The sequence below is a fragment of the Lucilia cuprina genome, chromosome 5 (genome assembly GCF_022045245.1).
Source record: "Lucilia cuprina isolate Lc7/37 chromosome 5, ASM2204524v1, whole genome shotgun sequence".
Taxonomy (NCBI): Eukaryota; Metazoa; Arthropoda; class Insecta; order Diptera; family Calliphoridae; genus Lucilia; species Lucilia cuprina.
The window spans coordinates 67,720,783-67,792,871 of NC_060953.1; the positions used below are offsets into that span (position 1 = coordinate 67,720,783).

Sequence of the window (72,089 nt, forward strand, 5' to 3'; positions counted from 1 at the left end):
TAAAAACTGCTTATTTATTAGTTTAAAATGTGGAATAATGCAAATAATAGAATTTTAAATAAAAAGAAATTAATTTGGTTTATTTTGCTCGTTTAATTAGTTTCATATTATTTTTTTTACTTTTGACATTGTTTTTTTATTGTGAACATAAACTTATGACTTGCTACAAAAACCTGTTTACAATCACTGTTACTACACTTTGGTAGATACAATATACAACTTGATTGTGAATTGAACAAATATACAATCAATTTTATAAAAATTTTTCAAAAGGTGTCTGACCTTATTTCGTATAATTATTTTTGCTCAATTCTAAATATATTGGTTTTTTTCCAAATTAAACTTTACAAAGCTAATTAAAAAATGTTTATTTGTTTAAAACCTACTATGTAATTAGTTTTTTTTTCTCTCCTCTTTTGTTGTTGTAACAAGTATGCATTTTAATTATTATTACACATGTTAGTTTAGTAAATATTACAGATTTACGTTGATTATTTAAATTAAAATCTGCTTATGCCACATTAAAGTCATTATTTCATCTAAAACTTCTAGCACCAACAACTACATGACGTATACATACATACTTACAACATTTTAGTTTTATAATTATTATTGTAATTATAAACTTATTTAATTATTTATGAAAATAAGTTTTTAATTTTTTTATACTTATAAATTTTTCTATACGTCTGATGAAAAACTTCAATTAGTTAACACCTCAATTTTAATACTTCTTTTGTGTGATAATTTTGAAATTAAGATTTTTTTCTTCAGCTTCCTTCCTAGAACTTTTGCTTTTACTAAGGGAGTGTTTTTACATAAACATTACATTATGCCTTATAAAATTGAATATAGAGGACTTCTATAGGAACTTTCTTTACTCATAAGGACTTTAGATAAGTTACTTTTTATAGACGTCTTAATAGTTACAGAGACTTACAAGTTATTTTTTCTTTAAAAGTTATTTTAAAAGCAGTTGTTCTTAATAAGTGTATGTAACTATATATGAAAATTTTTAAGAACTTTAAACTTTTATGGAGAAAAATATATGGTAATTGCTTAAACCATCTCAAATGTTTATTAAAAGTATTGAATAAAAAGTCTCTTAAATATTTGCTTAATAAAATGAAGAAAGCAATTGAAATTATTATCCCAGCAAAAACTTACATTAAAAAAATTAGTTTTAACGCTAGAAAACCCGCTTTTTACTACTTTTTCTTTGGCATTTTAACTCATAGTTATAACATGGTTATGACATAAGAGACAAGTACTTACTACGCTCGCTTACGAAGTACTACTAAAATAAGTACTTACAAATAAGAAGTTAAAAACAAAATTGTTCACACATACTACGAATCTGGGCCTTTTGTTTGTTAGTTCACTGTCTACCTCTGCTTAGTTATTTTATTGTGCGTCCAATAATAGTTTTCACATTATTTTATTGTGAGTTTAAAAACAGTTCCTAGCTTTTGATTTAATAAAATCTGTAAATAAAACGCAAAATTCAAAATTAGATACTTATTTATCTGATTATAAGTAATGCATAAGTAAGTTTTGCCGTTTTTTTGCTAATGAGCAAGAGGCACACTGGTTCGATTTGCCGCGGAAGGTTTTTGCACAGAAATGATCCGAAAAACAAGTGCCTAATTTTGGTTATTAACCAAATGTATCAATGTGAATGTGCTTTACGTGAATACCTGTCATGGGCCTATTTCACGCTGCTCATTCTCAAATACTGGGTGAGCTTCTTTGACTAACTATTACCACACTGTCTATTTTATACACAGGTGGATCCTTTTGAACATGGCAGTGTCGGTCCATTTACAATTACTTTTCTCAAATACTCGAGCTATCTAATCTCTGACCATTACTGGATCTGTTGCTTACTTCCGATATGTAAAACATTACTTCCATTTATAACCACTTAGAAGAATCAATCATATAAGCCGAGGACATTGTTTTTACTCACAGAGAACATATTGTGGTAAATCTGGTATGAACAGAGTTATCCTTAACATACCTAGACAAGGTAGAAAAATCCAATGGTATCACCCAGCACTCTTCTCATTCATTCGACACACTCATAAAAAACAACGGATACACATTCATTCTAGGTTGGATATCCGTATACCCTTACATTCATCCCAACGCTTAGTCTCACCCTTTAACCGACGATTTCTAATTCCTGCGAATTTGGAGAAGAGTCACTACGTGGGTGCCGAAGGGCCTCAACAAACTGAGGATAATTGGCCACACGTGGTACAAAATTAAGTGTTTTCTCGTTCGACCCCACGTCAAAAGTTTCCTGTTAAAATTAAAAAAAAATATCTAATAAACAACGGAGATATGAGCAAAAGTCCGAGGCAACCTATGAAAATTTCTTAAAAAAATAGAATTTTTTGCATGCAGACTCAAGAAAACAACAACAACATGGTGCTTCATATGTAATACATTGTTCTTGTAATTAGTTATATTGTTATTGGAAAAATCAGTGATGAAATAAGTATGAACATATATTTAACCCTTTTTGATATAAATTTTATACATAAAAATTTACTCATTTTAGTGGATTAAATGAGAATACAATTTAAATTGTTGATAAAATTAATAAAACTGCTGACATATAAATTTGTTAAACATTAATGTTAAAGTGTTTAAATTACGCAAAATACAGTGGGACAGATTTTATTTATAGATTTGTTTAATATAAGCTTATTAAACTCGTCTATTCATTTCAGTGTTATTATCAATTTTAACATATTTATTATTGGTATTTTCTACCAAAAGAATATTAACTTTTTATTCCATTTGCTCTACTGTCAAACTGTTTTGTAAATGGAAACAAAAAAACTATATTTATTTTTACAATTTTCAACACGCATACAAAATTTATAAATGCGTACAAAAAAAAAAAAAAAACAAACCAAAACTATTATTATAAAACCAACAACAACAGCAATAATAAAAATTAAAAACAAATAACAAACTAAAAATACGCAATAATTCCCACATAAATTATTTGTTAAATGATGATTTATGTTGCGTTCAACATTTATTTATATTTTATTTATACGAAAAATATTTGTGCGTCATTTTTCAACGAATATGCGAATATGTTGTAATGTTGTTAAATAAATGTTCATTCATATGATGTTTGTACACAGACATTTTACAATCTAAAAAATATACAAATGTTAAAATCTGATGTATACTTACATATATTGAAGTGTTATGGGGTGAATTTGTTAGAATAAATTTGAATATATTTCCCCAAAAAATATTTTAATAACAAAACAGCAAAATATCTAAAAAAGTAGATAAGCACTTAATTTTCAATGATTATCACAGTACTCCTGTAATTACTTACATATAATCAAATACGTGAATATTTTATTTTAAGTTTTTTTTTGATAGTAGAAACCAATCAATTATCACCTAATATTCCCTTTATTAAAAATGTGGACTTGTTATTTATGATATCAGCTTGTTTATCCTTTGACATAATTTTTATTTTCCGTTGGTAATTATTTTCTATTTTTATTGCCAATACTGTTAATTCTATGTTTATTTTATTGTGATTTAAGCTGATGCTGAATATTTATACATTATATAGATAATAATTATTTAAAATTATTAAATAGTAAATTTTGCAAAACAATTTTTTAATTCGCAAATAAAAAATTACAACTGGTCACAAGTCGCTTACAAACTCAAACAAATACACAAACATATATACAATCAAAATATGATAAATGATCTGATTCAATTAAATATAAATTCAAATTCATAAATATCATATTCAAACAAAAATCTCAAAAGACAAGTAAAAATAGTAGGTAATGGCCATTCAAATGATACCTTACACCAGTGAAGAGTAGGTAATGTAAATGATTTTAAATAATAAAACATTAACATAATTGCCTTAATTCCGAAATATTTTAACGATTTGTAAACAAAAAAGTGAGTTTCTGAAAGAAGGATAAAATGGGGGACAAGGGCAAATATGGATCAATCCTTATAAAGAGGAATTATACGTCATACATTAAAATTATTTATGCAGAATCGTGATACTTGTGTTTATAAGTGTAAGTAACTTTGTAAAGGGGAAATAGGGTCAAATTTGGCACGATTATTAAGAATATCGATTGTATAACTAACTAACTAAGTCTTGTTGATTATTCCTACTAAAAGTACGATTGTATGGGAACTAATCGAAATAATTGTCTAATGGAAGGGCATAGCTAAGTCGACTCAGAAAATTATTTTGAGCCGATTGTTAAACTTTACGATGGATGAATGTAGAAATAATATTTTTGAATATTACAAACATCAGCACAAATGCATAATACACTCCCCTTTACAGTGGTGTAGGTTTCAAATACAGTGAGAAATAATAAGTAAATCACACATACACATACATTTACATATCGATACACATTATTTTTCAATTAATTTATAATTACTGCAAATATATTTACCAAATAAATATAAACATAACATGCATAAACGTGTTTAAAATTCTTGTGTGTTCATATTAAAAGAGAACCACAGATGGTGCAGTATGTTACTGCATAGAATATATATTTATGTATTTATCTCTATATATTAGATGGGATCAACAAAAAATATCTGTTTAAATTTTTAAACTGGAGAAATGCCTTTTTATATAAATATAAAAGTTTATTAAAAATTTATCGATATTTGGCCATATTTTAAACTATTTTAAAATAAAATATATGTTTATTCCATCATCCTTTATTATATGTATTTATCTATCTATCTATCTATCTATCTATCTATCTATCTATCTATCTATCTATCTATCTATCTATCTATCTATCTATCTATCTATCTATCTATCTATCTATCACAAAAGCCTCAATTCTTCAACGTCATTATCATTTTTATCAGACTCTTTTTGTTATTCATCATTATCAGTAAAAACAACATCATTTACCCTAAAACTCATCAAGTATGAAAGTAAAGTCACTTATTATGACAAGAGGAAAAACGAAAACAATAATAACAACAATAATGATTGTTATGTAAAATATTAAACGCAACAACAACAATAAAAACAGTCTAAATAAAATAATAATTTTATTATTATTTTTTTTTTTTTACCAAATCATTTACTAAACAAAAAGGAAACATGAAATCTAAATACCAACTACAAACCACAACAACAACAACTGACATAAATGAAAATTCTTAGTGTCAGCTCAAAGAAACAATAATAGCCAAAGCCATTGTCCTAATGCTTGATAATTGAAAAATAAACTAGTAACCAACTCAAGGATAATTTTAATGAAAATGTAAAAAGAAAATACTAGACTATAGACTAGACTATAGACTAGACTATAGACTAGACTATAGACTAGACTATAGACTAGACTATAGACTAGACTATAGATTAGACTATAGATTAGACTATAGAATAGACTAGACTATAGACTAGACTATAGATTAGACTATAGATTAGACTATAGACTAGACTATAGACTAGACTATAGACTAGACTATAGACTAGACTATAGACTAGGCTATAAACTAGACTACAGACTAGACTATAAACTAGACTATAGACTAGTCTATAGTCTAGTCTATATTCTAGAATATAGTTTAGTCTATAGTCTAGTCTATAATCTAGTCTATATTCCAGACTATAGTCCACATAAGTTAGTACTAAGTATTTCAAAATTTGAATTTTCCATGCCTGTTTAACATACATTTTATGTGTACGACATAGTGCACATGCTCTCTTCTCTCTTTCATACACTTTCGCATATATTCAACCTGCTTAAAATAATATCGGAGGCTTGACAAGTTCATACATCTTTATTATCCTTTAACACTGTTTCCAAAGTCATAATCCCAGATTTTGGTTAGAGTAGCCACCGATCATAATAGGTTAAAGGATAATCATAGATCAAGGTTTATTCTACCATGAATTTAAAATTTTAGCTACAAAGTTCGATTTTCAAAAAAAAGTTTAGGTTTTTCATAAAAATTGGGTAGAAGTGATCACAGATTTTTCTCTAAGTATTGAATTAGAGAATAAAAATTATAATATATGTACATATATGCATTTGTGAAGGAAAACATAAGTAAACACAAATGTTTATATGTTTGACGACTCGAGTGTTTTTTAATGATCTACATTACACTGAAAAAAATCCATGCGTAATATATACGAAAAATGTCGTACATTGTACGAATCGTTCGTTGTTTCGCACCACGAAATTCTTTCGTAATATATACAAAATTGTACGAAATATTTTAGTATAATGCAAAATATTCTTAAAAAAATTAATTTACATTAATTGAAAAAAGGAAATTTTGAATAAATATGGTAAAATTTACGAAATATTAATTTATTCAAACATTTTTGTTCGTTTTAAAATAAATTTTCTAATTTTACTTCAAAATTATTCTCCACGCGACTTTTCAATTTTTTTTATGAAAATAATTCGTGAATAATATTATACTTTTTCTTAAATTTTATAAAAATGTTGTAGTTTTACTTAATCATAATATAATTAATATCATTATGTTTAATTTCGCTAAAATTTAAGAAAAAATTAAGGTTTTCGTACTTTTGTAAAAATAGAAAAGGGTTTTATTATATAATATTTCGTATTATAACGAAATTTTTGTAAATATTACGAAAATAGAAGTTACGAATTTTTTTTTCGTAAAGTTGAGCATGGATTATTTTCAGTGTAGAAACGTTATTATATTCTTAGAAATATTTAGTTCTGATCAGAATATGAATGATCACTAATTACGAAGGTAGCACATTTTTTTTAATCTACATAACTAAAGTTTATTGGAAACAGTGTTAATTATTAAACGTTTTTCAATTTGTTTTTATTGCTTGCAAGCAGTTTTATGTTACCATGTGCAACTATTTTTTAACTTTAAACTATTGTTGTACTTGTCATTATTGTTAATACAACTACATATTTGTTGCAAGTTTTATTTGCACTGGGTTTTCACGGTAAAACAACACCGCGTGTTGAGTCTAAAATTGCACAGAGTTTTTATTTGCCATTCTAATAAAGTTTTAATTTAATTTCTTTCGTTTTTTTTAATAAATAAACTTGTTAATAGAAATTCACTTGCTACGTTATTTCTATTAATTTTTTTTTTTTTGCTGAAAATTGTTTTCCTTAAGCTATGTATTGTGGATTTTTTTGTTTTTATTTGTAGTATTAACGAGTATTTATAATGTTGTAAGTGTAAGCCAAAGGAATAGGGAAGAAAATTAATTCATGCATAAACAATATTCTTTATTTAAATGCGTTTTTTATTCTAACATACAGTTTTTTTGTCCTCGTTTATTGTATAGAAGATTAATTACCCTCCTCATACATAATTACTTGCGAAAACTCAATGTCAACCTTATATTTTATCTTTATTTTTATGGAGTGCTAGGAATCAAGTTTAAAAATTTATTTGAAAATATACGAGTTCGGTTTCATAAGTAGTTAAATAAATGAAGTATTTAAAAATTAAAAACATAATAAATTGTATTGTATTTTGAGTTTCTAGGTTCAATATTAAAAAAAAATTTAAAAATTATATTTTGAAGAATGAAAAAGTTCCCAAAGGCCCGTTGTAAGTTCTCCTTTACTCCGAGATCTACATTCTCAATATTATGTTTCTATTTTCAACAAAATTATAGAAACCTTAAAAAGTTTAAGTTAAAGCATAAGAATGTAAGTCCTCTTATATGGTTCTCCTTTTGGTTAATCTAACTGTTATGTTTTCTCAGGCAATTAGTATGTAAAGTGCCACGCCCATTTTAACCATTCCACCCATTTTGTTCGCAAATATTCTTATTGACGTCAAAGTTGTCCGTAAACAAATCTGCAGTTGCAGTTTCTGACATATGCTATTTTTAAGGCTAACTTTGTATGTGGGCGTGGCACCACGCCCTTGAAAATTCCAAAACAAAAGGAACCAATTGTAATCAATTCCAAACGTATCTTTCTCTATAAGGAAAAAATGTCTTGTGGCAAATTTTGTTTAATTAGCTAAATAACTTATCAATAATAAAAAAAAAATAAGGGATTGTTTCTGAATTTTCTTCATAGTTCTGATGTTTATTTTATATGTAAATCTTCTAGGATATATTTTTGATAGAATTGTTCAAAATTTGGATCACAATAGGGTTCTATAGTTGAAACGAAAAGTCAACATTTCGACTTTTTTGCATTTATGTAAAAATCGACTTTTCGAATTTTTGCATTTATGTAAAAGTCGATTTTTCGACCTTTCGACTTTTTTCAGTTAGTTAAAAGTCGACTTTTAGACTTCGACTTTTATTATTTTTTAAATAATCGACTATTTTTGAATTTTTTAACTATTTTTGACTTTTTCCGACTTTTTGCCTATTTTTGACTTTTTTACTTTTTCCGACTTTTCGAGTATTTCAGACATGTCGACGATTTGGACATTTTTGGCTGTTTGACTATTTTTGTCTTTTCGACTATTTTCGACTTTTTCCCACGATTATTTTTGACTTTTTCCGACTTTACGACTATTTTTGACTTTTTCGACTTTTCGACTATTTTTGACTTTTCGACTTTTTCCGACTTTTCGACTATTTTCGACTTTTTCCGACTTTTCGAGTTTCCGACTTTTTGACTTTTATTTAAAAGTCGACTTTTCGCCTTTTTTCACAGACGATAGTCGAGTTATCGACTTTTTTGGAAAAAAATAGTCGACTTCCAATTTTCGACAAAAAGTCGATTGTTCGATTATTCGAAAGTCGATTTATAGAATCCTAGAACGCAAACGTATCTGGGTATTCAAAAAATTTATTTCCAGAAAATTACATTTTTTTATCGGAAACTTTAAAACGTAAAAGAATCTAAATCTAAATATAATTAAATATTCATTTATATTCTAAATTTTAAGTTTTAAAAATAAAAAATTTAATTGAAAATGGCTCCGTGTAATAAAATGTGTTTACGCGTAAGAAAATTTTGTAAGTTCAATAAAAAATAAATTTTAACGGTCACTTGCATTTGCAAAACACGTGGCATCTTTACGCTTTTTATGAGAATCTAAGCTGGCAATACCTATAATTGCAAACAGCTGTACTATGTTTTCTTTTTGTTGTCAATTTGTTGTTTTTTTGTTGTAATAGCAGAAAAAATAATTATTAGAGAAAATAATACATGTAAACTAATAAATTTCATAAAAATTTGATTAATATTTATTATTAGTAAAAATGCATAATCAGTCCCGTAAAGTTGAGGTAACAATAAGAAGTTTTTACATATTTAATACGACTTATGGTCAAAAGGAGGGACAGGTAACACATTGCCAACTAAACGCCCATTAAATTTAGCAATATTTATCATTTGACTTTTTTTAAGGAAAAGGAAAAAATCTTGTATTATTATCCAAAGGAAATTGATATAAATGCTAAAATACGTGATGTAGGTTTGAGTCAAGCCTTTACAGCATTTACAGAGTATGTTCCAAATATGAATACATATGTATCTGTAATAGTCATGTAATGTATCTGTTATTGTTCTTTTATTTAAGTTCATTTACTGAAAAACCTGGTGAATGTGAAGTTATTCATACCGAGAAGACTACCCAGTTGTTATATCAGCCAGAGCCAAACTTTTGGCTGGTTTTAGTTTTAAATGTTCCCAAGGAAATACATTCGAAAGATGGTGTAGAGTATCCTGAATATCATAAATATGAACTACATGATGCTCTCTACAGACGCCTGCTAATACAAAGCTATAATCGCTTTTGCTTAGAAGACGGCACATTCCAAATGATTTTAGATCAATTTTTGGATAACAAAGAAACGGCTCGTGATTTTATAACCCAAAAATTGGAGAATTTTTTCAACAAGGTAATAAATAAAAAATACATATTTTTAATAAATCTTGATTTTGCACGTACAGACTTACTTATTTTATGATTATTATAACAATTTTAATTCCAGTACATTACCTCCCTTAAGTTGCCAGCCAATGATATTATAGAATTTATGAATTCTTTACAATATTTGCCTCTGGATAAATTTTTATTCCTAAGGGTGCACAATTTCATAGATTCTCTAAAGTCTACTTTTGCCATTATTACTGATGCTATTTTTCTCTACAAGGAATTTATAGTAGTGTATGTTGAAACTCTATATAACAATATTAAAATTTCCATTAATCACCTATTTCTTACTTCCCACAGTGGCGGAAAACTGAACTCTTCCAATTTATTTACCCTCTATCAGTATATATTTCAAAGTATTGAAATAACTCAACGAGATCCTTTGTCCAATGCTCCACTAAATAGCCGCAATATTTTTCTTAAAACAAATGGACAATTATTTTCCTATAAAATGGTTTTGTTTCCCTCGACAAATGCTTTGTTGTGCCTGTTCTTTAAGCAAACGGTTGAATTAACCCCTCAACTTTTGGACGAATTGAGCTATGCCATCAATTCACAACTATATGTATTGGGCAGAGACATTGAAGACTATTTGGCCAAGCAACCCATTACCGGTAAAACTTCTACAACAATAGATTGTACCAATAATGCAGAGTACATGTCACCAAAATATCTATTTCTAAACGATCAAAGTCTTAAACTAAGCAGTAATTTATACGATGAGGATCCTCAACATAAAACTCCCTTACCACAGAATGTTACCAATCTAATAGCCGATTTATTTAACTCTTCGGACAACGAAGTTGAAAAGCCTCAAAGGGATGGTGATAAAACTAGCTACTCCGAGATTATGATCAAGTCTACTGATGATTTTTGGATTGTCAAGAGACGTTTCAATTGGCGTCAACGTTTTGTGGTGATATTTAGTCAAAAGGCTACTCTACTGGACGTAACAAAAGAAGCTGAACGCATTTTTGAACAAGAAATTAAAGATGGTGTATTCGCTGACAAATAAACAATATAATTAAATAAATAAACGGTGTTTTCCAATTAAAACGTCTAGTCCGATCCTTGGAAGGGTTGCAAGCACTGTCCGTGGGACTGCGCTGTCGAAAGCTATGGGCGCAGAAAGCGCAACAGACAGCGCTTGAGGATTCTCAAGTTAACGCTGCCGTTGTACCCAATGTACCGTCAGAATCCACGAACACAGCATTATTTGTTATGCCATTCCCGTTTATATTAGAGCCGGTTAAAACACCTCCTCCAACAACTCCCCTTACAGCAGCTGCTGAACCATTACGCAGTTTCACAATATAGATACGTCTATTAGACATACAGATGTTGTAGCTGTGGTCTTCGTACACAATGGAAATACGTTCACAGCTGCTGTTTGGCATGAAGTTTTCATCGACACTAAAAAAATCAGACTTGTTATCAAGAAAGAAAAAACATGGGTGTGTGTCTATTGTCAAACCTTTCAGTTAGATTTATAAAATCTAAAAAAATATTGGCACTTCTTTCATCATTTTGTAATTCTCCTCCAGATTCTATAACTGCTCCATCTTCCTTCATGACTAAATAACCAATTTGATTAGCTAATTTTTCCATTTTTTCGAAAGATTTTCCAAATATATCCTTCCGAGACAAAATCAAAACAAAGACACTTTGATTGACGAAAAAGAAAAACAAACAAAAATTAAGTTGCCAGACTGTACTGCATTTTTAAAGCTGTCAAAATTTTCAGCTGACAAATTCTAACCAGATTTCGTTAAAATCAAGGCGAATTCAGATAAGGTGGTGGCAGTTTTGCAACAACAACATTTCCCATGTATTTTGTTTTTGCTTTTGGTTTTGGTAAATGTCAAAAACCATATGTACGGAGAATTCATTTGATGAAAAAATTTTGTAAAATGTTTATATTATATTAAAAATAAAGATTAAGGTATTAAAATTTGTGAGGAAAATTATTCTGAATTGAATAATGTTTGTTTCCATCGAAAAATTCTATTCCGGCAGCTTAATTTGCAAAATTTAAGTAAGTGCCTTAAGTTAAGTAAAACTTAATTTTTTGTGAAAAATAAACAAAAAAAAAGTACATATTCATGAAAATATTATATTACGAAGGAATGAATATTTGTTGCGAATGTATAATTCTACTCCGGCGGAGTAATTTTCAATATTTGGCCATAATGGTGCAGCCGCCGGACGGGTAAATACCTCATATGGGTTTTGTTATATAAAGCGTTCCGGAACAGACTTTTTTCAGTTAATCTTTTTATCAACATAGTGTATATATAAAACAATTTTGTTTAATTTGTTAACATTTAATAGATTTCAAAATTAAGCCATAACGTAGAAGTCAGTTGCCGCCAGCCGGGTAAATACTTCGTATGCGTTTCTTAATATTAAGTGTTCCGGAAGAGATTTTTTTTAGTTAATCACGTTATCTACACAATTTTTATATAAAATATAAAACAATATTTTGTAATATGTTAACATTTAATAGAAAAAATATTTCTCTTAAATAACATATTTGTATACATACCTATTATGCCATTATTTAAATAAAATTATATTTGTTTACGAGATGTTTGGTATTTTCAGATTTCTTACATAAATTATTCAAAATATTAACGAAGTTTTTCTCTGTTTAACGGAAATTTTTAAATTTAAAAATGTAAGCAATAACAAACTTTGACAGCTAGGAAAACCAGGCGAATTAAGAAAAAAATTATCAGCTGATTGATTAACACAACCTTATATGAATTCGCCTTGGTTAAAATCGTTCAATCTTGGAAATTAGTAATAAATCACCACGGTTTTGAAACGAGAAAAATTATGCGAATTCGTTTTTAACCGAGAAATTTACTCGGACTATGTAATATTATTTTGCCCAATTTGGCATTTTTATTACTGAATAAATAAATAAAATGTCATTGTTTTTACGTTATTGATCATATTCTTAATGCAAATTTTTTTAGAAACTGATTTTCCGCACGATGTTTTATATGGAGGATAGGGTTAAATATAGGCGAATCCTAGTTAAACTTGGAGAAAGGATTTGTTTTTAATTTTTAAGAATTTTTTATCCATTTCTGCATAATTTCTCACACAACTTTTGTGCTTGCTGTTTTGTTGTAAACGATATATTTGCTTCCAAATCCCACTTTCTGATCTTTCGGATTCCGTTTATATTTGAAATTGTAGAGAATTTAAAAACTAAACGATGTTGAAAACTTAGCCGGCTTACAGTCGTTTTTAAGCCGCCTCCGACATATTTTGTTGTATCAGTCGCCAACGCCGTTAATATTTGTCGGCGCAGGGCTTTGGGCATAGGTCACCATTTTGTATTTTGCTCTTGATACGGTCGGACGTGAAAAAATAAAGTTTTACAAGTTGGCTAAATATCTTAATACAAGAAAAAAGAAAATCTGATAAATAATATAACAAATTGAAAAGAAATATTTAAAGTGTAAGTGTTTTATCAATTGCATCAAATTAAGCTAAATTAAAATGAAATTATTAAAAATAACCTTAAGAGAATGTGAAGAAATCAATAAGAAAAATGATACCACGCCACACCCTTAAATAAATTGAATATTAAGTTAAATTTGCTTATTTTGTTTAAATGCTGTTAAAGAAAATTTAAATTTTCAAAATATTTAAAGAATTGTTGGAGTAAAATAAAAAATCCTTCAAGGAAAAATTCTGTATTTATGGAAAAAAATCTAACGAAAAAAATATTCAGAAGAAAGTTTTTTTTCTTCTTCGCCTGGTATAATTTGAAAGTGTGTGTGTGTGAGTGAGAAAAACGACGTCATCCGTTCGTGGAGTGTATTGATTTGAATAGAGAAGGTGTTGTTGTGCTCATTTTAGATTTTATATTATTTATCTCTTTCTGGCCTCCTTCCACTTGTGACTTCTTTTTTAATTACAACTTCTATTTACATTTATCTTCTTAAATTGTTTTGTTTGGTTTATGGTGTAATGAAGAAAGTATTTTGTAGATACATAAATATGTATGTATGTAAACATTTGTTTTTTGAATGTTTTGTTTAAATTCAGTTGTATTTATTGTTGTTGTACAATTTGTTTACTAATTGTAGTCTATTTTTAGCAGAAAATCGTCAAACCAGAAATGAGAAGAATGTCGAAGATACGTATTGACTTTTAACAAGAAAAAGATCGACCGGTGTTCTCATCATCTACCATCCTACACCATACACGAAGAGTGCATTAATAATATGAACTTTCTTTCGAAAGAAAATTGATTTTTTTATTTTTGTTGTTGGTTTCAACCTAATTTTTCCAAACATTATACATTCTATAGTATGCTTATGATTCAATACTTCTGCTTAGTTCGTGTTTTGCAACAATTTTTCTTCTTCCCCCTTTTTATATTTTTTTATGTGAGAGTCAGTTTTTTTCAACTCTTGTTTTGAAATCATCTACTGGCTGACACACTCATTTGCTGGTTGTTATTGTTAGTGTGTGTTTGTATGTTTTGAATTTTTATTTACTTTGTATGTTCAATATTCTCCATGTTTAAAGAATTACGTCATTTTGCTATTTTGATAAGTATTTTTGATTGTATTATTTTTTATTAAAACCATACACTGGAATTGGGGTAGTGGAGAGAAAGAGTGTGTAATTCATCATTGAATGTATTACTTAATACATTTAAGTTGTTACTGTATTTAAAAATTTTGTTCAATTGTTTTTTTTACTTAATTGAATTAATTAATTCCAGACACAACTTTGAATGATATTTTATTTTAGGTCTTGTTTTTGGTTTATGGGTAGAAATAATTTCTCATTTTTGGGCAGATATTTTTTAAAACTTCCTCTTTATCTAATTTTCCGTACATTTGTAACAACTTTGAAATAGCTGTAAGAATTTAAAAAAAGTGAAAAAGGTTTAAGTTTAGTTTAAGTCTAAAAGTCAAATTCTAGTTCAGTTCTAGTTTAGTTCTTGTTAAGTTCAATTCTAGTTCTAGTACAGTTCAGTTCTAGTTTAATACTAGTTTAATTCAGTTCTAATTTAGTTTTAGTTTACTTCTGGTTTAGTTGTAGTTAAGTTTTAGCTCAGTTTTTGTTCAATTCTAGTACATACTAACCTTGCTCAGTTTTAGTACAGTTCTAGTTTATTAATAGTTCAGTTCCAATTCAGTTTCAGATCAGTTGTAGTTGAGTTCTAGTTTAGTTTTTCAATAAAATACATAAAAACTGTATTAAAAACCTGAGATGTATGAACAATACAAACAAAAATCCATCTTTGTAATCTGTGTAGTTTAGCGGATGGGATGGCCTTTAGTTTGATGCGTATTAATATAATTCTGTATTAAGTAGAGCTTCTTTATTTAATGTAATATAATACATATTAAAATACATTACATAGATATTAAGTAAATTTTGAAATTGGTTGCTGCATACATGTATTTAAACAAAAAATACAATGAATAACAAATTATATTTTATTATCTTCCTACTAAAACCAAATCTCTCTACTCTAAAGTAGTTAAATGTTTCTCAAACAAAGTATTTAATGTATTTGATGAAAACCCAAGTTGTTGTCACAATGTGCCTAAAGAAAATCAATAAAAACAAAATTAAAAATCTACACAGACCGAGTAGCCACTATTTGCCAAACCAACCATTCTCTTTTATCATCTTCCGTTTCAGATACCTAACGGTCTAACGGTAGTTGAAAAGGAGTAATGCAAGTTGGATGAAACGATAAAGTAAAGCAAAAATCAACGAGAGTTACCAAAACGGCCACAATCATGACAAATCTTCCAGAAGAAAAGCTTAAGAGCCTGATAAAATGCGAAATCAATTTGAAGTCTAAAGAATTTCGTAAATGGTTTTTGAAACAATTTGAAGTCGATGCTGCTGGTAACAATTTTTGTACTTTAGAAGAGTTTGCTGTTTATTTTCTAAATACATTACGACAATATACCGAGATACATTTGAAGACAACGAGTGGCACTGAAACACCAAAATGTCAAACTCCTGTACGAGCCGTAAAATCGAATATTTGCAGAGAAGACTCAAATACTCCCAGACGTTTATTAATGGATCTGTCACACCAAGATACATCTACTCCCAATCTAAGTTTAAAAAATGGTCATTTGAAGAATAATTCTTGCATCGAATTTGATTCACACTCAACACCGAAACTTAGCACATCAGTTGATCGCTTGGGGTTTTCACACAATAACTCGACTTCAACACCGGTAAGGCGTAATGTATCAAATAATAATTCACGCAGACTATCGACTACACCCGGTTCGGCTAATAAAAGTACTACATCTAGTTTGTGCTTGGGTGACTTTTTGGTCATGAATACGTCTACCAACAATCGTTCTCACAAGAAGAAAACCACACCTACATCCAATCAGCAGACTGCTCAAAAATCGCAAACAGAAAAGCCTAAAAAACGTTTGCAACCAATAAGTATAAGTAAAACGGTGGAAACATGCTCTACTTCGTCAGTATTTGCCGGAGAGAGTTCTTTTAGCAATGAAAACAATATACTTAAAATATCTAATAACGAATTGGAGGATAAGGAACAATGTGCCATATTGGCAGCACGCAAATCTTTGGCATTAAATTCCAGCGAAATAAGCAAAGAAATAAAGAATGTATCCATGCCCTTAATGCCGCTGGCTAGCGAAACAATTTCCACTAGTACACCTGCCAAAGAAATTGTAGAGGAGGATATTGCACTAGATCTAAAAAAAATGGAAAATAATTTTGCACTCAAACGTCTAGCAGAAATTTATGCCATAATCATTGATTTAAATTTGTGCACAAATATATTGAATGAATTGTCCTTTCTTTTGAACCTATTAAATGCCACTAATACAAATAGTCTTGTAACTGAGGCCTGCGATCATATGGAACAGTTATACTTACATGAAAATCAAACAAATGAAGAAGGTCTCGCTTGTCTAGAGAATTTATCTAATGCAGTTTATTTTGCTTTATTGTGTCTGAGCCGTCAAAAACTTGCACTAGGATCTTTGGATGCAAAAACTTTGGGGGTAGTATTGATAAGTCAAAGATTTTCTTACTTAGACGATGATGTCAAAGCTTACTTATTGGAGGTTTATCAACGCAAACAACAATTGGTGGCGGATAAACCATTTTGTGACACTTCCTTATGTTTTGATTCGAAACCTTGCAACAATGTATACTTTCAGCAAGAACAAGATTCAAGAGACAATTTCACTTCTCACAATGAATTTGCCAATTTTCGGGCTCAAAGAGATTTGTTTTATAAATGTTTAAAAATTTGGGAATCCAATCATTTAAATCCCATGTGGAAATTTTCCTCAGACATCACACCAAAAATTAGGGAAATATTTCAACTATCTGAAAATTGCATTAATATGGCTCATTTAGCTAAGCTCTTTGTTTCACAACTGCTACTATCCGCCTCGAATGCTACATCACCTGAGGAAATTGGTTTGGATGTGGATTTGCAAAAATTCTCCAAACTCACTCAACGTTTAATAGCACCCAGTCAGTTTAGTGTGGATTATCAGTTTCCACGCACTGAAGCATTTTTTCGTGATTTTATTCTAGAAGCTCGATCTCTTGCATTTTTGGAACAATTAAAAATTGAACTTTATACAGAGTTAACTACGCAAAACGACTCCTCATTGGATCAAATCGATATAAGCAAAGCAGAAAATGATGCGGAAGAAAAAAATTTGTCTTTAATTGACTACCTACCAAGCGATATTATTGTAGTAAGACCAGATATTTTAAATTCCATGTTAATTTTGGCCAAATTTCTTGGTTACACTATATCCCTGCCTTATAACCTCAGCAGCAGCAATACAATGCCGACCCAAGTTGAAAAGAATCAAGTGCGTCTGCGTTCGTTAATGCAACCTACTTTCGATTTGTCAGGTTTACTTGAACAAGCCATTGAACAGGGTAAATTGTTGATAGCCATTCCTTGGCTGGTCCAATATTTCGGCATGTTGGATAATGTCACTTTACAATTGGAAAACTATATGAAAACTTTAAAACTTATGTACGCTTTGTATACTTATTTGGGTCTAGAAAAATCCAAACCATTCAACAACTCTTCACTATTTATTATAAAACTTTGCTTAGGCTGGTTATTCGAAACTAAACAATTTATTGCAGAACAATATTATAACTATAGAGCCGCACTTAAGGTGAAAAATTCTTTCGAATCTACTAATGAGTTGGAATTTATTAAAACTAAATTGAGACAACACAACGGACCTGATCACCTTGCCCTAAATCCATATCTAGAATCTCTTTTACCCATTGCTTGTCCATTTTTGGCCGAATTTAGAGTATCCATAATGCCAGCGAAATATGCCCAAACTAAAAATGCTTCAAGAACAGGACGTTATCGTCACATAACTACAAGAATTGCAGAACTACCTAGTACCGCAGAGGTCAAAGAAGATGGTGCAAATAATTTAAATGATAAGCAAAATAAAACCTCTCAAGTACAAAAATCTTTATTACAAGCATTTCTGCATTCTCAAAATGCATCCACTCGACAAATTATTAAGTTTTGTACCGAACGATGTTACAAAAGCGTTGTAAAGGACGGTCAGCATAAAATACTTCTGCCCGCTAAAGCAAATGCAGACAATTTGGTCAATGAAATTACTTCATTTAATTATCATTTGGTGTTTAACAGTATTAAAACCATATACAGCGATGCCTATACACAAGTTAAAAAAGAGTGGAATGAATCTATACCCAAAATGTTGCATAAACGTATTAATAATGCCTTGGACAGCCTCTTGCCAGATGAAACCTCAACTGTTTTGAAGCGAACCTACTTTATGATCATTGATAGTGAAGCCAAAATGAAAATATCTCAATGGTTCGAGGCGAATATTATCAGAGAGAACTTTTTTTGTGCCAATCTTCAAGAAATGGCCAACAAAATCTGTAGTGCTAATAAAAATAAAGTCCAAGTAGGTTCCACCCAACTAATCATCATCAAAGAGACACCAAGTGTATCTGATTTAATTGATGATTTACAATACTGGTTACACTGTACCTCTATAAGAGTGGATCGTTTCAAAGATTCTAAACCGCTAATTACACTTTTCACAAATCTGACAAAGGCCTTTGAAAATGAATTGCCTTCATTTTTGTATCATTTACTTGGGGCTGGTATAATACAACTACTACAACATATAACAACTAAACACCACACTCAACTAACTGATCCACTAATAGAAGCTGCTTGTGAAGTTTGGCTGCATCCTAATATGCAAAAGGCATTAAATAGTTTTTCCTCTTCTGGCATTTGTATTTATGATGCTTTAATAACCATTGCATTTATTGAATCTCTAGGCACTAGAACACATTGTTTTAATAAATTAGGCCACTTGGTGGTGTTGATGATTAAAAAACAGGTCATTAGCGTAAATTATGCCAATGAGCTGTTCGTTTCAATTTTTAAACACGAATGGCACCCTATTGTTTTAACAGAAATTTCGAATATGTTAAGGACCATTGCAAATGAGACTGCTGGAGTGCCACAGAAAACTCATGATAATGACAAGGATAATGACGATGATGAAGACAACGAAAAATCTAATTTATTTATGGATATGTTAGCCGATTTATCGCGAGATGTTGATTTCTTTTAAAGTTAAAACTGCTTTTTTTTAAGAATAATTATTGTTGTATGTTTTTGTTTTAATTTTCTTAATTTAAATAAAGATTTATTATAGTGTTAATGAATTTTAAAATTTCAATGACTGCCGTGTTTTAATAAAGCAATTTGTGGAATTGGTTTAGGTAGGATATATTGTTTGTGTAATATTTTTTTTAATAAAAAGGATGTACGAGTTTAGTTGAACTTTTCTATTTGATTCAAAATTAGTTTTTAAACCTTTAAACCGGACACAAGTGTAATAACGTTTGATAAGCTTTCTATAACAAATTTTAACGTTTGCATCAATAATATACAAAAGTATTTTCCCTGTAATGACATGATATGGGCAACCAGCAAGCCTAGGTTGGTCCTGTGACTAAACTTTATTAAATTTATTGCTTTACATGTACTTATTCTGTACTTTCTTTTAGTTTATTTTATTACCTTCAATGGACTATTTTTGCTATATATTTTAAATATTTAAATATTAACAATTAGTTTAATTTCTAACAAATTGCCTAGTTTAACGAAATTCTGCTTTAAAAATACCATATGACTCATAAAACAAACATGACGTCATGAACGCAATATTAAACCTCATAAATTGTATAACATTTACGTACAAAACAAAATTTATTATATAAATTTTAAATATACAACAAAAACGATACTGAAAATTGTAATCGTGAAAATTGTCATTGAATTTAGTAACAACGAGTACATGTTCGTAATATTAGTTATCAATTTTAAACATACATAGTTGCGAATTGATAAGAAATTTTTTTAACTGACTGATATTCAGTTCAGTTATCAAGTGTTTACTTTTTAACAGGTTTTTTTTTAATCAAAAGAATTTGTGTATGTCATGTATTTATTTAGATTACCCCTTTTCCCCTAAAAAAATATGACAACATAAAAATTAAAAAAAAGTAATAATAAAATTTGTTCATTCTTTATTTTCACTGTGATGAGTGGGGTAGATTCTTTAATTAGGGTGCGGTAAGATACAAGCAACACTAAACAAAAATTGTGTTTATTTTAGACTAGAATAAACAATTTAAAAGACCCTCTCTTGCTCTCACACACACACATTATAATTCTCTTGCGGTCATTCGTTCGCAATTGTTTTAGACTCTTGAGGAAATTGTAGTGGAAATTATGTAATCACTGGCTTAAAAACACAGTATATCACACATTCTTTACCAGCTCCATCAGCACTAATGTTGTCGCCGTCGTTATAATAAAGACGGCAAACGGTATTACTTCATTCGCACTAATTGGATTTCATTGTCGCTCTGATTTAATATTTTAATAATTTATTTTATTTGTTTTTTTTTTTGCAGGTTTTAAGCGAAAACGAACGTAAAAAGCGAAAGTAACAGTATTAAAAACGAGAGCAATTTCAGGTATGTCATAAAGCTCTTAGACTTTTGCAATCCATTGCTTATTTGTTAAATTTTATTTGCAGACAAAACGATATAAATTCATATTTAAACGGATATTTACAAATAACGAACGACCATGGAGAATTTTACTCCTAAAGAGGTTAAAATCCTCGAAACTGTTGAAGATATTCAGGAAAGACGTGAACAGGTCTTGTCCCGTTACAATGAATTCAAAATTGAAACACGTCAAAAGCGTGAAAAACTCGAAGACTCACGTCGTTTCCAGTACTTCAAGCGTGATGCTGATGAATTGGAATCATGGATTCATGAAAAACTACAGGCAGCTAGCGAAGAATCGTATCGCGATCCTACAAATCTGCAGGCAAAAATTCAAAAGCATCAAGCTTTTGAAGCTGAGGTGTCAGCCCATAGCAATGCTATTGTTTCCTTGGATAACACCGGCCAGGAAATGATTAATCAAAATCATTTTGCCTCTGAGACCATACGTCGTCGTCTCGATGAATTGCATCGTTTGTGGGAATTGTTGTTGAGCCGTTTGGCTGAGAAGGGCCAAAAATTGCAACAGGCTTTGGTTCTAGTGCAGTTTTTGCGTCAATGTGAAGAAGTTATGTTCTGGATTAAGGACAAAGAGGCTTTCGTTACAGCCGATGAGTTTGGTCAAGATTTAGAACATGTTGAAGTATTGCAACGCAAATTCGATGAATTCCAAAAGGATATGGCTTCACAAGAATACCGCGTAACTGAAGTCAATCAATTGGCAGACAAGTTGATTCAGGATGCCCACCCTGATCGCGATACCATTACCAAACGCAAGGATGATTTAAATGAGGCTTGGCAACGTTTGAAACAACTTGCCATTGTGCGCCAAGAGAAACTCTTTGGTGCTCATGAAATTCAACGCTTCAATCGTGATGCTGACGAGACTGTTGCCTGGATTGCCGAAAAGGATGTTGTTCTCTCTTCAGACGATTACGGCCGTGATTTGGCCAGCGTACAGGCCTTGCAACGCAAACACGAAGGTGTTGAACGTGATTTGGCAGCTTTGGAAGATAAAGTTTCCACTTTGGGAGCTGAAGCTCAACGTTTGTGCTCTATTCATGCTGATCACAGTGATCAAATTCGCGATAAGCAAGCTGAAATTGCCAACTACTGGCAAAGTTTGAAAGCTAAGGCTGGAGAACGTAAACAAAAATTGGATGAATCCTACTTCTTGCACCGTTTCTTGGCCGATTTCCGTGATTTGGTTTCCTGGATTAACGGCATGAAGGCCATCATCTCCGCCGATGAATTAGCCAAAGATGTGGCTGGAGCCGAGGCTTTGTTGGAGCGCCACCAAGAACACAAAGGCGAAATTGATGCCCGTGAAGACAGCTTCAAATTGACCACTGAATCTGGTCAAAAACTTTTGGAACGTGAACACTATGCTGCTGCTGAAATACAAGAAAAATTAGCTACTTTAGAAAATGACAAGAGTTCTTTGCTCTCCTTGTGGGAAGATAGACGCATCTTGTACGAACAATGCATGGACTTGCAGTTGTTTTACCGTGATACCGAACAGGCTGATACCTGGATGGCCAAACAAGAAGCTTTCTTGGCAAATGAAGATTTAGGTGATTCATTGGATTCGGTTGAGGCTCTCATTAAGAAACATGAAGATTTTGAAAAGAGTTTGGCTGCTCAAGAGGAAAAGATCAAGGCTCTTGATATTTTCGCCACCAAGCTCATTGATGGCCAACACTATGCTGCCGATGATGTAGCTCAACGTCGTCAAATGCTTTTGGCTCGTCGTGCTGCTTTATTGGAGAAATCCAACAGACGTCGTCAATTGTTGGAAGACTCTAACCGTTATCAACAATTCGAACGCGATTGTGATGAAACCAAGGGCTGGGTCAGTGAAAAATTGAAGTTTGCTACCGACGACAGCTACTTGGATCCTACCAACTTGAATGGAAAAATGCAAAAGCATCAAAACTTTGAACATGAACTGAATGCTAACAAATCTCGTATTGAAGACATCACTACTGTTGGTACAGAACTCATCGAAAAAGATCATTATGCTGCTGACCAAATCAACACACGGATGCAAGAAATTGTTGTTCTATGGGAAACTTTGGTTCAAGCTTCCGATAAGAAGGGCTGCAAGTTACATGAAGCTTGCCAACAACAACAATTCAATCGCACCATTGAAGACATCGAATTGTGGTTAAGTGAAATCGAAGGTCAACTCTTGTCTGAGGATCATGGCAAAGATTTGACTTCTGTACAGAACTTGCAAAAGAAACATGCTCTTTTGGAAGCCGATGTAATGGCTCATCAAGATCGTATTGAAAGCATTAAGGTCGCTGCCAACAAATTCATTGAATCTGGGCATTTCGATGCCGATAACATTCGTCAAAAAGAGGCTAATTTATCTTCTCGTTATGCCGCTTTGGCCGCTCCAATGGCTGAACGCAAACAGCACTTGATGGACTCTTTGCAAGTTCAACAATTGTTCCGCGACTTGGAAGATGAGGCCGCCTGGATTCGTGAAAAAGAACCTATTGCTGCTTCCACCAACCGTGGTAGAGATTTGATTGGTGTCCAGAATCTTATTAAGAAACACCAAGCCGTATTGGCTGAAATTAACAATCACGAAGCTCGTCTTTTGAATGTCATCAGCTCTGGTGAGAATATGTTAAAGGATCAACCTTTTGCCAGTGAAGATATTCGTCAACGTTTGGATGCCTTGCAAGATCAATGGAACAACTTGAGAGAAAAATCCAACCAACGAAAACAAGACTTGGAAGATTCTCTACAAGCCCATCAATACTTCGCCGATGCCAATGAAGCAGAATCCTGGATGCGTGAAAAGGAACCTATTGCCACTGGCAACGATTATGGAAAAGATGAAGATTCCTCAGAAGCTCTTTTGAAGAAACACGAAGCTTTGGTTTCCGATTTGGAAGCTTTCGGAAACACCATCCAAGGTTTACAAGAACAAGCTAAGAACTGCCGTCAACAAGAAACCCCCGTTGTCGATATCACTGGCAAGGAATGTGTTGTGGCTTTGTACGACTACACAGAAAAGAGTCCTCGTGAAGTGTCCATGAAGAAGGGTGATGTTTTGACTCTTTTGAATTCGAACAACAAGGACTGGTGGAAGGTAGAGGTTAATGATCGTCAAGGTTTTGTACCAGCTGCTTATATTAAGAAAATTGAGGCTGGTCTCAGCGCTAGTCAACAGAATTTGGTGGACAACCACTCGATTGCTAAACGCCAAGCCCAAATCAACTCCCAATACGACAATTTGCTAACATTGGCCCGCGAACGTCAAAATAAGTTGAACGAAACTGTTAAGGCTTATGTCTTGGTGCGTGAAGCTGCCGATTTAGCTAACTGGATCAAGGACAAGGAGAACCATGCTCAAATTGCTGATGTTGTAGGTGAAGATTTAGAAGAAGTCGAAGTATTGCAAAAGAAATTCGATGATTTCAACGATGATTTAAAGGCCAATGAAGTTCGTTTGGCCAACATGAATGAGATTGCCATCCAATTGACTTCTTTGGGACAAACTGAAGCCGCCATGAAGATTCAAACTCAAATGCAAGACTTGAACGAAAAATGGAACAATTTGCAAACATTGACTGCTGAAAAGGCCAGTCAATTGGGTTCAGCCCATGAAGTACAACGTTTCCACCGTGACATTGATGAGACCAAGGATTGGATTGCCGAAAAGGAGAATGCTCTTAACAATGACGATTTGGGCAAAGATTTACGCAGTGTACAAACCCTGCAACGTAAACACGAGGGCGTCGAACGTGATTTGGCTGCTTTGCGCGATAAGATTCGCCAATTAGATGAAACTGCTAATCGTTTGATGCAATCGCACCCTGATACTGCCGAACAGACTTATGCTAAACAGAAGGAAATCAATGAAATGTGGGATTTGATTATTACCAAGTCTACTGCTCGTAAAGAAAAGCTTTTGGACTCTTATGACTTGCAACGTTTCCTCAGCGATTATCGTGATCTTTTGGCATGGATCAATTCTATGATGAGTTTGGTCACCTCCGATGAGTTGGCTAATGATGTTACTGGAGCCGAAGCACTTATCGAAAGACATCAGGTAGGTTGCTGTTTTCTGATTTCCACTTAACTCTTTAAAGCTTTTGTAAAAAGCAGCTTTAATATGAAATGAAAACGCCTTCACAGGCGTCTTTATTTAGGCTAAACCATTAAGTGAATATATTAAGCTTTACATAAATATCTTACAATTTTTTACAATCATTGATTTAAAATAAATTGTATTTTTGTTTTGTTTGTCGCTTTTGAAACAACGTGGGTGACGTGTGCGATATGAATTACCATTTTCCGGAAAATCTGGAATTTGTTTTCAACAAACAATACCACAACACAAACACACACACGCTCCTATTCAATTTAATTGTTTAAACTCTGTCATTCATCCAATCAAACGACATTCATTATGCATTTTTTTGGAATCTTTGTAAATGTATAACATTTTGGAGTTTTTTTTACACTCATTTATATAAATTTTACGTTTTTTTTATTATATTTAAAAAAAATTCATGCGTCTGTGTGTGTTTTATAGGCTCATCGTTCTGAAATCGAATATATGTATGGAAATAGTAGCGCCAAAAGCTTCTTCCATCCAACACCAAAAGAGGTAGTTTTTCACCATCCATCATCAAACGTTTTAGTTTTACTTTTATACTTTTTCTAATTTTTGTTGTACAAAATTTCAATGTTAATTTTTTATTTTCGAATTCGTTTTAAATCAAACAGTAAATTCTTAAAAAATGTTTGTTACGCACTACTACTACCATTTGCAAAATAAGTTAAACCAAACCTAATCAAATGGCTATTGTTGTATTTGTAGTTTAATTGTTTTGATTTTTTTATTATTATTTTCCTAATTCAGTTGTCTAAAACTAATGCCAGCAATTCATACGTACATGCCATTGAAATCATACATTCATTATCAACTCTCTACCGCTACACTTCATCTTGTTTTTGTATTTATGTGTAAAAGTATTCAGTCATTTCATAGCAAATCGTACAAAAGCAGCAAACATACATTACATACATACCACTACCCACCCACCTGTACCTATTTTTTCTGCATATCTACCTAAAATTTGTTTCTAAATGAGTTAGTTGTCGGATATTTTATTTTAATTCTTAGCAATTCGAGTAGATAATTGACGAATCGATCTAATTGAATTCCAAAATTTCTATGGATAAATTTTTCCTTTTTTACCCAATCTATTAAATCCCTTACCAACACAGAGTGTCTAATGACTTTTATGTGTTTTAAAACTTTACTATTTGTCTTATATTAACAAAATTTTCTGTTTATTCTTCCTATAACTAACAAACAATATTGTATATATTTGTAATATATTAAGAAAATAGTTATTCTATTTCGCTTTTGAAAAAAGCTAAAATGTCCTTTTTAAAATAAACCCATTTTGTACCTAGTTTGAGGCTATAAACTAAAATTATAGTTTCCTAAGCCTTTAAAAACCTGCTTTGTAAAATGTTCAAGTAATTGCCAGTTTTTTTCATAGCAATTAAATATCGATTGAATATATAAATTAAATCTGAACTTCACAGGAAAAAAAGTGGAGAAGTTATTAAAAAAATTATTCTGTAAAAAATAAATACAATGTTAAAGGTAAATACTTTTGAAATTGCAGTAACAACTATTATTTGTGAGTTTCATATCACCGAATACAGAAAGAATCGCTTTAAATTGCTAGATATGTTTTATATTTAAAGACATTTTATCTTTGGAGAAGTCAATAGGAGAACATTTATCGGTTAAGCCGAATTTAAAATTTTCGTCTAATTTTGAGTTTTTTCAAAAAATGAGGATTTTTCTCATTCAATTTCCGAAACTTTAAGCAGATATTTCCATTACATTCGAAAAAAATGGATTCAAGAGCTGGTCAAGATCAAGGGGAAGGGTATATTAATCTTATACATTTTAAAAACAAGACACCACTTACGTCTAATCGATTCATTTAAAATTTCGTTGTATAAAATGGGTTAAATTGTAGAAAATCATTAATTGAAAATTGTTTAGATCATAGGGATATAAAAAAGAAATTCTAAAATTCATAAATCGGTGGATACATTTCTTTTCATTGCTAATCATAATAAAAAAAAATTCGTCTAGCTTCAAATGCAATTTTGTTTTAATGGTTTTTAATACAATGTCTCAATGGAGTTTCTAAAGAATTGCTTTTTATACAATTCGACTTTCTAATTGGTCATATATACTCTGCTTTACCACAATTCAAAAATGTTGAAAAACATTCTTTAGAACTCTTCAGACACTTTCAGTTTTACATTTTAACTGGGCATTTTTTTAAATAAAATTTTTACCTAACACCACAAGAGGTTTATTAAACAAAATAAAAAATAAAGAACAAAATCAATGTGAATTACTTTTCTTATCTGAATATTGTCTATAACCAACGCTATGTTTGTATCCATTTATTATATGTTGTCTAACATTTGGGTTGTAACAATGAAAAAAAGTTAAACATTTAAAATCAATTATTTGCATTTAAAATTAACATTTCTATTCTCAATTTCCCCACATCCAATTCCATCTTTCACGCTTATTTAGGAACATCGTACTGAAATTGATGCTCGTGCTGGTACTTTTGGTGCCTTTGAACAATTCGGCAACGAATTGTTGCAAGCCAATCATTATGCTTCGCCTGAAATCAAGGAGAAAATCGAAGATTTGGCCAAGACCCGCGAAGAATTGGAGAAGGCCTGGACCGAACGTCGTTTGCAATTGGAGCAAAATCTCGATTTGCAATTGTACATGCGTGATTGTGAATTGGCCGAAGCTTGGATGTCAGCTCGTGAAGCCTTCCTTAATGCCGATGATGTCGATGATAAGGGCGACAATGTAGAAGCTTTGATTAAGAAACATGAAGATTTCGATAAGGCCATCAATGGTCATGAAGAAAAGATTGCCGCTTTGCAAGTTCTCGCTGATACGTTGATCAATCAAAATCATTATGCATCTGATTTGATTGATGATAAGCGTAAACAAGTCTTGGAACGCTGGCGTCACTTGAAGGAGGGTCTTATTGAGAAACGTTCCCGTTTGGGAGACGAACAAACCCTACAACAATTCTCACGCGATGCTGATGAGATTGAGAACTGGATTGCTGAGAAATTGCAATTGGCCACTGAGGAAAGCTACAAAGACCCAGCCAACATCCAATCCAAACATCAGAAACATCAGGCATTCGAAGCTGAATTGGCTGCCAATGCCGATCGTATTCAAAGTGTTTTGGCCATGGGTGAAAATCTGATTGATAAGAAGCAATGTTCTGGTTCCGAGGACGCCGTCCAGAAACGTCTGACCCAAATCGCTGATCAATGGGAATACCTCACTCACAAGACCACTGAGAAATCGTTGAAACTGAAGGAGGCTAACAAACAGCGCACATACATTGCTGCCGTCAAAGATTTGGACTTTTGGTTGGGTGAAGTTGAGTCTCTACTCACCACCGAAGACTCTGGCAAAGATTTGGCTTCGGTGCAAAATCTCATGAAGAAACATCAATTGGTTGAAGCTGACATTGTTGCCCATGAAGATCGCATTAAGGACATGAACAAACAGGCCGATTCGTTGGTTGAAAGTGGCCAATTTGATAGTGCTGGCATCCAAGAGAAACGCCAAAGCATCAATGAACGCTACGAACGCATTTGCAATTTGGCTGCTCATCGTCAAGCTAGACTCAACGAAGCTTTGACTTTGCATCAATTCTTCCGTGACATTGCCGACGAAGAGAGCTGGATTAAGGAGAAGAAATTATTGGTCGGTTCCGATGACTATGGCCGTGATTTGACTGGTGTTCAAAACCTAAAGAAGAAACATAAGCGTCTCGAAGCTGAATTGGCCTCCCATGAACCCGCCATCCAAGCTGTACAAGAAGCTGGCGAAAAACTTATGGATGTCTCCAACTTGGGTGTGCCAGAAATCGAACAACGTCTCAAGGCTCTTAACCAGGCTTGGGCTGAATTAAAGAACTTGGCTGCTACACGTGGTCAGAAATTGGATGAATCCCTTACTTACCAACAGTTCTTGGCTCAAGTCGAAGAGGAGGAAGCCTGGATTACCGAAAAACAACAATTGTTGTCGGTCGATGACTATGGCGATTCTATGGCTGCTGTTCAAGGTCTCTTGAAGAAACACGATGCCTTTGAAACTGACTTTGCCGCCCACAAGGATCGTTGTGCCTTGATCTGTGAACAAGGTACCGAATTGGTTGAGGCCAAGAATCATCATGGCGATTCCATTAGCCAGAGATGCCAACAATTACGCAATAAATTGGACAATTTGAATGCTTTGGCTGCCAGACGCAAGGGTTCTTTGTTGGACAATTCTGCATACTTGCAATTCATGTGGAAGGCTGATGTTGTTGAATCCTGGATAGCTGATAAGGAGAACTATGTACGTTCTGATGAATATGGACGTGATCTTTCGACAGTTCAAACATTATTGACTAAACAAGAGACATTCGATGCTGGTAAGTTTTGTTGTTATGATTAAAAATACATTTTTCTGATTTTCTAATGTTGTTTGTTTTTAGGTCTTAATGCTTTCGAACAAGAGGGCATCCATAACATCACTACTTTGAAGGATCAACTTATTAATGCAAACCATGCCCAATCACCAGCTATACTTAAGCGTCATGAAGATGTCATCTCGCGCTGGCAGAAATTGCGTGATGCCTCCGAGACACGCAAACAACGTCTCTTGGCCATGCAAGAACAATTCCGCCAAATCGAAGAACTCTACTTGACATTCGCCAAGAAGGCTTCAGCCTTTAATTCTTGGTTCGAAAATGCCGAAGAAGATCTTACTGATCCTGTTCGTTGCAATTCGATCGAAGAAATTCGCGCCCTACGCGATGCTCATGCCCAATTCCAAGCTTCATTGTCATCGGCTGAAGCTGACTTCAAGGCCTTGTCCGCTTTAGATCAGAAAATTAAGAGCTTCAATGTTGGACCCAATCCTTACACCTGGTTCACCATGGAAGCTCTTGAGGAAACTTGGCGTAATTTGCAAAAGATCATAGAGGAACGAGATGGCGAATTGGCCAAGGAAGCCAAACGTCAAGAGGAGAATGATAAATTGCGCAAAGAATTCGCTAAGCATGCTAATCTGTTCCATCAGTGGCTAACCGAAACTAGGTAAGTAACTAGAGAATATTTAATGAGATTTTTTAAATCTACACGTTTTTTACATGGACAAAAGTACACTTATGGTTTTAAAGGATTTTTGGGCTAAACTTTTATTTATTTTTATTTTTCAAACTTATTTGCACTTGGCACTTTGTATTAAATATATTTTACACAACTTTTTAATTTTTCTAGGTTTTATATGCTGGGTTATAATGGTCAAGGGTAATGATTTATTTATCTTTTTTTTTGTTTCATTCTACGATACCGTTTTTAAAAATATGTGTTGTCTGTATATTTTTCTTTAACTCTGAAGTTAACCAAGCAACTTAAATTGCTCAACTAACTGTGTGTGTTGTTCTAAACGAATATATATTTTTGTATATAAATATTTTCAAGAAAATCTATGGTTTACTGTATACAAATAAGTTTTTGTATATACCTAACTGATTTTTACAAAATCTATGCGGTTTTTTTGTAAATTATGAAAAAAGCTAAATGCCGCCATTTGCTTATTTGTAAAAAATATGAATTATTTATAACACAATTGAAGGGGTTTGGTAAGGAGTTGGAAATTAAAAATGAAAACTCTACGATACCCTTTCAGCCTAACCCAACTATTTACAAACTACGAACGCTGTATTATATATATAAAATGCTTTATCAAATTTATTATTTTTATCTATTTATTTATTTATGCATGCAAAACTTTAAAAAATTTTATAATCAAATTTGAGAATTTCAATTTATTTAGACTAGCCCGGTGAACTATAGCTTATAACTTTTACCTTTAGTTTTGTTTCTATATATTTTAGGAATTTAAAAAAAGACGTTTATTTTAAGAAACTGTTTAACAATAAGCTTTTAGGATTCAACAAGTCTTCGAAAAAAATACTTAGTAATATGTATTGCAAATATAAATCACATTACAAACATAAATAAATTTCGTCTAACAAAAATCTTAGAAGAACTTATGAGATCTATAACAATCCCGTGATAATGATGGGTTGGACAAATTTTGAAATAATTTTTAAATAATTTTTAAATAATTTTTAAATTTGCAATTAATAAATTAAGGAAATTTAGAATTCATAATCATGAAAAGTTGTATTATATTCAAGCTTTTACAAATATTCAAGATTTCATTTAATATTCAAAACCTTATTAGAACAAGAAATTCTAAATTTTCATAACAATATAACTAAAATCTTTTTAAATATAGCAAAAATCCTAAGCATTGTTTCATACAGGATTATTACAGAAATAGGTTCATAATAGAGCGGCTTAAATTAGTAATTTGTTAGCAATTGAATAAAATTTAATATATTTTTATTTAAAATTTCGTTTTTAATTCAAAGCTTTTTCTAGAAAAAAATTTACGATATAATATTTACTAGATAATTCCAAATTTAATATTTAACCAGCACAATTAACCACAATTAAACTTTTATAAACTGCTTCTTTTTTTAAAACACAAACAACATTAATTTAACAGAAAATTTTTAATAACCTTTCTTTTTTGCTATGTGTAGAACATCTATGATGGAAGGTTCCGGTTCTTTGGAACAACAACTGGAAGCACTTCGCGTCAAAGCCACAGAAGTACGAGCACGTCGTGTTGATCTTAAGAAAATTGAAGAACTTGGCGCTTTATTAGAGGAACATTTGATTTTGGACAATCGTTATACGGAACATTCTACAGTCGGTTTGGCACAACAATGGGATCAATTGGATCAATTGTCAATGAGAATGCAACACAATTTGGAACAACAGATACAGGCACGCAATCATTCGGGTGTATCCGAAGATTCCCTCAAAGAATTCTCCATGATGTTCAAACATTTCGACAAGGATAAGAGTGGTAAACTCAATCAACAAGAATTCAAATCCTGCTTACGTGCTCTTGGTTACGATCTGCCCATGGTGGAAGAAGGTCAACCTGATCCAGAATTTGAAGCCATTTTGGATGTGGTCGATCCCAATCGCGATGGTTATGTTTCCCTGCAAGAATATATTGCCTTCATGATTTCCAAAGAAACCGAGAATGTGCAATCCTACGAAGAAATCGAAAATGCTTTCCGCGCCATTACTGCCTCCGATCGTCCCTATGTTACCAAGGAAGAATTATATTGCGTAAGTATATTAAAAGTAATCTAACAATAAGAGGCTATAACCTATTTATTTTACTTTTCTCTAACAGAATCTTACCAAGGACATGGCCGATTATTGTGTGCAGCGAATGAAACCTTACGTGGAACCCCGCTCTGGACAACCCATTAAAGATGCTCTAGATTACGTTGAGTTTACACGAACTCTTTTCCAGAATTAAATTATGCTTTTATATATTTTATATTTATCTTATAATTTCAATCTTAAAAAAAACCCACTACAAATCAGAAAATATATATGCTTATATTTAATTTATGCTCTTAAAAAAAAACACCAACACTTTTCAATTAATACAATGCAGAAAAACAAGAAAGAAAATACTATTTATTAAAACCTAAAAATACAGTCTCTCTGCAAGGAAGGGGACTGCAGACATTATACAATGCAATATTCCTAGTTATAGATTTTTAAAAGTTATTTATTGTTTTTTCAATTTATTTATTCTCTTTCTACTTATTGAGCACCCCTCATAATGCATTTAATCACAACAAGAAAAAACTAAAAAAAGTAAAATATTTTCACCCTACATTTTCCCCGTAGCCTTAATGTTGTTTAATGCCTGTTGTAGCTAAACAAGCAAGATAAATGAAAACAAAATTGATTATAACTAAACTTCTTAAATGTTTTTCCAAATTTTTATAACTGATTATTATAATCCATAGCAATTTGTCCTTAAATAGTTATTCGACAATATATCAAATCTTAAAGATGTATATGTATTGAATTCAAATAAATTATATTAAAAATTAAAGAACTGGTGTTTTCTATTCAAGCTTTCAATCTGTTATGGATATCGATTATTTCATATCTCCTGTAGTATTTTTCATATTTTTTTACGAGAAGGTTGGGTCCCTAGTTTTTTTTATTTAATTTGAGGTATATTTCCGCATTTAAAGTTATAGTAGGATTTTACTCAGTTTGATTTTTGTATATATCATTGTAGTTTGTTCTTTTGCGGTAAAATTTCGTTTTCTTTTTATCGTGGAATATATTTGCAAAATTTCCTGTTTTCTTTTAATTTTTTTTTTCTGACATGTGACCTGTTGTGGACATATACATAATTACAACACCGGTTGGTACATGAAATCAAACATGAAATATTTTATTCATCAACACTTCTTTAGATATACGAAGTTTTATTAAAATCAGACTTATTGTTCAGAAATTACAGATTCAGTTGTCTTTTCTAAATAAATCTCTAATTTAACGGTTCATCACATAAGAAACTTGGTAGCACTTTTTAATTAGTTTACTTTTTACACTAAGAGTCTGGCAACTCAAAACCAATTTGACACTGCTGTTTTTTTGACATTTCAATTGTTTCTTGCGTGGCTGATTGACGATTGGGATGCATATTTATTATTTTGTTGAAATAAAATAATATCGAATATAGAAAGTGAAAACAAAACAATTAATAAAACATGGATCAAACACAGAAAAGGGAACGAAATGGAGAACCCATTAAATTGGGTGAATTGAATATGACACCAATATTGGTGGCCATGATTGTGGGCTTTATAGCCGTGGGTAAGCTTAAGCAGAGAATGGGTGGAAGCATGTTTATTTAATTTGTAATATTATTGTAATTATATTTTAGCTTTATTCGTTATCTTCCGTAAAAGATCTTCAGCCCGTAGAGATTTCCTATTGACTGGCATAAGTGAGGCCGGCAAAAGTTCGATATTTATGCGTATTTTACATGACAAATTTCCAGAAACTTTCACTTCCATTAAAGAAAATGTGGAAGACTATAAATTAGGAGCTCGTTTGGTAGATATTCCTGGCCACTATAGAGTAAGGGAGAAATGTTTCGAACAATATAAGAAAACAGCCAAGGGTATTATATTTGTTTTGGACTCGGTAACCATTCAGAAAGATATACGTGATGTGGCAGAGTAAGTTAATATAATGAAATTTCTACTAAATGTATTATTAAAGCAAAAATAAATTATTTTAGTGCACTTTACATAATGCTCACCGATTCGGCCACTTTACCCTGCAAATTTGCCGTATTGTGCAATAAGCAAGACTTAGCTACCGCCAAGAGTGTACAAGTTATTAAGACTTCTTTGGAAAAAGAAATGTAAGGTGTTTTAAATACAACTTTTGTGGCTAGTACTGATGATAATTGTATTTTTCCAGGAATATTATACGTGATACACGCAGCCGTAAATTGCAATCAGTAGGTGATGATGATGTTAACAAACCCGTCTATTTGGGTAAACAAGGCAAAGACTTTGAATGGTCGCATTTACAGCAAAATATTCAGTTTTATGAAGGTTCTGCTAAAGATGGAGAACTCAGCAATCTCACCGACTGGATGGACAAAGTGTTGTAAATTAAATTATATATAGATTTATTTCTACACCATCAGAATCATAAGCAGCATTTTTCCTATTTAGCATACAGCGTTCATTTTAAATAATTCATGGAATATTATTGGGGAAGCTAATTGTGTTTGTAATTTTTTTATATATTTTTCATTTTCTGTTTTGTTACATTTAAATTTTTGATTTAGTATTTAATGTTGAAATGTTCAGTTATTCCTTATTAATATTTAATTAACTTTTTTCTAGTTAAACAATAAATTTAAGGTTTTTTTATAAAAAAAGTTGAACTACGAAAAAAGTTGTTTATATTGTTCTGGGAGATAAATCTGTCTGTAATTTGATTTATAACCAATAATTTATATTGAATACAAAATTTCTAATAGAACTAACCGTGACTTGTTTCGCTTTGAAAACTGTTTAAAATCTAATTTACTGAATTGCAACTTCTTTAATATGTTTACATCTAAAGAAGGGGTGTATGGATACATTCCAACAAATAGTTACATATACATACTTACGTTTAAATTTTTGAAGAAAAATTGTATCATGATTTTGCTTGCCATCAACTCCTGCCAGAGAAATCTTGAATATAAACTTGTAGGGAAAGTAGTATGGATTGCGCTCCATTAAATAAAAATATTTATGTATTTATATTCATGGAGTGAATTTTGTCCAATTCTATGATCGGCAACAGCTGCCGCCAGTGCAGAATATCACAAATGTATATTTTTAGTCAATTTTCATTAAAAATAAGAGAAGTTATGTTTGTTAATTGTTAGAACTCGCTATTAAAGTTATTTTTGTATCTTAATCCCACCAAACAATTAAAAACAAAAATTATAAAAAAACATTTTTTTTCTTAAACTGATTAATCAAACACGAATGTAAACAAAAGTAATGCCAAGTTTGACAAAGCCCAACTCAACGGAAACAGAATTGTCAATTAAGCGTTTTTCGTAATAACTTAATTAAATATTTTTTACTATTACTATAAAGTATGTCTTTAATATTACTTTATTAAATATTACAAACCTTTTTAGATGGCAAAATTTAAGTTTCTATACATTTTCATCTACATTTGCTTTACTATCTAATACTTAAACATCATCCGTTTTTTTCATTTGATTATGCAGCTACTGATTGACAGCACTGTTTGAGATGTAAACACAGTGTAATTTGCAGTTTATTAAATTCGTTTGTATGAAATTTATTCGTGTTAATAAAATTAACTTTTTAACTTAAAAAATCCAATAACTTGAAAATAATTTTGTGTTAAAACAAACTTAAGTAAGTGGAGAATATGAAGAAAGTGTTAGTTTGTTGGAATAAATGTTATTTTATTTAAAAATCCAATTGGAAAATTTTTGCAAGTAAAATGCAATTCCCGCCATTTTTGTGTGTCTCATATGAGACAAGTGTGAGACTACAAAAGCAAAAGACCTTTTTTTGTTTGTCACTTTTTTTGCCGGCATGTCTGTGTGATTTAGTGTTGTGTTAGTGGGAAAAATATTTTGTTTGTTTATGTTGTTTTTGTAGAAATGGGAATATTATTGCTCATACGTACTGTGTTGTGAAGAAAAATAGATTAACTTTACGTTACTTTGCATTACGTTTGAGTAAATGTGTTTTTTTAACGTAATGCTAGTAAATGCATTTTATGTAAATTAAATTTTAAAGAAATAGTAAAATAAAATTAAATTAAAAATACATTAAAAATATGCATATATTTAGAGAATAAATATATAGCATTATTAATGTTAATAACTCTGTGTATTAACTGTGTTAATAACTCTGTGTACACTTCTCACGAATTTTTCATGTGATTTTTTGGAAAATTGTTAAAGCGCATTAAAGATAACTTCTGGAAAGGACATCTCATTAAAGAGCTCTTAATTGGTAAGTCACTTTATTATTTTTACTAATTTTTAAAACATACTTTCAATAACTCTTAAATTGAAAAATGTCAAACTTAAATTTTACATAAAAACTATTATGGTTTATAACTCAATTCAGTTGAGTTAAAATTGAACAGTTTTAATATATTCCATTTTTTTTGGTCTTACGAATAACAATTAATTTCAGTTGTAATTGTGTTGACGTTGTCAACCTAAAACTTTTATATAGAAATCCTTGAATCGGTTATATTTTTTTCATTACTTCAACTTTTATCAAATATTTATATAATTTTATATAAAAAATCCCAAAATCCTGTAGATCCTTAAATAATATTGAATTTGGGGTGCAATTTTTTCCCATAAAATATGTATCATTATGTAAGAAAAATGAAATTATTATAGGTCTGGTTCTCTAAAGGCGAACGAAAAAGTATTTTCTAGTTTTATAATGAAAACAACAAATAAATTCGAAAATTTTTTATTGTTTTCAATATAAAATGGGAAAGAAATTTTCTTTCGCATTTAGAGAAACAGACAGTATGTAAGAAAAATATAATTATCCTTAAAAAAAAACGCTACAATTGAAAAAAAGAAAATCTGTAATCACATCAACGACAACAATTGTTTGTGAAATCCATTCATTTTATTTTCACAAAATAATTTTGTGATTACGAAAAGTGTTATGTTTACAACCGTAATATTGAAATCAAGTCTAGTAACAAAAAACTGAATGTGCATGTTGCAAAAGAGCACACGAATCATTACACATACACTTGTGTAAATGACGTTGCAAAGGGAAAACCTGTAAGAAACAAAGGATACAAATTGAAATTCATATTTTGGTAAAATGAGAACAAATTGAAAATGATTATAGCCAACACCAAACACTTCACTAAATATTACTTTTAAAACATACAAAGAAAAAAAAACATGTAAACATTCTTCATTTAAGAAAGGCAAAGGTATGTTTTATTTGTACTTGTTTTTTTTTTTGTATATATAATGATAGTTTTTGTTTGCCACAAAAAGTGGGCTTTTTAACACTTCTTTTCAAGTGGCGCACAATGCATATTTCGTCAAAGAAATCAACAAACATGTTCACATATTTATCGATGCATTGATTAAATTACTGGCGAAAGCTAAATACTAAAAAATAATTTAAAGTTTCTTTCTCATACCAAACCGAAACAATAAAAACAGAAAAAACACCAGAGTGAGAAGTTACACCTTTATGTGGCAAGGGAATCATCATCACCAACCAACCAACCAGCCAGCCGTCATTATCATTGTTAGCAGTTAATAGTTAGTTATAACAGTATAACTTGTATGTCGTTCATTTGGTCGTTCGCTCGATCCAATTTCTTTAGTGATGGTAATTCTAGTGAAGATGGTAACGACAAACAATCAACAACATCAGACTTTTATAACGACGACGAGCATGCTGCGAAGTAAAGTTTTTTGTTGTCTTCTTAACAAGGTGCCGCAGCGACAAGGTGCTAAATGACAGCCAATTATATATTATGACTAGAGGGTTTTTTTTAAAAATGCTTTCGTCGCCTCGATCATGACGTGATAATTATGGTGTAACTGCGTCAAGATTTATACTTTGTACTTGGTTTTGGTAACGATGTGTTAAAATAAATTTCATTTTATAAAACATTGATGTCGTTACAAAAATCCACAAAACTTAAAATATCACCTCCTGCTATTACTCACTCTAGTCGTGGAAGCGTGTTTTGTCTGCTGTCAGTTATACAATTGAAAGTTAGCTATAATTTCATATGACACCATATCCATGCATAGACAAAATCTAATTTGAATTTCGTTTGCGATAAATCTGATATCAGATTAACCTAATTAAAAATATAAAGATCGATTCTGTAAGCTGGAGGTCCACATCACGCGTTCTACGCTTTCTCGCATTCTGAAATTTACACAAGTTAGCACAAAAGCGTAGAATGCCTTGACGCGTAGAATGCTTAAAGTAGGTCTACTTTTTACTTTTATAAGCGTCACAAGCGGCGCACGAACATGTCAGCTGATTTTGACATTTTATATTCTTTATTTATTGCATATTTATCAATTTTAATAAATTAAAATGAGTTTAATGGTGAAGAAACAAATAAAAGCTGAAGAAAATCGCAAAGTTTTTAAAAAATAAAACAAAAAGTTTACGCTTTAAAAGCGTAGCATGTAACTTGAAGCATAGAACGCGAAGTAGGTAAAAAAGGGTTTAATGCTTTAACGCGAAGACGCGTAGTGTGGACCTCTGGCTTTAGGCTGAATCTATAAAAGATGTTAATGTTACGAAATTTTTACTTTAATAATGCTTTGCAATACCATAAAACTTTGATAATGTTTTTATCCATTTGAATGTAAACGGTGTAGTAGACATCAATGTAAACACATTATAAATTATGATTATAGGTTTGAATATTGAAAAAGAAGTGAAATGCACTAAAATAAAACAACCTGCAGCCGTTCATAAAGACATACAGAAGTATTTATATACATAAATAAACATAATGTAGAGAAAACTAGGTTGATCGACAAATAAAAAAAATAATAATAAGGACCGATAAGTGACGTTGTAGGTTTTCTAAATGGCAATCATTTGTCATATTATATGAATGTCGTGGAGAATGGAAAAGTATCTGCTTGAATCCTTAATGTAAAGTTTTAACAAGAATCAAGAATTTAATTGTAACTGCAAAATGTTTGTTCAACAATTAATCTTAATTCAATGGATTATAGTTTTTTATACAGTGCTTTATATAATTGTGCAACCACTTAATATAACTTTATAAAGTTGATGGATGTTATCTTAAAAGTTGATTGTTGTTTTATATATATATATATAAAATTTAGAAACAGCTGTGGATCTTTAAATGATGCTTTAATTGAGAAAATATTCAAAAATTGTGAATAGCGATCACTTAAATTTGTTAATTATTGTCTGCTTTTTCATGAAAAAACTGAAAATCAGCAGCTTTCTTAAACGACCCAGCAGTTCGACAAAGAGTCAATGCATACGAAAAAGACAGTAATTTCCACTAATAGTTATCCACCTGGATGATCGTAATTCGTATGTTTTGGGTCATTCGTCACGAATGTACCCTTTGTAATCGAGAATGAAGACAGTCGTCACTTTAGTGTCCCCTTTGTAAGCGGGAGCGGAGACAGTCGTCTCTTTACTGTCCTCAAGTAACCTAGAGTTGTTTTTTTTTTGTTGTACATTCGAAAGTAGTTATTTTACCCATCTTTTGGAGAAATGATTACTACTTTCTACTAATATTCCACCATCTGGTTGACTCCAATTTATAACTTTTGGGTCAATCGTCACATTATTGTCCCATAGTATTCTGGAGAGTAGACACTTGAAATTTTCAAATTTTAGTTCCATTAATATCTTTCCACCTGGCTGACTCCAATTCGTATGTTTTTGGTCTTTCGTCACAAATAAACTCTTTGTAATCGAGAATGAAGACAGTCAGTTAGTGTCCCCTTTGTAAGCGAGAGCGGAGGTAATCGTCTCTTTAGTGTCTCTTTGTAGGGTGTAGAGTGACGATTGACCTCCTCGTAGGACAAGCCCATGTTAAAATGGTCGGTCACCTGGGTTGTCAGGTGGCTAGGGGCCACCACAAGTGGTAGGTTAAGTGGTCAGTTCGGGACTGTCCCATCGAACTGCTGGGGAAGTACAAAATACTTGATTTAAGTACAGATCGGTTAAGTAAAGTTTAGCCTTTTTTGGTTCAAAATTATCTTAATTAATTTAAGAATTTTAGATTTCATTTAAGCTCAAAAGCATATTAGAGTTGGAATTTGATTAAGAAACGTAAACGATTGAATTAATTCCAAAATAGACTTGATTTAAGCTCGATTCGTACTTGATTTCAGAATTTAGAATATCTTAACAAAAAAATAATTACAAAAAATAAAATAGTTTAATTAAAACTTGTTTTAAACTTCCAATAAGAAATTAACGAAAATTTTAGTATGTACCCGGCACTGTCGGTTTTCTTTATTTAATCCAAAAGTTTTGGCAAATTTGTTAATATTTTCTTTATTTCTTTTTTCTTATTTCTTTTTATTCAATTTAAAATGAAATTGTTAAATTAGCATAAATTAACGGTAAATCAATTCTCAATAATGATTTCCGACTAAATATGTTTTTGACCTTTTGTGTCTTATTTCAAGTTAATTTGATCCTTTTTTCCAAACCTCTTCTCTTTTTTCATATGGACAAAACATTAGCAAAAACAACTGTTATTTTTTCATAATTCGTTGCAGTCAAGCATATAATATATATATACATATTTTTTTTTAGTTTAAACCAATTTTAAGCCTTAAGCCCTTACTTATGTTCATTTTATTGCTTATCCTTTCATAACTATTGGTATGTTTTTTTTTAAATTTTTTCGTTTATAAAATTTTTCGGTATATAATCAAGTAGAATGTGCTGAAATTCGATATGGCTCCATAAAAATTGAGAGTGTGTGTGTCCTCAGATTTAAATTAATGTTCCGCAGCATAAGTTTTTTTATTTTTTATTTTTTTTTGTACTAAAATTACGATCTTCATATGTCGAATATTATGGGTGTCGTTAGGTCTGTGTTTAGCTGTTATGCATTGTATTGTCATCATTATTGCTCGAAATTTAAAATTTTGAAAAGAATCATTCAGCCGTACTGCAATTATACTGCTACTGTATTGAATTTTAAAAGGTTTTCATTACGCTTTAAATGCCAACCAAACCAACAACAAAAAAACAAAAAAGTATCGAAACATTAGTTTTCGCTTGGCTTACGCATGTCAGACAATGGCATATGGTGTAACATATGATGAAGATGTTTAAAAAAATTTTAAACTTTTGGTTTTTTCTATATAGCACGTGCTATACGAACTTTTAATCTTGTCACAAAAATGTCATTTAGTATCTTTAACTTTTCAATAGATCAATAGAGAATTTACTGCTTTAAGCTATTTCCTTAGTGAAAACATATGGCATCAAATATTATTTTGAATTTATTGGTCCAAACTAGAAGTGAACAAGAACTGAACTAGAACTGAACTAGAACTGAACTAGAACTGAACTAGAACTGAACTAGAACTGAACTAGAACTGAACTAGAACTGAACTAGAACTGAACTAGAACTGAACTAGAACTGAACTAGAACTGAACTAGAACTTAACTAGAACTGAACTAGAACTGAACTAGAACTGAACTAGAACTGAAGTAGAACTGAACTAGAACTAGAACTGAACTAGAACTGAACTAGAACTTAAATAAATCTGAATTAGAAATTAACTATGTTTATCATTATAATTTAAGTCTTGTAGAAGTTATGGTTACTACTTTTTTAGAAACATGACTAGGCGAACCAATTGAAACTTAGTTATCAAATGGATTACAATAACCCGTATATAATGTAAGAGTAACAAGTCAGTTTTTTTTGTAATCATTCAAAAACTATATGGATCCTTCGCATTTTGCAAATAGGCACCATGTAAATCTATTTAATTTTGTGATCTATTTAATTTTGGATTGTATTTAAATTAAAGAAGTAAAAAAACTATACCTATAGATAGATATACAAAAAAAAAAAAAAACAATATTCAAGTTAAATAGTTTGTATATTGTGATGAGAGTATTTAACTGACATGGTTGATGTTCCACCAGCCAAATAGAAAGACAGACAGACAGACCAACATATAGACATATACTATTTATGTATCCATCCATCTACATACAGACATTATTATATCGTTTATTATTATCCATGCACGGTCAGTCGTGTGCGGCGTTAAGCAACCGTATGTATCCGAATGCAACCGACCGAAATCATTGCGCTTAATAGGTTTTAGGCTAAAACTCGTAAACGTGTATTGTGTACACAGCGAAAAAAACACCAACAACAAAAACAACAACATTCAATCGTACTTGAATCCAACAAAAAGCGAAAAACATTAAACAAAACTTTGAAATCAAGGTGTGTATTTTTTCAACGAGAACGTGTGTGTTTCCATATGAATGAAAATTTGTATATAAAACAATAATTTGGTCAAAAATGAAACAAACAGCAACAAACAAAAAATAAAAAATATATATTTTGTTTCGTACAATATGTATGAAAAACAAAACAATTTAACGCAAATGAGTGGTCTTAAGTCGAAACACACAAAAAAAAAATTAATGGCATGCGCGAGAAAAATAAAATATTTATGATGAATAAAATTATTCATGCATGATTGTCGTGCAAAAACCAAAAATCAGTCGAGGGTTGTAATTTTTATACATTAAAAGTATATAATTCATTGGAATTTGGTAACTTACAGATTCAAATTTATAAAACAGAAATTATTTTGAAATTGCCCATAATCAATTTTGATCATGTTAAATATTGATAAATTGAACACTTGTTGCTTTGTTGAATTTTCAAATTTCTTTAATTTGGAGATATTTTATGCTTTATATAGAATTGGCATGCGCCAGTAATTCTTGCAAATATTAGTTGGGAAAGAATGTTATTTCAACTTTGGAAAGTTCTTCAGGAATTGCATAAAATATACTTTTATTATCCTGTGCGTCAGGTGTAGTGAAGTATGCTTCATTCGACACATGTGTTTAGTATAGCAATCATCGCATTGTATTCTCATTTTCAGAACATCTTATTTCTATATATTTGCACCGCTCATAGGATATGGATAAAACAACATCATCCGTCATGCGTTTGCGACCTCATTAACTCAAACTCCAAAGGGTATAATTGCTGTGATCGGTGAATGAGAAGATAGGGAATAGGGGAATGAAGAGAGCCCTGCAGAACCTCTAATACATCTTGAACTCGTTTGATGAAATCTTTTCAAATCTTGCTGTAAAAGCTTGAAATAAATCGATAGAAATTATTACAAAAGCTAAAAGCAATTAGTTTTGATAGAAATGCCTTAGGCATATCCAAAGACACCACTTAACTTTCGCCTTCCTAATAGGAAAACAAATAAGTCTCTAGTACCTCTTTCCCAACGAAAGCCATACTGCCGATCGCTAAGTAAATTGTTGGACCAGGTGGAAATTAACATACTAACTTTAGGAAGAGCACAACAGATTTCAATTAGGTGGAAATTTTCAAGGTTTTTAGACTCTCTACTCCTTTTAAGACGTTACATTAGCAATCTTCCAGTATGCAGGATATTTGCCGACATTGTTTAGAATGCTGAAAATATTGGCTAATGGACAATCTAAAGTTGAAAAGACCTGTACAGGTATGGCGCCTGACCAGAAGATTTGTTCCTGTTGAGATCTTCCTAAAACCCTTTTAACAGAATATAATTGATACAGTTACTGATAATCTTTCCAGATCTTTCAGCGGCTGATTGCTTTCCGTCAAGCAATTATTATTTGAGAATCATTCAGCTGAAGGGATAGTTTTATCAACAGAATCAGTGAAAATATTTGAGGATTTTACACTTTGCATCGAAATGTCAAGGTTATTTAATATTAAAAGTATTCAGATTTTTAGACTCATATGGGACGGTTATAACGGTGGTAATGATACATATGAGATAACCACTTTGATTTCATTGCGGTAGCATATGTTCGAAAAATCAAAACATATTTATTTAATTTCAACCAAGACCTCAAAGAGCCATGGGCAATAATGCGTGCTAAAGAAAACAAACGTATATAAATCTATTTATATGATGATGCTGAAAGAAAGCTACATCCTTGACAAACCCAACAAAGATCTATTAGTCTCACAGCTGGATTTTTGTGCATTCACTTGCTTTATTGAAGAGAAATGAGTAGGTTTGTGCGTGTAAGCAATTTCTGCAAATACTTAATACTTCAAAAAGATTTTTCGAATATTTATTGTCTTTTATCTTTGTAAAATTTTTCAAAATTGAGTCACCGACTGTGCTACAAACCTCACTTTTGTTTTAAAACCAAAAATCAATGGGTTTTGTTTGATGACCCGTGTTGAAGATGCTCCAATGATTAATTTCTTTTGTGTCAACGTGTGAGGTATATCTACCTACCGGCCCAAAAAAAATAAAAAATAAAAAATTGTGAAGAAAGAAACACAGCATAGAAGATCATATTAGTGGTGTGGTATAAGACTTAAGATGTGTTATTGTTTGTCCGTTTGTATGTCTGTCTTTGGGTACATATGTACATACATGTTACATTTCTACTTGTTTTTAAATGTGTTGCATGTTTGTATGTATTTGCTGTTTTGTTGCCTCTTATATGTAGACAAATGTTGTTTCAACACTCAATTTTAGCTTGAGCTCAAAATAAAGTGTGTGTTTGTTTGTTGATTTTGGTTGTTTACGAGTTGTACTTGCAGTTGAGTCGTCTTCGTTGTCCATTGATAGAAATGATTAAAAAATAAATATAAAGTAAGAAATAAAATTCGAATGCCACCCAAGTTTAGGGTTGTGGTCGTACGATGCGGTATGTATCGTACAATCATCATCATCCATCTGAATGGTTAGTAAATGCGGTGAGTTTTTGACATTTGCCGCTCGCTGCTTCTTAGGACAGGTAATTGTGTTGCGCCGTGTTGTTGTGATATTTATCATTATTTTTTTACACTCTAAACAATTTTCTACTTAAGTAGTGGGGATTATAACTGGCATTTCATAAAATCTGTGCCGTTAGTAACAAATTGTTTTACGGTTTAAATTAAATTTGGAATTACTTCCTTTGATATGTTATTCTTTTTAGAAATGGTATTTAAGGTTTGTGTTAATGTTTTTGAGGCTGCTTCTGTATTCATGGAATTAATTCCGGTTCTGAATTACTATATGACTTATGGATGACTTAGTTACGGTATTTTGATTTTGAATTCTCAGGATCAAGAAACTATGTATTTATAGGGACAAATTATTTCCTAAAAAATAGTTATTAAAATATCTTTAGATCATCGATTGATCATTTTTGACGTAACCAAAACGTCATACTTAGTTCAAGATAGGTAAAAACGATTGGTCGCTTTTTTATTGAGAAGAATGAGATATTTGAATACGATTTCTTCCAAATTGATTTTATGGATTTGTCGTCGTAATTACAATTTAATTTTTCTAAGTGTACAAATAATAAAAGAACTTTTGAAATGAAACGTGCGACATCACTTCGACATCAAATTGACGACTTCGCACTGTTGTTTATTTTATTTTTTTTTCTTAAAGTTTATTTCGCTTTTATTTTATTTAATTTTTTTTGTAAGTGATCTGTGAACATTGTTTATTTCTTACGACAGAGACAATGAAGCATGATCAACAAATCGACATGTGAACGTTGGACGGACGACCAGACAGACAGACAGGCGGATGGATGGACCACAATACACAATCATAATACCACGAGTACATAAATGTGAACAAAGATTATGTGTAGAGTTAAGCTGCAGTAGTCTTTTTAACATTTAGAGATATTTGTGGAATATCTCAGGTAATTACAGTCTGTGTGGTTGGAACAATCGAAACGACGAGTCATGGACGTAGACGGTTGTATGTTTGAATATATCGATATAGTCACATGTATTGGATTTATGAAGAATGGGGTGTTATATTTTGCTGATTGAAGTTTGCCGTTTATTCACACAAGATAATAATTTCGCAACTGAAATAAGCAAAAGAAGAAGAAAAAAAACTGCAAGAAAATGAAAAATAAAAAGTTGATGGATGTCTTGCCAAGCTTTTAGCAGCAAAAAGGCCCTTTTAACGCATATAAATGTTTATGATTTTATTTTTTGTTTTCGCTTCTTTTTGCCAGATTTTTATTTTTTTTTAGCCAATGCAATGCCCAAACATTCAGTCAGTCTGTGGACCTTAATTCCTTTTTATGGTCATTTGAATATCCATGCATAACAATTCACGTTTTTAGTTGTATGAACCAAACAGCAACAACAGATTGCATCACTGGTGTTCCGCTGCTATGCTTACTGATCACAACATTTTGCGATTTCACACAAAAAATCACCAAATCGAAACTGCTCCCAAAAACAGCCGGTAGAACGAAACATTGAACGCATTCAAGCATCTTATTGTGATGGTATGATGGTTGCGCGTGCGCCCACCTCATCACAATGTACATCGTTGTTTTTTGAAAATTGTTTGTTAAAACAACCAGATTTAGGCAGAAAAACAAAAACAACTACTGTAAATCAGCAAAAATTCTAGAGTACAATTCATGAAGAACAAAATTAACAAAGTTTAGCAGCAAGAAGCCTACTGAAGGCTTATAGTTTGGTATTTTTTTTTTTTGAGTGTGTTACTAATACACAGGAAGAATAATTTATTGAATTTGATTAGAAAATTGTGTTAATTCATTAAACAATATAAATCTTCCTGATATAATATTCTTTCCCTCATTATAAAAAAAAAACACTGGAGAAAAATACTTACATTTTCAAATTAGCCTAGATCTTATAGGGAAGTGAATATCCCAAATATTTATGGAACTCACTTTCGTTTACAACCATGTGGGCTGGAATGCCACAGTTGTGTCCGCATACGTATGCGGTATACCAAAACACAAATCCATCAAATAAATCATGTACTTGTTCTTACTCACAGGAAACTCACTGTAGTAAATCTGCCATGAACATTATAAAGCCTGAACATACTTTTCATCCATCACCATTAACTTATTACTTTTCATCCAACAACATAAAACACAATTACTCTAGGTGTACGGGTGTATAACACAAATTCATTTCTAACGCTTAGTCCGACATTCACTCATCAGCGGGGTTTCGCATCGATCGTGCATTAGTTTTTTAGCCGACATTCTCTTTCCGCGATTTTGTATTTAAATCACCATTAAATTCTAATTCATCCGACACAAGAACAACTTAAAACACACTTACTCTAGGTGTACGGGTATATAACACTAACTCATTTCTAACGCTTAGCCCCACTGTCAGTCTTCAGTGGGGTTTTGCCTCGACCATGCATTAGTCTTTTAGCCTACATTCTCTTTCCGCGATTTTGTATTTAAATCATAGCTACCATGTGCCCCCAAAAGGGGACTTTCCAATAACCAAGACAAGACAAAGTCCGAAACTGTGCCCTGCGAGCTACCGGTTTCTGTGTTACCGGTATACAAGGAGAAGAAGTAAGACCTCTATCCCCCGGGATTGAAATAAACCCAAATTAGGTTCTTTCATATAGGGTATTTTTTCTCACAGTGTACAGTACATAAATATCATGTCTGTAAAGATCAGGCGACCAGGCTTTTTTTGTTACCATTTCATCCAATATTTGAGTGTAGCCAAGTGTGAAGGACGTTTTGTATCTGTCTATCTATGAACATTAACTCTAGAAGTTTATAATTTAACAAAGAAAGAAGGGAAGCAAAAAAGCAAAAACAGAAAAGAATTATTTTACATGGAAAAACTTAGAGTAAAAGAAAAATAAAAATCAAATGAAATGAAAGTGTTGAGTTGTAAAGTGAATTGCCTTGAGTAGACAAAACTTTCATTATCATCCAACCTAAATTCGAAAATTCCTGATAATGAAGATAAACACTAGACGCACAAAAAAAAACTGAACTTAATATTAAACACAATTGGGTGGCTAGTAAAAGGCGCCATAAATCTGATCTTCATCTTTGTAACATCATCATCCAAAGAGCATCATGTGTGTTTTCTAGATGGCATTTAAATTTGGTTGATTTTTGGTTACTGTTGTTGTTTTTTTTTTGCCAACCATTTATTATATTTTATTTTGTGTGTCTTAATTACTTGATATAGTACGAGAGCACGAGCAGAGTGGAGCAGCCAACACAGGTTTGAAATGTTGTCATGTTTGGTGGTCTACTGCGGCGGCCGAAAATTTTCGCAATGCCACCCGAAGCGAAAGTACCAATTCATCAGAAACAATGGCAACGGGATAAAGCAGCCAACACGCTGGATATGCGTGTGGTTATCACAGAAATATCGCTAAAATATTATTCATACAAATATAGGGAAAGGATGGGATGATGTTTGGTTGGCAAGTTAGCTGGTAGAAAGGAAGGAAAAGGTTGTATGGTGGGCAGGACGGCAAGAAGTCAGAGGAGGAATAAATTTTGTGTGTTTTATGTGTGTTCAAGTAAAATTGAGCAATTTGAAATTCAATCAGTAGCCCTGACTGAATCAAGCAAATTATAGTAATTGAATGTGGTTCTTGTCTTAAGGAAGAAGAACTGCTGCAGCAGCAGATGAAAACAGTTTGTGTGGCGGTGCTCTGTTTGTGGTGATGATTGGGTAATTTTTTTGTTGTTTTTGTCTTTGGTTTCAGCTAGCGGCAACAGACTGTTGGCGGTCGCCTCACACAATATACCCAAACACACACACACACACACGCACTCACTCATTTAAACAAAGTTTAAATCAACAATCACGGCTCCAATTGTTAGTTTTTCAAAATCAATGGCGACCACACACTGTCTGTGCGTAAAAGTAACTAATTCTTTATGGCGGCGGCTCCAACAGAAGCAGCTGGAGATCGTTTACCAAAAAAAAAACTTAAAAAAAAATTAAGAGCAATAAATACACACATTTACTCAAGCTTCAACGAAATGATCACAAATTTTTTAGCCAATGAAGAAATATTTGAGAAACTTAAAAGGCAACGATTAAGACATAATTATACAATTTGAACATAAAAATGATTTTAAATGCATTACATGAGAAATTATAACAATTATCATGAATTAGTGCAAGTTATTTATTTATTTACTTTTTATTTGGGGTTACAATTTCTGTTAACTTAATTTCTTGAGTGAAGTAAATTTGTGTCATATAAATTGTAAAAGTTGATTAACTGCAGATATTTTATGGGAAATCTGAAGGCTTATAAAAAGTTTTATTGCAAATTGTTTCTTTTTCTAATCGCCAAAGATACTGAATTCCTTTTAAATCTATTATATTAGAAAAACTTTGTGCAGAACCATAAAGAACTATCCTGATTCATTCATCTAAATCACCCCAACTTAATAAAGTTTTATAGTTATATATTATATACTATTTCGGCATATTTCCCTTTACGATCTTCAAAATATTTCTCTAAACACTAGTGCACACTACAATAGGTAGCTTGAACACGATCGTTTTATGTAAAACTTACTAACAATAATATTATAATTGTTCGATATTTTGTAGGAATACATTTTCCTGTTAGTATTTTATTGGTTGAATTAAGTTTTTGAAAAGAGTCTCACTTTTCACAGTGTTATCTTTGATCGCCTACTTTAATGTATCTTTCGAACTACTAAATTATACAATTACCCAAGTTTTGCAAAATTATTGCTTCACAGACTTCAAAAGAAGTGTTTACAACATCGTGGTTCCAAAAAATATTTCAATTATTATATTAAATACATGTGGTTGAGTTTGCTTAGACAGTTAAATATGAGGATGTATTTTGCTACATTGTACACAAGCTTTAAGTCCTTAATTGTTCATCGATAATATAATGTTACGATCAAATATAGTTCTTAGTCTGGTAGACTGGAGGTGGTAGGATTGGCACTAGTTGAGGAGCGCAGAATAGGCTCGATAGAGGCTAGGCTAAAACTTGGCATGGTATAGTTATATTATCATAGATCCACTATTTAAGAATCGTTGGTTTAATAAAAGACGTAATGCAATTTGACATATTTTAATAATTTTTTTCTTAATTTTCAAAATCAACTCTACACCAATAGTTCTTAAACATTGTAAAAACTTTTGCGTGTTTTTCCTTTAGTTGTTTTTCACAAAAAGCACAACTCATGACTTCTAAGACTCTATAAATAGACTAACTATCCATATCTATTTATTTGTACTTGGTGAACCCAATCTATTATATTAAATAGCGTAAATATTATAAATAAAAACTACTCCACATAAAGTCAAGTTACCAACAGGCGGTTGGAAAGACAGGCGAGTAGCACGTGTTTTCAATTGGGTTTTTTTTTGCAGTGCGGACAAACAACAGAGATTACGTTACTAAAGAAAACAAGCTACAAACGATATTGTCAACAACTAACAGTTTCATACGCATAAACAGTAGAAATACCAACAAAGACTGGGCCAAATGAAATCTATTTTTTTTCCTCTCTTTTTCTATTCCATAAAATATTAAAATTGTACTTCGTACTTCTAGTAGAATTGTTTTTGTTTGTTATTATTTTCTTGCAGCAATATTTGCTTAGTAACCATAAATAGAGAAAAGTCACAGAATTATGATTATCATTGTACTACTACTTCTCTCGCAACTCTATCCCTCTCTCGATCTTAGACTTTAACACTCGAACACTCCCTAATTTCCTTGACGTCTATATTGTTTACTTGAGAAGAAAAATAAAAGTAAAAAAACAAACCAATAAAAACTGTCATCTAATACATTTGCTTTCGAGTTATTTAGTCTGTGAACATACATGCATAAGTGATAATTGTTGTTGTTTTTATATTTTATTTCTTAACACCCTGTGTTGTCCCCCCCGTTTCACTCTCACTGATAACGCTTTATACATTAAAATAGTACAATTTACCTCTTCTCTGCTGCTGATATCAGAGGAAATCATGTACAAAAAACACAAAAAACAAATATCGCGTTTGTTTCACGTGAACAGCTAGCACTACCTTTACTGAAGGTCGCGTGCTTTTTAATAAATTTAGAACATTCTTAGAATTAATAATCATGTGTTTATTTGTTGTTTATTTATTTATTCGTATAAATAAGTATTTTTCATTTGCTATTGTCATTCTGTCTGTAGATCTGAATATTGGCGTTTTACTTGAATATTATTTTAAACGAATCCTAATTCTAATGCGTTTATAATGATGTGATGATGTTTGTGTAGAAGACATGAATATCAGCTGCGATGAGTATGAGTACGAGTACTTGCACATGTACTCTAAAAGCTCTACAGCTGATTGTTTTAAATAGCTTGCGATATCAGTTTTCTAATATGTAGTATTAATTGTCTGTCTAGCCATGCAAATGATGTTAAGATTGTGAGAAGAATAATGTTTTTTTATGGGGTTTTTTTCAATTATTTTTGTTGGCATCAGAGATGTCACTTTTTCTTTTGCAGATTGTTCCAATGACATTAAGAATTGTACTTTTTTAGACATCAAGATTGTAGATGAAAATATGTTTGATTTATGAACGCAAAGGATTCAATTAACTCCCAATGGGACTTGATTTGAGTTTGATTGGTATTAGGGAATTGAGTAACTCGGAAAGTTGCTTGCAAATATTTTTACGATCGAGTTTAAATCGACAGAATCCTACTAGTCTAAAAACGGATTCCCTATTGCATAGAATGGATCGAAATAAATAAGTGATCGAACACCGTGAAGTAGAGCTTTGGGCTCAATACGAATATTTATGAGAAAAGACCAAAGACCATAAATATCGACAATGTCCTGGTATTAGAACTTTATACTGAAAGATCTTTATGATCTGGCTGAAAATTCAAGAGTCAACTCAGACATTTTTGATTATAATCTTTATCTTTAGAGCAAAAAACAATATATTAAAGATTTCAAAGTCTCATCTAGAAGTATAAAAACACGTTTTAATGATCTTTCTTAGGACCATTGTACCGGAACAAAGTTCAGATGATATTCAAAAAGTCTACTTTTCTAAGCAACATGAATGGATTTACATAAGTCTTATTTGTACTTAATCCATAACTGGATTACCCGGAATAATTTTGTCGATGAGATTTAAAGAAGATTTTAAATCTACAATTGATGTCTATGTCCATGTTATATATTCTCGGCTTATCAAAAACTAATAAAAAGTATTCATAATAAAAGTACTATAATAAACACGGATCTATCAATTCAGTCCCATGGGTTTATGCTAAGATTTCGCGAAAAAATTCGATGAATTAGTTTTAGATTTCTAAAGTGAGATCTGACTTATGCAATATTTACTTAAGTTCTATTTCTATTTAAGAACAATTTTAATTCCAATTCCGTAGCTTCTTTCTCATCTACGTTTTGTATGCAGGTTTATTAATATTCTAAATATGCACAAAAGTTTGTTTGTATATCCATATGTGTCTGTATGTTTGGTTGGATTTGGAGTGATAGTGTAAAAATCTACAACTGATGTTAATGTTTTTGCTGGTGTTGTTGCTATTGCTGCTGCTGTTAGTGGCGTTAATAACAATAATAATTATAACAATAATATAAATGTGTACAAAACTGATAAGCGAACGAGCCTAAGTCTATAAAGTATGAAATGGAAAATAACCGCTAGCTATCACTTGACGCATTTCAATATTTGGAAATACATTTATAATGTACTTGTTATTTAATTATTTGTTCATTCATTCATTGCTGTTTGCTGGGTTGGGATGGATGGATGGACGGATGGCTGGCTTATTTGTTTGTTTGTTTGTTTGCATTTTTGTTTTCGGAAACTTTTATATTTAAAGGTTTTACAAATAAATAAACTCGTAAAATAAGTAATATAATATTAAATACACAAGCAAACAAACAAATACAATCTATGATGAATGTTGTTTTGTTTGCCATGTGCATGATGCCAGAAAAAAAAAAAAAATTCCATAAGGAAAAAAATTTATAAAAGAATATAATTTTTTTATTTTATTATTATATAGATAAATTATATACAAATGTATAGATTTAGATAATTTATTATATCTATTAAATTATGACTGGTTTCGTGTTACTAAGTACTACAATTTATTATTGCATTCAGAAAACAATTAATTAAATAACTCATACGTTTATTATTTATTTTTAAATACATATTTAGTTTTATTAGTTTATTTTATTTTTTCTTAAAACTACTTGCTATGTATTAAACGACATCACTTAAGATAATTGTTACAAATGTAAAAAGATATGTGTTAATGTTAATACTTCTTTATAAATGTAATTAATTGATATTTTCGTAATATTCCATTAATACGATTTCCATATTTAAGTTTTCTTTGTCGAGTCGAGTTCCATTATATTTGTTCCAAATGTTATCTGAAAAAAGACCAAAGGGGGGCGATTATTTTTTGCACGTACAAGATTGTTTGTTTGAATGTCTAATATTGCAGACACATATCGCACACAATAATTAGAATAACTGTCTGGCACTGTGTTACTAAGTACAATTATAATAATCAAATAATAAAACAAATTACTCACTTGTTTTCATTTCAAATTTAACTCTCTATTTTACTGGCATTATTTTAAACAAAAATTTTCCTTTCCTAATTAACAGCAGTTAACGCTTTCATGTTATACTTTTATAAAATTTGAAATATTTGCAAAATTTGGGTTGATTTATATACATTATAAGATGTTTGCCAATGAAAGCATTTAACTAACTAACTAACTAACTTAGTAACTAACTAACAAGCTAACCAACTAACTAACTTACTAATTGATGACCTCATATCTCAAACTATACAATAATCATGTGAGGGTCTACATCAATGTCCAGGCCTGAAATGGTCCTACTTCAACTGGGTGTGTCTGTAATTCCACTGAACAAAGTTATGTAGGGTTGTCTGGGTAGTTGAATATGTGCTGGGTGTCATAAGGACATTTGCCACATGTCGGACATTCGTTTGTAACCAGTAGGCATTAAACTTATTGCTCCCTCCCGATTTAAATTGTGCTATAGCTAATCTTGCTACTATGGGCGGTGGGCAAGCTCCATGTACTACATTCCGCTTCTCGACCCGAATTATTCCACCTAGGGCTGTTAACCTCAGCAACAACAATACTACAAAGGCGTATTATCAGTTGGTATAAGGCATGGCGAAACTAATAAGGTGAAGTCATTTAAACAGCTGATTGTTTGTTTTTTGTCCATGGAAATTTAGCCCAAAGCTGTCAAAGTCCATATAAAAAATTATCTCTCAAAATCGACGCTGTCAAACTACATATATAAAAAATTTCATAAATTCGCCGCAAAATGAAATGACTTCAAGTTATAGTCCATTCGCCTTGGTATAAGGAATACAAAAAAGAAAAACTGTCTTTGTAAATTTTAGTTCCACCAAGAAACTAAACTCATGGGAGCTAAATTTCACTTTATATTAAGAATTTTGTATTTGAAATTTTGTATAAAATCTACTTAAATCTAGAGAAGAAAGTAGAGGATTTTATTCTGAATACCTTATCAAAATATTATTAATCAAAGTTAGTTTTTTAAGGGTACATTTTTGTCACGTACATAATAAGATTTTTTCGTGTTACCAAGTACTCACATTATCGCTTTAAACAAACTATTTACTCTATTATTTATTTTGAATTGAAAAGTTTAATTATATTTTTGTTTTGTAAAATAAAACCGATTTCCTCAGAGGATAAATTTGAATTATATTTGTAAAACAACTTTTTCTTTTACCATTTTGGAAAACTTATGAACAAAGTATATTTCAATTAAACAAAATAAAGAAAAAAATATAAGAAATTTTCAAATAATTTAAAAAAACAAGGATTAGCTAATGTTGCAGTTTACTCGTTTTTAATTACAATCGATTTATTTCATTCTATAATATTGCTAGAACCAAAAAATTATTAAATTTAAAGCCTTTGGGTAAAATACATATTTTGTAAACAAAGGCGTAATTAAAATATAATTAATTATTAAAGAACATATAACGTACTTTTTTAATAAAATCGTTTGTCATCTTCGATCGCCTTAGGGGGAAGATTTTAATGACATCATAATGATATAGCAGAAAATTCTCGATTTTTTTTTCCATTTTTAAAGATTATACTCCTTTTTTATATTGCTCTGTTTTTTTGTTATATTCATGTCGATCATAATGTTTTTAAATACAAACATTACTCAGTCACTCATTCTATCAGTCATGATTAAAGATGAAAACAAACATTTCATTGAGAAAATAACCACGTTTGTTGTTAAATCAATTTAAAAAAACCGTCTTTTGATTTAAAACAAATAAACTCGTCTGTGTTTGTATTAGAATTTAAATAAAAAAGTTAAAGAAAACAAAGGAATTATTGAAAAAAAAAAAACGAAGAAGTCTTAACAACAGACATTAATCTAGAATTGCATGTACATAGATATATATGTACGATTGTATATTCATAGTAGCAATTGTATGAATACACTGAGAAAAAGTGTGAATTGGACTTGTAGTCGTTCTTTAGATGGAAAAAGATGACGCTGAAGTTCATCGATTGCTCAGTAAAGCTTTTGGTTGAAGATTTTCATTGTTCTCAACGTACAGAAGTCAAAGATCGCCCTAGGCAGTCAACATAATATGAAGTCCAAGAATTGGAGGCATTACTTCATAATGATTATTGCCAAACTAAACATTGGTTTCAAAATCACAGGGAGCTTATCAAGCAGTAACGTACATAACGTTTCTTAAAACCAAGGAAGTTGGGAACTGAATCCGATATGCTTTACAGAAGTTGATATATGACCGAAATACTATTTAAATGATATAAAAGAGAATACATGTGATGAAAGATGAATCGATCAATTATGATAAGCCGAATCGTAAGAGCCCCGCCAACCTGTCGAATTGACATTGAAGCCGCTCTGTATTTGCAAGACTAAGAGATCGCCTAGGACAGTCATGAGCGGATTAAATATGACCTATAACTAATTCATCTGATTCGAATGGCAAATAAGCTCAATATTCCATCATGAGAACGGTCACATGTTGGAAAACCTTTTAGACATTTGGAAGTTTTGCTTCCGCCGTCCTACTACTATTTGGTTTGATCGATGCAAACGTTCTCCCCGAAATACGATTCGCTTAGGAAAGAGAACTTATATTCAAAGCATATCATGCGTGCATTGGCCGGCAAGCGCCCAGAATATATGAATGTAATCCTAATATTGTGTCATGGTCACATGTTGGATTTAGAAGTATAGCTTGAGCCACATTTTGGAAAACCCATTAAAGATTTGGAATTGTTTTTCGTTGCAGAAACCCTCTAGGGGTAGGATTTACTTCAGAACAGACAATCTGAAATTAGCTTGAATTGTTATTAGCATTTAATTCAATGTAAATATAAACATCAAACCTCAAAGTGTTTGAATTAAACTGATCAGATATTGACATGTAAAATCGCTTAAAATTATACAATTCTTTCTCTCAGTGTAAACTATTAACGTCAAGAAGTAATCCAGTCATAGTTTTGAAACAAAGAAATATCATTCGGATACATGTGCACATACATATGTAGTATATAATTATTATGGACATATGAATAATGTCTATAAATCAGATTGAGGTACAGTGAATATATAGTATTACTTTTTTCCGAATATTTTATATTTGTTTAGGACGAATCTAAAGATTCGTTGTTATTTACTTTTCAATGTTTAACTTTACCTTCATTAAAGCGTGTGTCTACCGAATGAATGAAAATTGAGTGGATAGAGATGTTCATGTTCAATATCGAAGACAATCATTATGGACATAAGAAGGAAGGATGCGTGTAAAATAAAAGTAAATAATGCAACGTGTGAGTTCTCAAATAAAAAAATGAAACTGAATAAATTTCATTATGTTGTTGTTTTATGTACAAAATATTTATTTATGTATGTAAATATGTAAAATATGGTAGTTAAATCAATAAAGCAATACATAAATGAATAAATAATAATAAAAATGAAATTTAAGGTGTTTTTTGTTTTGTTTCATATCAGACCATAAAATACATTACATACTTCTTCACGGTAGTTTAATGTTGCTTTTCGAACATTATAAAAAAGTTGCTTGTAGTCAGTCAATAACTTCAGCAGCAGCCTGCTGCGATTGGTCAATACTTAAATTACCATAAAAATATGTTGTTGTATAATGTAAATGTGCAAGATGCAAGTAAACCTGATCCCAAAAAAGAAAAATTTATAATGCTCCATATTTTATAAGTAAAATTTTAATCTGATGCTGCCGTTACAAGTTTAAGTTTTGATCGTACATACTTGTAAAATTATTTTGATTTTTCGTAAACGCCCTTAACATATTAATTTTACAAATAATTAATGTAGCAGGTGATACAAAAAATATTACGTTTTCAATTTGAAAATGTGATTTTAAACAACCATTTTGTTTTTTCCCTGCAGCTGCAAAATAATTGTTTAGAGGAGAAAATTTCATAAAATGTTTTTTAAATAATAATTTAAATAATAATAATTTAACTTAGCTCAAGGTTGTTTAACGAAACTTTCAAAAATGTTTAATTATTTGTGCCATTTTTTCGAAAATTGCTTTATTATGGTATTTTTAACATCGAAAATTTGATTTAATTATTTCAAAATGTTAAATTTCAAAATTTGAAGATGAAGGCCTTTTTATCTAATAAAATGTTTTTACTGTTGTTTTTTAAGAGAAGTTTGAAAATTTTTAAATTTTAATAGCGGACAGATTTTAATAAAACTTTTATAACAACGGAAATGTTATCTTAAAAGATTTAGGCCGTGTAATTAAAGTGTTATATCAGAGATAAGGTAACTAAGGTGTTATTTTAAATTTCAAAAAAATGTATATGAAATAAATCTGCTTTTTTTACTGCCCAACTCGATATGAAAATAACTACACAGAGGGAAAAACAAGTTATACACGCCTGGTGCCAAATTGACACCAAAGTGTTTATAATTTTTCATAAACACGTACACTTTTGACAAGCGAGTTAACTCTCACAGTTTCAGACTTAATGTTAACTGATAATAGAACGATTCTAGGTTCTGAAGTAACATATGCACATATTGGGGTGTAGTTTTTTGTATTTTTGTGTGCAAAAACGTCTTCTTCGACTTTTTTCTTACAATATCGTCAGCTTATCGACTTTGTTAAAACAAAAAAATCGTCTTCAACTTTTTGACTTTTTACAATAAAACGTTTTATAGAGCCCTAGCTCATATGTACAACTTTACATCATAATTTCCCTATCGGATATGAATATATGATCAGTTATGAATACCTAATGATCAATATATTCAAAATCTATATGTTTCACAAGTAAACAATAATGACGAATATGAGATATTTTACGATTACACATTAACGAAGTATCTAAGTTCGACTTTCTAACGAATCAGGGCTAATACTGGTTCGATTATATAACATGTAAATGTTCTGCGAAAAAAGAGTAATACAATAGGACTAGTCTATAGAAACAAAAGAGTCTAAACGAAGGTCCGAGTGTCTTTAAATCTAACATATATTGTCGATGTCGCTAACTTGCTAACTCTTGTAATCGAATTTCATTTCTTGAAAGTATCGAATTGTATCTTTAGCTTATCAGTCAGTAATAAAAATTCATCTCAGAGATTCTTTAGGATGAATTCAAGAAATTTAGGATTAAATCAATTTTAAAATACCTGAGGCATATTTATTATAAATTCAATCTCATTTTTAGATTAATTTAAATACGAATTTGGATTACTTCAATATCGTGAAAAACTCCACTAAACTAGTACCCGCTGAGATTACTTTGATCTTCTATTTATATCGCGAATTGTACTTGATTTAAATATTTTTCACTTCAATCAAGAATTTCGTACTTGATTATAATAAATCTGTACCTATTGTAACCGATTTGGATGATTCAATAGAAAAAAGTTATATATTATAATAAAAATAAGTCCGTTGTGGATCCTTAGAAGGGCTACATCACTATAATATCGTTGCTTATCTGATCACATTTATCTGATTTGTACTTCATTCTAATAAATCCTTATTTATCGTACTATTGAAACCGATCTAGATAATTTAATAAGATAATAGTTATATGGAATAATATAAATCATTTACAAAACCCGCTGTGGACTATGAAAATTACTTTCTTTTCAATTCTAAAGATGTGTTAAACTAATACTTTGATGTTCTTATAAGCATTTATATATATCTAATAGTTGAGTACCTCTTATATAGGATTTCTATTCCCGATTATTTCAGTGCAAATTATGATTTAATAGTACACCACTGAAGTTTTGCTCAAGATATGTTTTGTAATATTCATCGATACAATATAATTGAATGGTCTTCCATGTTTACTTGTTTATACACATAAATGACCTTGTCTGTTTATCAAACTATAAGGTAGTAGTTAAATGGTTACACAAAAATATTATTTATAATAAAAACATATTTAAAAGTGTTTAAAAACCAAGATTGAAAGTCCAGATTTGATTGGCAAGTGCCCTTTCCATTAAACCTCTATTAAATCTTCACCAAAACATATCTCGAAATAGATTTGCTAAAAATACTTTATGATATCAGTTCACAACACATTATTATTAAAATCCAAAAATAAACACTTCATAAAAAGTACATGCAACAAATCAAGTAACAATTTAATCCTCCATCCACAATGATTACGGACTGGTGTCATGATGGTGATATTGTTGATGATGGCAGGGTGCTACTGGTGTTTTCATGTGTATGGGGTTAAAAACTTTATCAGCCCAACAATCGATTGCCAAGGCCCACTTTTTGTTAGTGTTGTGGTATAATAATGGTTAACGTATAAAAAGCGTGCATGGAACAAGTGTTAAATACGATGTCGCTATATGTTTGTTTGGTTGGTTGAAATTGGCCGGTTATCAGTTCGTACATGTAGAAAATACTTATTAAGCAAACAAACAGCAACAACTACAACAATTATATATATTTTTTAATATAATAAAATTACAGATAAGAAAAGTAACTGAAACTCGTGGTTACTCCGATATTTGTTTTCAACTACTTGTTTTGAATTTGTTTTTAAATCTCGTGTTCTGTGTTTTTTTTTTGGTTTTATTGTTATTATATGAACATTTTATCAGAAGGAGGTGGAAAAAACGTTTCAGTGTTCTTTAAATGCTCACGTATACACTTATTTTTTATTATTTATCATATTTTCAAACATGTGTGTAATTGTTTATAATTTTATTTTTTTTATTTTCATATGATTTTTACATTTAACTGAAACCTTTCTAAAAAAATTCCATATTTTCATTTTTTGCCTTCGGTATCAGTGAATTTGTCAACCTCAAAAGCAATGTACTATGCATATATACTATATTTTTATATATAAATATAGTACTATCTAGTACGACTTTATTTATTTTACCGGTGTTCTGTCCTCGTAATATTACAAAGTAGTATTTAGTCCGCAATTGCATTATGAAAGAGGGTCAAATTGATAAGGGTTTAGTTCGAAAATAAACATTGTTTACTTAATATATATTGATTAGAGTCATGACAGTCGTCCTCCTTATCTAAATGTTCGACTCTTAATCATATTGATAAGTTAGTAACTTACTTACACAATTCGAAATTAATTGTATTTTTTATGACTTTTGACTTTTTATATAGACCTTTGATTGTTTTATAATACACAAAACATTTGAAGGTCTATACCGAAGGTCTATCATGTAGCAGGAACTAAGCAAAGTATTGATATTAGATCTTTTTTAGATATTTTTGTTATTTAGTTTGGAAACTTTTTGATTTCGGAAGTTTTAATTTTAAGAAGCCGAAATCCAATAAATATTTCCCTAAATCTTCACAGCGGGCTTATTAGATCTTTGTAGTTATACTTTTTCCTTTATTCTTAAAGACATTGTGATTGACAAGCTGAAAAAATCTCTTACATAGCCAGACTTTCGAAAAGTATAGTTTTGTTATAGGGTAAAATATTTTTTTTTGTTAGAAAATTTTAAAAAATTAAACATCAAAAGCTTGCGATATATTGAAAGTTATTTTAAAAAGTTGTCGTATTATTAAGATTATTAAGGGAGGTACTAGAAAAATAGTCGTTGCGGACTATTGGATAGCATATATGGAACATGGGTTAGATGTGGTATTGTATAATACTAGATCCAGCATCTAGCCGTGAGAAATCTATGAAAGAAAATCTTATTTAGTTTAATGTTAGATGTGAAGTAACTCTCAAGTAACTTAAAGTTGGACGTGAAGTAATTTACTGATATAAAGGAAATTAGCCTCGCAACCTTCAACGCAACCTGATCTTTATACGTTTCAAGTTGGAATCCGTTGTTACACGGATGTCTCTAAATTGAGGGATAAAGTGGGGCTGGAAGATCCAAAAGCAGAAATATACCATCGTTCACCAAATCATAACACAACCTTCCAGGCAGAAGTACGAGCAATAACGGAATGCATAAATTGGCGCTTAATACATTTACCAACAGGCAGAATGCAATTAGGGCGATATCAGGTGATAGAACTAAATCTAAGACCGTATTGGATTGAAGAAAGCCTTATCTGAATACTCTCTCAGAGATAGGATATCATATGGGTACCAGCGCACTCGGGAATATTCGGTAACGAAACAAAAGCAAAACCATCGACGCAACAAATTCTGAACTAAAATATGGGTGAAAGAATCCCATAAGGCCTAATAAAATAGTGGGTAGAACCACGAATGGCCTGTGGGGTGACCATGATGAGAGCAAGACGAAAAATCTCCAAAATTAGCAATTTTGAAGTTAGTATGACAGTATTTTTGAGTGGACACACAGGATAACGACCACATCTATGCAAATTGGACATGCGAATTCAGACGTATGTAGAGCATGTGAAAAGGACAGTGAAACTCTGGAGTACTTTCTTTGCCACTGCCAGGTATTCGTCGAAGTTAAATTTAAGAATCTTGGAAGTGATGATATTCCGGAAATAACATTAATGACTAACACTGATTGGAAGATTTTTAGGAATCACGTTCAAAGAACTGAGCTACAGAACACTGAAAAATAATTCATTCAGTTCCTTTTTTCATGACAATTAGAGCACAACAGGCCCGATTGTGGTCTAGGTGTATTTCTTCGGATTTAATGTAGTATATATCCTCCTATCAACCTAACCTTATTAGTTTTAAGGGCTGTATGCATGTGTCATTCTTTATTAGAAGAAATACAGACTGTTGCAGAAGATTAGTATTAAACTTGTATTTAAGTTAGACCCTCCTGGGGTAGAACAGAAAACTGAGCAGTCATATACATATTTCGGGTGCTCGTTACAGTTAGAAAAATATTAGGTAAACTAGATATATATTATTAAAATTTGGAGCAACTTGAAAAGAAGTTGTTTGTTTCGATAAAAAGGTATCATATTACGATTAGATACATAAAATTAAAAGTTCAATTTTTTCAAAATAAGTTTGTTTTCACTATCTATATGTACAAACCTAAAAAATAACTGTTTTCGACAAAAATTCATTTGACTTTGGAAATTTCCTAAATTAACAAACTATATTGTGATAACATTGCATTTTCAGTAGTAGTGTGAGTACAATTTCGATAAGAGACCCATGAGGTGTAACATATTTTGAATCAACAGAAAAACAAGAAACAACAACGACCATTGACGGCAATTTAATGACGAAAATATTATTAATTTTAAGTTTAAATTTTGCAAAATTTATAAAAAAAAAATCAATCATATTTATTTTTACAAAACACGCACCGATAAAAGCGCTCTTCAAGTGAATTTGTGTTCTTTAATATTAATTTAAGCTTAGTAATATTTAATTTAATAATTAATGACAATATGATGCATTTTGTATGTATGTATGTATGTTTGCATTTAATATTTTTCTTTGGCTGACCATCGATTGTTCCCATTTAATTTTGATTGTGTTGAGGCCAGTGTGGACAGATAATTCACAGTCATCATATTCGTGCTTGGCGCGTAAAACCATAATCCAAAGTTCAAATAAAGAAAATAATATTAATAATATAAATATAATTATAAAACAAAAACAATTTAAGTAAAAAAAAAACAAGTAGAAATAATGAAAGATTCAATCCATATCATTTTTCGTCGTATCATGCATTTGGTGGGCCTACGTGATGTATGACGTGTGTAAAGAAAGTATTGTCCCCCCGCCGTGGAAATATTTCAAAACGGATGTTTACTTATTTAATAAAAGGTTTTTGTGGTGAAATTTTTTTGTTTATTATTTATTAATAATTTTTCATTTGTAGATTACATATTCTTTATTTTTTTTTGTAAAAAGTGATAAGAGAAGTAAGTTACTGATACATTTTACAGAGAAGGGTGAGTTTTCCTGTGGATCTTCAACTGAGTTCACCATAAGTTGTTCAATACGAACATTGAAATTTCTTTTCACAATCCTACGATTTTCATACATTCTGCCTCAAACCTTTTAACCGATTTATTATATTTTGTTTTTTTTTACCCATCGTAAGAAGGTGATTCAGCGAATTTATTATTATAAAAATTTTTATTTTATTCAAATTTTTTTGAAAAATTGTATCATTCTCTCCGATTCTCTCCGATATTACAGCTCAGTGTTCGAACAGTTTGACATATTTTATTCCTTTTAGAAGTCGCTACTACAGCTAGACTATAAACTAGACTATAGACTAGACTATAGACTTGACTACAGACTAGACTATGGACTAGACTATAGACTTGACAATATATTAGACTAGACTAAAGGCTAACCTATATACTACATTATAGAATAGACTAGATTATACACTAGGCTATAGACTAGACTCTAGACTAGATTATATACTAGACTATGGATTAGATTATAGACTAGACTATAGACCATGTGCACTAGATTGTAGACTATAATATAGATAAACTATAAACCAAAGAATAAATAAGAAGTGAAACGCTGTCAAAAAGTACCTAAGTCTACTGTCAATCGGTTCCTAACTCTAAGAATGTATTAGTAGAATTCTCAAGCCAACATAGTTGCAAAAAAATCGGATTTAAAGTTGTTTATGTAAAAAATGACAGCGTTTCACTTCTTAGTGTTCAGTGCTATAGACTATGGACTGGAACATAGTCGAGAATATAGACTACTTAAACATATAGACTAGACTATAGACTACACTATAGATTAGACCGGGCGTGGATCCATAGGGGAAAGGAAAATTTCCCCCCAATCCCCGAAAATTTTTCATACAAAATATAAAAATGGGGAAAAGAAAAAATGATTATAAAATATTATAAAACAAAATTTACAAAACCCAAACTAACGATAAAAACCGCCCTCCCCCTACAGGTTCGAGCTGATTCCGCGGTTGGATTAGATTATATACTTCAACGTAGACTAAAATCCCAAGTGTCTGTAGTTCTTAGTAGTTCCATGCACTTTTCAATCGATTAAGAATGAATGTTTTCATGATGAATAACAAATAAACCAATCCGAAACTCAAAAATAATGTTAAAATTTTCTAGAATTTTTTGTCTGACCTTGTCATGTCGTATGTTTTCAAAACTGTCTGTTTTTGACACACCTTTTTTTCTTAAAGTGGGGTGATTTTAACAATGTCGAAGCGATAAAAAATGTCTGGTTTGTTATTTAAAAATATGTTCATATCTGTCTAACAAAAATAAAAATAATTTCACCGCAAAACCTAAGTACTACTGTACTCCGAAGCAAAAAAATATAACCCAATTTTATTTCAAAATTTTAAGCTTTGACGTAAATGCAACAACAAAACCCCCTGAAAAGATTTGAACACGGATGTACGATTATATACTGAAGTCAGTGTTTGTCAGCTCATATATTGTTCTAAATGATCTGTATTTATTGTTATTCTCAAACGGTATAATATTATTATTATTATTATTATTATTGAGAATATAAATAGATCACATTCACATGACTGGTATGTCGCGCGATTATTGTTATGGAAAAGTTATTTAAAGGAAACCTCATCACTCGATCGAAGTAATCTACTAATAAATTATAAATAAAATCTACTACATATGTAGATACATACTAATACATTAATAAACATGCCACTCACTAACTTGCTCATCATCACATTGCGGCGGCACACGAGCGGCCTCACACCAACAACTTACTTGACAGGCGGCGGTTGATAACGATCTTGTGCGTCAGCACAGAACTTTCCTTTATACGTCTGTCAATTTGTTGTTTGTTTCATGAATAAAATGATTTTTATGTATTTTTATGTACAATAAAAATGGAAATGAATCTGTGGTTATTTCTTTGTATTTCTATAGAAATAAAACATTTACTTCTACTAACTTCTACTTTCATAAAGGGTTCAAAGAAATCATATTTTCGAGGAATTTTTATTATGTTTTGTAAGTTGGGATTTTAAAATTATTTTACTAGACTTAAAACTTGTTTCTTACAATAAAATATGTTTGAAAGTTTTGATAGTTTTAAGTCTTCTTACATTTTAAACCATAATAAACTCCAAATGTAACAAATTCCCATCTCTGATTTAGTTAATTTTTACAAGTATTATTTAAGTATAAATTTTTGATATTCTATACATACGATTGATTTACATTAAATGGCTTGACATTTTTGTAAGTGAACAGAGGCAGAGGTTTCACACGAGTTTCACAAAAATCCATATTCATTAAGAGAAATGCAATAAAATTTAGTGCGGCACCTTTAATGTTAATAATCTGCAAATGCACTAAATGTTCTGAATATTCATGAATTTTATAAATAATTGCGGATTATTGGATAAGTAATTTTTTTTATAGTTCAAACGATTTCATACTTGGACTAAGTAACAATAAATGTTTTATTTTTTAAATGGCGTGTTTTTAGAAAATAATAAATTAGTTAATTAAATAATTGGAAAATGTGTGACTATATTTCTATAATATTTTAAATAAGTTGAGTTGATTATACCGTAATGCAAATTCTGAAAATAATGCTACAATTCGGATCGTTTCGGAGCATTTTTTCGCTACGTTTTAAAATCAGCTACAAATTTGTGAACTTTAATATACGAAATGGTAAGCTGGAATGAGCTCAACGAATCCTTTTTGTATATTTATTGGAATCTTTGTTTCTTATACAATAATGTTAATGTTAAGAAAAAATTAAAAATTATCGATCGAATTAAAGACAAAAAAAGACTTAGGTTAATTAGAAGTGCAAAATTACAATCAGATCGAGGTTCAGAAAAAAAAATAATTGCCACGCAAAAAGGCAGCTTTTCGTTTGCTAAGCTGTGTAAAAGCTTTATGAGAGCAGCGTCTTCGTGCTAAGTTCGTTCGCCAAATGCCTAGTGATAATGATAGTTCTTCATTTCGGATTTTTTAGGAATGAACAAAGATTTAGCCACCAATTGTATTGACCAGTTTTCAAATCCATTTAAGGCTAATGGACCGCATACTAGAGAGGGCGTAGTTATTTATCGGTGACAATAGGTTTTCTAACCTACCTTGATATGAAATTATTTTGGATGTTGGCCTTGAAATAGAGTTATAACCAACTAAAGATCGATACTATATGTCAATTTTTGATCAAGTTATCTTTATTGAATTGTATCTGGATACCAACATTTGTGTAAATGGATCTTACTTGCCCCAAGACAAACTTCAATTTTATGTTTTAAATGGGAGATTAAATGATCGAATCAAATGAATTTTTTGTTAATTTGAACTATTTATAGTTCAAGATTCTTATTTTAAATCTGACAACACATCTGAAGTTTAGTTGCCATACATAATCGAACCTATAGGGCGGGGTTTTCAAATAAAGATAATCTACATTCTTTGTTTAAACCTAGTTTAACATAGGTTTTGTGTTTTTCAGTAAACAGTAACGTTACTTATTATCTTAGTTTAACTGAGTGTTATTGGCCAATTAAACTTAAGTTATAAGTGAGAAAATGCAATTAACAAAAACAATAAAACAATGATTTCGGAAGAACAAAAACTTAATATTTTAAATAAATTGCAATTTTCAGATTTGTTTTATTTATTAAATGTTTATTTAACATTTTTCCAAAATGTTTCATTTTACAAAAGTATTATTTGCAAAAATCAGCTGTTCATTGTTTATGTTTTTGAGAAAAAAGTTGGCAATACTAACAAAGTTAACTGAACTTTAATCCAAAACTGCAAAACACAATCATAGGTTAAAGTCCGCCTAAATTTGTTCCGAGTTTAATCTAATAACAAGTTAAGCCTAGTTTAACTGAGTAGTAAGAAACTTAATATATGAAAGCAATGACCTTAGTTTGGCTTTATATGGGAGATATGTCCAAATTTGGACCGATTTTAAAACAAGTTTAAAGTTTTTATTAAGAGGAACTACGAGCCGAATAAATGATCTTTAATGTAGAGTTTCTGATCTGATATCTATAAAGGGGCTATGTTTAATAATATATAAGAGTTTGCATTTGAGCTTCATAGGGCTTCCAGTTAGGCGATGAATTTTAGCAATAACTACATATCTGTCTTATCTAGACAGAAGTTTTATATTGATCATCATAGGTTTGACGTAAACGAAATGTTTCTACATTGTTAAATTTATTTTCATGTTAGTTAGGAAATGTCGATCTAAATTCATGGGGTGCTATCTCGACGATAATCAATATTTAGTATGAAACAGGCTAGCCTTCATTGGAACTTTATTTTTGAAACCTCCGAAAGAAACTCGAAGCTTACATTACAGTATATTTTAAAAATGGCGCTTTATTCAGTCATGAAAAATTTATTAAAAATTCGTTCTTGAATGATAATAAAAATAAAAAAACTTATTTATTTCAATTTATTAATAAACAAGTAGGAAAGTATAGTCGGGCATGGCCGACCATATAATACCCTACACCATGAGTATATTTTTAAAATTTTTACTTTTTATAAAATTTTTATTTTTTATAAAGAAAGTTTTATGTTGAAATGATTCTGAATCGATCTGTATACTTTAAGGTGGGTATTGGACCAATATTTTTGTATGTTACAAACATCAGCACAAACGAATAATACCCTACCCACTAAGGAGTGAGATCGAAAAATTCTTAACACACGTTTTTCATTACATTTTTCAACCAAAGTATTATTTGATTTTTTTTGATCAAGTTACCTTTGAAAAACATGTCAGTTATTATGTTTAATGTCAATTATATTAATTTTTTTGTTAATCTGATTAAAATGAGTGACCAGAAAAAAGTGCGTACTGAAATTATTAAATATTTTCAACTAAACCCAACTTGGTCTTACAAAAAGTTGGCCAAGCATACAAAGGTCTGCCGTCAAACTGTTTCCAATGTTATTAAACAGTACCGGGAGAACTTGTCAGTTGATAGAAAACCTGGTTCAGGTAGAAGGAATGGTATACATGATGTTTCTAAAGCCAAAAAAATAGAACGCATTTTCAAAAGAGCTCCCAACACATCCGGTAGGAAAGCAGCTCGGTTTGCTCAGTGCTCGGACTATTTGGTACGAAAAGTTAAAGCTAATGCAGGTTTAAAAACATACAAGGCTCAAAAAGTTCCTGACAGGAACGCTGCTAAAAATTTAGACGCCAACAACAGAGCACGGAAATTGAAGTCAAGTTTTATAAAAAAATATTCTTGCTGCATAATGGATGACGAAACGTATGTTCTGGCAGATTTTTCGCAACTTCCAGGTCAAAAGTTTTATGTTGCTGATGCTCGAGGGAATGTTGAAGAAAAGTTTAGGACCCAAAAGCAGACAAAATTTCCCAGAAAGTTCTTGGTATGGCAAGCAATATGCAGTTGCGGCAAATAAGCCAATCATTTGTTACAACGGGCTCTAAAAATACCGAAATTTACATCAAGGAATGTTTACAAAAATGGCTGCTTCCATTCATAAGACTTCATAATGTGTCCACTTATTTTTGGCCTGACTTGGCATCCTGTCACTATGGTAAACAAGCCCTTGAGTGGTACAAGAACAATAATGTGGTATTTGTACCAAGAGAGGCAAATCCTCCAAACTGCCCGAAACTAAGGCCAGTGGAGAGATATTGGGCTCTTGTTAAAAGAGAATTGAAGAGTACAAAAAAGGTGTCCAAAAGTGTGGTAGATTTTAAACGGAGATGGACTACATGTTCGAGCAAAGTGACAGAAAGCACTATAAAAACGTTAATGGAAGGGTTTCCGAAAAGGGTTCAAAATTTCATCACTAGTGATTGAAACTATAAAAATATATATTTTTTTTTTGTAAATTGTAATAATAATTTGAATCAAATAAAAAAAAATAAAGCTGTAAGTTTAGTGGTTTCTTTTTTATAAACATATATGTATGTTAAGAATTTTTCGATCTCACTCCTTATATTGGTGTAGGGTATAAAAACCAACTATTGCGCTTTAAGTTTGTATGATACTTTATATTCGAAGTACTATTGAAAGTTTTTGTACATAAGTATGTGGTATTTGTTTATACATACATACATACATACATACATACATACATACATACATACATACATACATACATACATACAAACATACATACATACATACATACATACATACATACATACATACATACATACATACATATATGTATATGTACGTGTAGATGTCGTATGAAGTGTGTGAATTTATTCAAGTTGAACTATTTTTTTTTATTTCATTGTTTCTTTTAAGTTTTTTATTTTCTTTCTAAATGTTTTTCTCTTTTTTTTTGCAAATCTAGTTGAGGCACGTGCCGCTCATTTTGCACGTACGCCTTTTGACAATATTGTTTTATTCAGTTTTCTTATGATAAATGTTATTTAAGAGTTGTTGTTTTAAGTATTATAACTATATAATTAAGTATTGTTTTACATAAACTTAATTCTAGCATTAAATGAGTTTATTACATATTTAGTTGAAATTGATTAAAGTTTTCATTGAGAATTGTTAAAAATTTGCAATAGTTTCAAAAAATTATGGTAAATGAAATATTCTGAGGGAATTAATATTGTTCACTCTGTACAACACAAACATTTCAAAACTTAAACAAGCTTAACAGTCTAGACACAAACACGATCTTAATGATTCTCTATTTAAGACAAATAGTCGGGTGACAAAGATACAAACAACAAAAAAATAAAAAGAAAGAAAGATTTAAACAAATTCATTATGAAAAAAAATAGCTGTTAAATATAAATATTTATTGAAATATACGTCTAAGAACAACAACAATAGCAATATTTGGCAGAAATATTCGTTGTTTATAAAAAAAAATCTGTTACCAGTTCAGAGGCTGCTGGAATTAACGTACTGGGAAATTCCAAAAAAAATTAAGAGTCGAAACAAAACAACAACCACTAAGAGAAGGAATGAAAGATGAAGAAATAGTTAAAAAGTGTTATTTATGTTTTTATAAATAAATTCAAAAGAAATGAAACAAATAAAGTTTTGTGCAAAAATATTTTGCTGGTGAAATGAATAAATAATGAATTTTTTTCAAAAAGTTTGTAGCGAATTTCGAATACCATACAAACTGGATTGTGGCAATATCTAAGCGGATATTTATGATATTGATGATGATGACGATAATGATGATGAGTGTTAAGCAGGCGCTCTATGCCTGGCACGAGTGTTATTTAAAAACACATAAAAGTTATAAATTTAAAATTAATTAAAGATTTGCAAAGATTTTCAGTGATATTTTTAGAAAAAAAACATAAAAAAATAAATAGTTAAGAAATAGTATTCAGCCACACCCTAAAGGCAGTTTTAAATTGGAAATTATAGCAAGAATTTTAAATAGTTTTTTCTTTCGGAATCTTATGAGAAGTTCGATTTTAATTGGTTTTTGTTTCTGAACCTAAGGCCTTGTAACTTAAAAGTTTTTATTCCTATAGAGTATTCAAGCAATAAAACCAAGAAAAGTTATGAAAATATCAAATTTATATTTGCAGTTTTGTCTTCACTCAACTAATAAGACATGGTAATAACATGTACTTAGTCAAGAACTTACATTTCAATAACTACTTCATACAGCCTGCATTACCTAGGAAATGTTTAGTAATGATATACAAATATCTATATATCAAGTTTGTCAAACGTAAAGTGCTTACGTTCTCCGTCATAAATAAGTACTTACCTAACATCCTATTGTAAGCGATAGTGTTAAATACTTGTCTCCAATGTCATGACATAAAATACTAGTCTATAAGTAAGTTTTAGTTTGAAAGTAGTATACAACTACGTCACAATCGGGCCTATTGTAAGCTTAGTCTCTAATAGGATCTACCGGGTTCATGTACAGTTTTACTTCTTAATTTTAAAAAGAAATGCCGCTAATTGCTCTACCATGCTTGTTGTTGTATATGTTTCATTGGTTTCAGCATGCCAGAGATAGTTGTCATGGAAGACAAAGATGGATCAGGCCAAATATAATTGATGATTGTAAAATAATCGGGAGCCTTATAAGTTCCGTTTTCAAGCAGCATAATTCGTCCAAAAGCAAAAAATTGGGATCATTTTGAATTTTATAAAAGACAATAATTTTGTCACTAAATCAGAAATATAAAACGGATCTAATCGACAAAAGCCATAACAGCGAATCTGTAGCAAATGCAACTAATTGATTTGAAGTGAAGTTTCAATTAATATGTAAGTGGTTAAAATGCTTAAATTTACTTACACAATAGCATTTAAAGTCATTATTTTAACACGGTATTGTTATTGTAGACAAGTACTTACCACAAACGCTTACAAGTAGTAAGCGTAAAGTAAAAGTAGGCGTTGTAAATCGAATGAAAAAAACATATAAAGAAGCTGCAAAACTTTACAGATAATAGGACTAATG

At 30.8% G+C, this 72,089-nt stretch overlaps 5 protein-coding genes across 8 annotated transcripts; 4 read left to right on the forward strand and 1 right to left on the reverse strand.

The window, feature by feature from the left end:
• Positions 1 to 9,150: 9,150 nt before the first annotated feature.
• LOC111680735 (vacuolar fusion protein CCZ1 homolog) lies at positions 9,151 to 10,951 on the forward strand. The gene is made up of 5 exons (XM_023442433.2): positions 9,151 to 9,325; positions 9,390 to 9,487; positions 9,562 to 9,883; positions 9,977 to 10,152; positions 10,219 to 10,951. Exons 1-5 carry the CDS (start codon positions 9,242 to 9,244, stop codon positions 10,931 to 10,933), a joined length of 1,395 nt encoding a protein of 464 aa, XP_023298201.2. The 5' UTR covers positions 9,151 to 9,241; the 3' UTR covers positions 10,934 to 10,951.
• LOC111680736 (ragulator complex protein LAMTOR4 homolog) lies at positions 10,890 to 11,593 on the reverse strand. The gene is made up of 2 exons (XM_023442434.2): positions 11,393 to 11,593; positions 10,890 to 11,331 (listed from the first exon to the last, which is right to left on the reverse strand). The coding sequence occupies exons 1-2, from the start codon at positions 11,524 to 11,526 to the stop codon at positions 11,076 to 11,078; spliced, it is 390 nt and encodes a 129-aa protein (XP_023298202.2). The 5' UTR covers positions 11,527 to 11,593; the 3' UTR covers positions 10,890 to 11,075.
• A 1,667-nt stretch (positions 11,594 to 13,260) lies between these two features.
• Positions 13,261 to 19,688, forward strand: LOC111680730 (protein disks lost). The gene is made up of 2 exons (XM_023442419.2): positions 13,261 to 13,390; positions 15,601 to 19,688. Exon 2 carries the CDS (start codon positions 15,702 to 15,704, stop codon positions 19,578 to 19,580), a length of 3,879 nt encoding a protein of 1,292 aa, XP_023298187.2. The 5' UTR covers positions 13,261 to 13,390; positions 15,601 to 15,701; the 3' UTR covers positions 19,581 to 19,688.
• LOC111680737 (spectrin alpha chain) lies at positions 13,283 to 33,130 on the forward strand. 4 transcript variants are annotated; one of them, XM_046951735.1, is made up of 9 exons: positions 13,283 to 13,390; positions 20,932 to 20,994; positions 21,057 to 25,099; positions 25,586 to 25,660; positions 27,632 to 29,555; positions 29,619 to 30,222; positions 30,406 to 30,435; positions 31,743 to 32,343; positions 32,411 to 33,130. In XM_046951735.1, exons 3-9 carry the CDS (start codon positions 21,110 to 21,112, stop codon positions 32,537 to 32,539), a joined length of 7,353 nt encoding a protein of 2,450 aa, XP_046807691.1. In that variant the 5' UTR covers positions 13,283 to 13,390; positions 20,932 to 20,994; positions 21,057 to 21,109; the 3' UTR covers positions 32,540 to 33,130. The 4 variants fall into 4 exon arrangements, with proteins under 4 accessions (XP_046807691.1, XP_023298205.1, XP_046807692.1 ...); XM_023442437.2 differs by lacking the exon at positions 25,586 to 25,660 and having other exon boundaries at positions 13,284 to 13,390; XM_046951736.1 differs by lacking the exon at positions 30,406 to 30,435 and having other exon boundaries at positions 13,286 to 13,390.
• A 564-nt stretch (positions 33,131 to 33,694) lies between these two features.
• Positions 33,695 to 34,996, forward strand: LOC111680741 (signal recognition particle receptor subunit beta). The gene is made up of 4 exons (XM_023442442.2): positions 33,695 to 33,906; positions 33,977 to 34,274; positions 34,337 to 34,462; positions 34,522 to 34,996. The coding sequence occupies exons 1-4, from the start codon at positions 33,801 to 33,803 to the stop codon at positions 34,715 to 34,717; spliced, it is 726 nt and encodes a 241-aa protein (XP_023298210.2). The 5' UTR covers positions 33,695 to 33,800; the 3' UTR covers positions 34,718 to 34,996.
• Positions 34,997 to 72,089: the final 37,093 nt, after the last annotated feature.

Excerpts from the sequence above, each read along its gene's own strand:
- LOC111680735 (XM_023442433.2), top strand. The coding sequence starts at position 9,242 with ATGCATAATCAGTCCCGTAAAGTTGAGGTAACAATAAGAAGTTTTTAC. Across the intron at positions 9,326-9,389 it reads ATGGTCAAAAGGAGGGACAG|GAAAAGGAAAAAATCTTGTA; the intron begins GTAACACATTGC and ends ACTTTTTTTAAG. Across the intron at positions 9,884-9,976 it reads TGGAGAATTTTTTCAACAAG|TACATTACCTCCCTTAAGTT; the intron begins GTAATAAATAAA and ends TTTTAATTCCAG.
- LOC111680736 (XM_023442434.2), bottom strand. The coding sequence starts at position 11,526 with ATGGAAAAATTAGCTAATCAAATTGGTTATTTAGTCATGAAGGAAGAT. Across the intron at positions 11,332-11,392 it reads TTTATAAATCTAACTGAAAG|TGTCGATGAAAACTTCATGC; the intron begins GTTTGACAATAG and ends TGATTTTTTTAG.
- LOC111680730 (XM_023442419.2), top strand. The coding sequence starts at position 15,702 with ATGACAAATCTTCCAGAAGAAAAGCTTAAGAGCCTGATAAAATGCGAA.
- LOC111680737 (XM_046951735.1), top strand. The coding sequence starts at position 21,110 with ATGGAGAATTTTACTCCTAAAGAGGTTAAAATCCTCGAAACTGTTGAA. Across the intron at positions 25,661-27,631 it reads TCCATCCAACACCAAAAGAG|GAACATCGTACTGAAATTGA; the intron begins GTAGTTTTTCAC and ends ACGCTTATTTAG. Across the intron at positions 29,556-29,618 it reads ACAAGAGACATTCGATGCTG|GTCTTAATGCTTTCGAACAA; the intron begins GTAAGTTTTGTT and ends GTTTGTTTTTAG.
- LOC111680741 (XM_023442442.2), top strand. The coding sequence starts at position 33,801 with ATGGATCAAACACAGAAAAGGGAACGAAATGGAGAACCCATTAAATTG. Across the intron at positions 33,907-33,976 it reads TGTGGGCTTTATAGCCGTGG|CTTTATTCGTTATCTTCCGT; the intron begins GTAAGCTTAAGC and ends ATTATATTTTAG. Across the intron at positions 34,463-34,521 it reads ACTTCTTTGGAAAAAGAAAT|GAATATTATACGTGATACAC; the intron begins GTAAGGTGTTTT and ends GTATTTTTCCAG.